The 64222-nt window shown below is 36.0% G+C and overlaps 2 protein-coding genes across 3 annotated transcripts in view; one reads left to right on the top strand and one right to left on the bottom strand.

Annotated features, from left to right (window-relative positions):
• The first annotated feature begins 7789 nt into the window (after positions 1-7789).
• On the top strand, positions 7790-37375 carry LOC117343862 (telomerase reverse transcriptase-like). Of its 2 annotated transcripts, XM_033906407.1 has the most exons (28): positions 7790-8282; positions 12416-12536; positions 12902-12975; positions 13974-14038; positions 16200-16273; positions 16465-16589; positions 16816-16913; positions 17927-18011; positions 18654-18727; positions 19073-19183; positions 20696-20792; positions 21553-21590; positions 24046-24174; positions 24704-24760; positions 26798-26895; positions 27410-27509; positions 28368-28541; positions 28759-28833; positions 29354-29564; positions 29707-29805; positions 30486-30566; positions 30863-30932; positions 31728-31770; positions 32006-32135; positions 33381-33442; positions 34631-34677; positions 35096-35216; positions 36327-37375. In XM_033906407.1, exons 1-28 carry the CDS (start codon positions 7943-7945, stop codon positions 36408-36410), a joined length of 2883 nt encoding a protein of 960 aa, XP_033762298.1. In that variant the 5' UTR covers positions 7790-7942; the 3' UTR covers positions 36411-37375. The 2 variants fall into 2 exon arrangements, with proteins under 2 accessions (XP_033762298.1, XP_033762299.1); XM_033906408.1 differs by lacking the exons at positions 7790-8282; positions 16465-16589 and having other exon boundaries at positions 12444-12536.
• Positions 37376-46809: 9434 nt separating this feature from the next.
• Positions 46810-64222, bottom strand: part of LOC117344242 (von Willebrand factor D and EGF domain-containing protein-like) — a 20435-nt gene continuing 3022 nt past the window's right edge. The window contains exons 4-29 of the mRNA XM_033906922.1: positions 64007-64222; positions 63249-63369; positions 62667-62729; positions 61803-62062; positions 61402-61488; positions 60873-61018; positions 60087-60297; positions 59656-59741; positions 58230-58299; positions 57883-58071; positions 57479-57687; positions 57093-57351; positions 56480-56632; positions 55364-55547; positions 54217-54407; positions 53366-53617; positions 52609-52729; positions 52010-52072; positions 51146-51405; positions 50745-50831; positions 50142-50287; positions 49356-49566; positions 48925-49010; positions 47498-47567; positions 47137-47324; positions 46810-46941 (exon numbers count right to left, since the gene is read on the bottom strand). The exon at positions 64007-64222 is cut by the window's right edge and continues 37 nt beyond it. Of these exons, the coding sequence (XP_033762813.1) occupies positions 47232-47324; positions 47498-47567; positions 48925-49010; positions 49356-49566; positions 50142-50287; positions 50745-50831; positions 51146-51405; positions 52010-52072; positions 52609-52729; positions 53366-53617; positions 54217-54407; positions 55364-55547; positions 56480-56632; positions 57093-57351; positions 57479-57687; positions 57883-58071; positions 58230-58299; positions 59656-59741; positions 60087-60297; positions 60873-61018; positions 61402-61488; positions 61803-62062; positions 62667-62729; positions 63249-63369; positions 64007-64168 (3780 nt within the window). The 5' untranslated portion in view covers positions 64169-64222 and the 3' untranslated portion in view covers positions 46810-46941; positions 47137-47231. The remainder of the gene's footprint in view (positions 46942-47136; positions 47325-47497; positions 47568-48924; positions 49011-49355; positions 49567-50141; positions 50288-50744; positions 50832-51145; positions 51406-52009; positions 52073-52608; positions 52730-53365; positions 53618-54216; positions 54408-55363; positions 55548-56479; positions 56633-57092; positions 57352-57478; positions 57688-57882; positions 58072-58229; positions 58300-59655; positions 59742-60086; positions 60298-60872; positions 61019-61401; positions 61489-61802; positions 62063-62666; positions 62730-63248; positions 63370-64006) is intronic.

The following is a 64222-nucleotide window of genomic DNA, read 5'->3' as shown; positions in this document are numbered from 1 at the left end:
GTCATTATCAAGTCCAAGGACACAAGTGACCACTTTTGAAATAAGAAATGCTTTGTGTATGATTGTATCTCCAATGAAATGATAACCCTGTACATTTGTTTGCAATGGTAACCCCATACATTTATATGTGATAACGGTCAATTGTGTTTAATTGATAACCCCATACAATTATGTGTAATGATAACCCCATACAATTATGTGTAATGATAACCCTGTACAATTGTGTGTAATGATAACCCTGTACATTTGTGTGTAATGATAACCCTGTATAATTGTGTGTAATGATAACCCTGTGTAATGATAACCCTGTACAATTGTGTGTAATGGTAACCCTGTACAATTGTGTGTAATGATAACCCTGTACATTTGTGTGTAATGGTAACCCTGTACAATTGTGTGTAATGATAACCCTGTACAGTTGTGTAATGGTAACCCTGTACAATTGTGTGTAATGATAACCCTGTACATTTGTGTGTAATGGTAACCCTGTATAATTGTGTGTAATGATAACCCTGTGTAATGATAACCCAATACAATTGTGTGTAATGGTAACCCTGTACAATTGTGTGTAATGATAACCCTGTACAGTTGTGTAATGGTAACCCTGTACAATTGTGTGTAATGATAACCCTGTACATTTGTGTGTAATGGTAACCCTGTATAATTGTGTGTAATGATAACCCTGTGTAATGATAACCCAATACAATTGTGTGTAATGATAACCCTGTACAATTGTGTGTAATGATAACCCTGTACATTTGTGTGTAATGGTAACCCTGTACAATTGTGTGTAATGATAACCCTGTACAGTTGTGTAATGATAACCCTGTACAATTGTATGTAATGATAACCCTGTATAATTGTGTGTAATGATAACCCTGTACAATTGTGTGTAATGATAACCCTGTACATTTGTGTGTAATGATAACCCTGTACAATTGTGTGTAATGATAACACAGTACAATTGTGTGTAATGATAACCCTGTACAATTGTGTGTAATGATAACCCTGTACAATTGTGTGTAATGATAACCCTATACAATTGTGTGTAATGATAACCCTATACAATTGTGTGTAATAACCCTGTACAATTGTGTGTAATGATAACCCTATACAATTGTGTGTAATGATAACCCTGTACAATTGTGTGTAATGATAACCCTGTACAATTGTGTGTAATGATAACCCTGTACAATTGTGTGTAATGATAACCCTGTACAATTGTGTAATGATAACCCTGTACAATTGTGTGTAATGATAACCCTGTACAATGTAATGATAACCCTGTACAAGTGTGTGTAATGATAACCCTGTACAATGTGTGTAATGATAACCCTGTACAATTGTGTGTAATGATAACCCTGTACAATTGTGTGTAATGATAACCCTATACAATTGTGTGTAATGATAACCCTGTACAATTGTGTGTAATGATAACCCTGTACAATGTGTGTAATGCTAACCCTGTACAATTGTGTGTAATGATAACCCTGTACAATTGTGTGTAATGATAACCCTGTACAATTATGTGTATTGATAACCCTGTACAATTGTGTGTAATGATAACCCTGTACAATTGTGTGTAATGATAACCCTGTACAATGTAATGATAACCCTTTACAATTATGTGTAATGATAACCCTGTACAATTATGTGTATTGATAACCCTGTACAATTGTGTTTAATGATAACCCTGTACAATTGTGTGTAATGATAGCCCTGTACAATTGTGTGTAGTGATAACCTTGTAAAATTGTGTGTAATGATAACCCTGTACAATTGTGTGTAATAATCCCCTGTACAATTGTGTGTAATGATAACCCTGTACAATTGTGTGTAATGATAACCCTGTACAATTGTGTTTAATGATAACCCTGTACAATTGTGTGTAGTGATAACCTTGTAAAATTGTGTGTAATGATAACCCTGTACAATTGTGTGTAATGATAACCCTGTACAATTGTGTTTAATGATAACCCTGTACAATTATGTGTAATGATAACCCTGTACAATTATGTGTATTGATAACCCTGTACAATTGTGTTTAATGATAACCCTGTACAATAATGTATATTGATAACCCTGTACAATTGTGTTTAATGATAACCCTGTACAATAATGTGTATTGATAACCCTGTACAATGTAATGATAACCATGTACAATGTAATGATAACCCTTTACAATTATGTGTAATGATAACCCTGTACAATTGTGTGTAATGATAACCCTGTACAATTGTGTTTAATGATAACCCTGTACAATTGTGTGTAATGATAACCCTGTACAGTTGTGTGTAATGATAACCCTGTACAGTTGTGTGTAATGATAACCCTGTACAATTGTGTGTAATGATAACCCTGTACAATTGTGTGTAATGATAACCCTGTACAATTGTGTGTAATGATAACCCTGTACAATTGTGTGTATTGATAACCCTGTACAATGTAATGATAACCCTTTACAATTATGTGTAATGATAACCCTGTACAATTATGTGTATTGATAACCCTGTACAATTGTGTTTAATGATAACCCTGTACAATTGTGTGTAATGATAACCCTGTACAATTGTGTGTGATGATAACCCCCTGTACAATTGTGTGTAATGATAACCCTGTACAATGTAATGATAACCCTGTACAATTGTGTGTAATGATAACCATGTACAATTGTGTGTAATGATAACCCTGTGTAATGATAACCCTGTACAATTGTGTGTAATGATAACCCTGTACAATTGTATGTAATGATAACCCTGTGTAATGATAACCCTATACAATTGTGTGTAATGATAACCCTGTATAATTGTGTGTAATGATAACCCTGTACAATTGTGTGTAATGATAACCCTGTACAATTGTGTGTAATGATAACCCTATACAATTGTGTGTAATGATAACCCTGTACAATTGTGTGTAGTGATAACCTTGTAAAATTGTGTGTAATGATAACCCTGTACAATTGTGTGTAATGATAACCCTGTACAATTGTGTTTAATGATAACCCTGTACAATTATGTGTAATGATAACCCTGTACAATTATGTGTATTGATAACCCTGTACAATTGTGTTTAATGATAACCCTGTACAATAATGTATATTGATAACCCTGTACAATTGTGTTTAATGATAACCCTGTACAATAATGTGTATTGATAACCCTGTACAATGTAATGATAACCATGTACAATGTAATGATAACCCTTTACAATTATGTGTAATGATAACCCTGTACAATTGTGTGTAATGATAACCCCGTACAATTGTGTTTAATGATAACCCTGTACAGTTGTGTGTAATGATAACCCTGTACAATTGTGTGTAATGATAACCCTGTACAATTGTGTGTAATGATAACCCTGTACAATTGTGTGTAATGATAACCCTGTACAATTGTGTGTAATGATAACCCTGTACAATGTAATGATAACCCTTTACAATTATGTGTAATGATAACCCTGTACAATTATGTGTATTGATAACCCTGTACAATTGTGTTTAATGATAACCCTGTACAATTGTGTGTAATGATAGCCCTGTACAATTGTGTGTAGTGATAACCTTGTAAAATTGTGTGTAATGATAACCCTGTACAATTGTGTGTAATAATCCCCTGTACAATTGTGTGTAATGATAACCTTGTACAATTGTGTGTAATGATAACCCTGTACAATTGTGTTTAATGATAACCCTGTACAATTGTGTGTAATGATAACCCTGTACAATTGTGTTTAATGATAACCCTGTACAATTGTGTTTAATGATAACCCCGTGTAATGATAACCGTGTACAATTGTGTGTAATGATAACCCTGTACAATTGTGTGTAATGATAACCCTGTACAATTGTGTGTATTGATAACCCTGTACAATGTAATGATAACTCTTTACAATTATGTGTAATGATAACCCTGTACAATTATGTGTATTGATAACCCTGTACAATTGTGTTTAATGATAACCCTGTACAATAATGTATATTGATAACCCTGTACAATTGTGTTTAATGATAACCCTGTACAATAATGTGTATTGATAACCCTGTACAATGTAATGATAACCATGTACAATGTAATGATAACCCTTTACAATTATGTGTAATGATAACCCTGTACAATTGTGTGTAATGATAACCCTGTACAATTGTGTTTAATGATAACCCTGTACAATTGTGTGTAATGATAACCCTGTACAGTTGTGTGTAATGATAACCCTGTACAATTGTGTGTAATGATAACCCTGTACAATTGTGTGTAATGATAACCCTGTACAATTGTGTGTAATGATAACCCTGTACAATTGTGTGTATTGATAACCCTGTACAATGTAATGATAACCCTTTACAATTATGTGTAATGATAACCCTGTACAATTATGTGTATTGATAACCCTGTACAATTGTGTTTAATGATAACCCTGTACAATTGTGTGTAATGATAACCCTGTACAATTGTGTGTGATGATAACCCCCTGTACAATTGTGTGTAATGATAACCCTGTACAATGTAATGATAACCCTGTACAATTGTGTGTAATGATAACCATGTACAATTGTGTGTAATGATAACCCTGTGTAATGATAACCCTGTACAATTGTGTGTAATGATAACCCTGTGTAATGATAACCCTGTACAATTGTGTGTAATGATAACCCTGTACAATTGTGTGTAATAATAACCTTGTACAATTGTGTGTAATAATAACCCTGTACAATTGTGTGTAAAAATAACCCTGTACAATTATGTGTAATGATTACCCTGTACAATGTAATGATAACCCTGTACAATTATGTGTAATGATAACCCTGTACAATTGTGTGTAATGATAACCCTGTACAATTGTGTGTAATGATAACCCTGTACAATTGTATGTAATGATAACCCTGTGTAATGATAACCCTATACAATTGTGTGTAATGATAACCCTGTATAATTGTGTGTAATGATAACCCTGTACAATTGTGTGTAATGATAACCCTGTACAATTGTGTGTAATGATAACCCTATACAATTGTGTGTAATGATAACCCTGTACAATTGTGTGTAGTGATAACCTTGTAAAATTGTGTGTAATGATAACCCTGTACAATTGTGTGTAATGATAACCCTGTACAATTGTGTTTAATGATAACCCTGTACAATTATGTGTAATGATAACCCTGTACAATTATGTGTATTGATAACCTTGTACAATTGTGTGAAATGATAACCCTGTATAATTGTGTGTAATGATAACCCTGTACAGTTGTGTGTAATGATAACCCTGTACAATTGTGTGTAATGATAACCCTGTACAATGTAATGATAACCCTATACAATTGTGTGTAATGATAACCCTGTACAATTGTGTGTAGTGATAACCTTGTAAAATTGTGTGTAATGATAACCCTGTACAATTGTGTGTAATGATAACCCTGTACAATTGTGTTTAATGATAACCCTGTACAATTATGTGTAATGATAACCCTGTACAATTATGTGTATTGATAACCCTGTACAATTGTGTTTAATGATAACCCTGTACAATAATGTATATTGATAACCCTGTACAATTGTGTGTATTGATAACCCTGTACAATTGTGTTTAATGATAACCCTGTACAATTGTGTGTAATGATAGCCCTGTACAATTGTGTGTAGTGATAACCTTGTAAAATTGTGTGTAATGATAACCCTGTACAATTGTGTGTAATAATCCCCTGTACAATTGTGTGTAATGATAACCCTGTACAATTGTGTGTAATGATAACCCTGTAAATTGTGTTTAATGATAACCCTGTACAATTGTGTGTAATGATAACCCTGTACAATTGTGTGTAATGATAACCCTGTACAATTGTGTTTAATGATAACCCTGTACAATTGTGTTTAATGATAACCCTGTGTAATGATAACCGTGTACAATTGTGTGTAATGATAACCCTGTACAATTGTGTGTAATGATAACCCTGTACAATTGTGTTTAATGATAACCCTGTACAATTGTGTTTAATGATAACCCTGTGTAATGATAACCCTGTACAATTGTGTGTAATGATAACCCTATACAATTGTGTGTAATGATAACCCTGTACAATTGTGTGTAGTGATAACCTTGTAAAATTGTGTGTAATGATAACCCTGTACAATTGTGTGTAATGATAACCCTGTACAATTGTGTTTAATGATAACCCTGTACAATTATGTGTAATGATAACCCTGTACAATTATGTGTATTGATAACCTTGTACAATTGTGTGAAATGATAACCCTGTATAATTGTGTGTAATGATAACCCTGTACAGTTGTGTGTAATGATAACCCTGTACAATTGTGTGTAATGATAACCCTGTACAATGTAATGATAACCCTATACAATTGTGTGTAATGATAACCCTGTACAATTGTGTGTAGTGATAACCTTGTAAAATTGTGTGTAATGATAACCCTGTACAATTGTGTGTAATGATAACCCTGTACAATTGTGTTTAATGATAACCCTGTACAATTATGTGTAATGATAACCCTGTACAATTATGTGTATTGATAACCCTGTACAATTGTGTTTAATGATAACCCTGTACAATAATGTATATTGATAACCCTGTACAATTGTGTGTATTGATAACCCTGTACAATTGTGTTTAATGATAACCCTGTACAATTGTGTGTAATGATAGCCCTGTACAATTGTGTGTAGTGATAACCTTGTAAAATTGTGTGTAATGATAACCCTGTACAATTGTGTGTAATAATCCCCTGTACAATTGTGTGTAATGATAACCCTGTACAATTGTGTGTAATGATAACCCTGTAAATTGTGTTTAATGATAACCCTGTACAATTGTGTGTAATGATAACCCTGTACAATTGTGTGTAATGATAACCCTGTACAATTGTGTTTAATGATAACCCTGTACAATTGTGTTTAATGATAACCCTGTGTAATGATAACCGTGTACAATTGTGTGTAATGATAACCCTGTACAATTGTGTGTAATGATAACCCTGTACAATTGTGTTTAATGATAACCCTGTACAATTGTGTTTAATGATAACCCTGTGTAATGATACCCCTGTACAATTGTGTGTAATGATAACCCTGTACAATTGTGTTTAATGATAACCCTGTGTAATGATAACCCTGTACAGTTGCGTGTTTCAGGTAAACCAATTTTTGACCTTTGGAAACCTGGCATTTCTGTCAAGTGTCAAAAAGTGTCTGAAAAAAGATCTGAGAAAAGGCAGTGTGTACCTATCGTTGAGTGTTTGAGCACCGCAACAAGCTCCACTCAAGCACTTAAATCCTATATAACAAAGGACTTGGAAGAATTGAGATCTGAAGCAGAAACCTATGCCAGGGAGAAGGGATTTGGGAAAGATTTTGATAGAAATAGGAAAAGACAGAATAACAAAAGTCAGTCCATGGCCACGAGTAGTGCAAAAGACAGACATCAGAGTCGTTGGGAGGAGAAAAAGAAACAATGGAAAGCCTATGAGAGGAGTCAGAAGCTGAAGGATGATGGTAATAGAAGGCTGCAGATTGACATTGATGGACAGACGGAGGGAGAGTTCGAAGGGAAGCAGGAAAGTGATGAAAATGATGACTTTCAGGAGATTGGCTTTGATAAACAGAAGGAGAAAGAGTTCAAAGGGAAACATGAAGGTGGTGGAAATGATGATTTTCAGGATATTGGTCTTTATGGAAATGAGGAGGAAGATGAATTCCAGGATGAAGATTTGAATGAAAAACAGGATAATGTGAATAATCAAAGTAGATTGGGTTCTAAATCCAGTAGGAGAAGAAAAAGGAAACAAAATAGGAAGCTTAATAAAGAAAAAAAGGCATTTGCTCGGATTCAGAAGATGAAAGATCAAAGAAATGATGAGAGTGGAGACCAAGTCAGACCTTCGTTTGGCAATTCAAAAACAAAAGACGAAAGAGGCAAAGGTTTGAAAAGAGGATGGCAAAAAGTGATGTTATGGCAGCGTCCCATGCTAGTCCAATGAGTATTAGTAACATAGGTTATATTGGGCAGGGTAATGACAGTGAAAATTACTCCGGGGCTTCAGGTAGTCCAGGTTGTAAGAGACTCAAGCTAGCGGTCACATGTGAAGAATATGTACCTTCATCCAGTATACAGACTCATCATCCCAAATTTCAAGAAATGCTGAATTGTGGACAACCTTCCACTTCAGGACCGTCACAGCAGTTCAGTCCATCTAGACCTTCATTTGAAGGGGTGTTTCAACCTAGACAAGCTCCCTCTTCTGGACCGTCATGGCCAAGAACACGAACCAGAGGTAAATATCTAAAGAAAAATAGGATTGAAATATATGTATTACCCAGGGTATACACTACCATTCAGAACTTACTAAACTTTTTATGTAAGGATTTTGAAGATTTATTTTATTCCACAAGAATACACCCCGAAACCCTTCCTATATGGTCATAAGCCTAAGAGTCCTAGATACATGTATGATGAAATGACAATCGACTCAACTGAGTATTTATTATATTTCATATTTAAGAATTTAATATATTTGGAAAATTTAGGTCACCTGAGCCAAAGTCTCGAGTGGCCTTTTGTCTGTTATCCTTCTATAAACAATTTACATTTTTGGCTTCTTCTCAAACACACCAATATTTGTTTTGATGAAATTTTGCAGAAATCTTCCATGGCAAAAGGTCAATCTGAATTGATAATGTAGGGATAAATTTGTGAAGAATTGTATGTATTTACGTACAGTCTTCTCACAAACATGTTTCTTAAAGATTTTCTTTAGACAATCTTGAATGTTTACATTTGTTTAATGTGCGCATAGTGTACCATTGACATCGAGTGTTTGTGCTTGCATAATAGTTTTGATGCATGAATCACATACAGCTGTACATGATGGATGCTAAATAAGGTACCTAACTCTTATACTAGTGGAGAGGGCTTATTGGAGGTGAAATACAGTACTAAACTTTTACACAAGAGGAGGGGGCTTATTGGAGGTGAAATACAGTACTAAACTTTTACACAAGGGGAGGGGGCTTATTTGAGGAAAAATTCAGTACTAAACTTTTATGCAAGGTGAGGGGGCTTATTTGAGGAGAAAGACAGTACTAAACTTTTACACAAGGGGAGGGGGCTTATTTGAGGAAAAATTCAGTACTAAACTTTTACGCAAGGTGAGGGGGCTTATCTGAGAAAAAATACAGTACTAAACTTTTACACAAGGTGAGGGGGCTTATTTGAGGAGAAATACAGTACTAAATTTTTACGCAAGAGGAGGGGCCTATTGGATGTGAAATACAGTACTAAACTTTTACACAAGGGGAGGGGCTTATTTGAGGATAAATACAGTACTAAACTTTTACGCAAGAGGAGGGTTTTTTTTTTAGGAGAAATACAGTACTAAATTTTTACACAAGAGGAGGGGGCTTTTTAGCCCACCATCATCAGATGGTGGGCTATTCAAATCGCCCTGCGTCCGTGGTCCGTGGTCCGTGGTCCGTCCGTCCCTCCGTCCGTCCGTCCGTCCCTCCCTCCATCCGTAAACAATTCTTGTTCTCGCTATTTCTCAGAAAGTACTGAAGGGATCTTTCTCAAGTTTCATATATAGGTTCCCCTTGGTTCCGAGTTATGCATATTGCATTTTGAGAGCAATCGGAAAACAACATGGCCGACAGGCAGCCATCTTGGATTTTGACAATTGAAGTTTGTTATCACTATTTCTCAGAAAGTGCTGAAGGGATCTTTCTCAAATTTCATATGTAGGTTCCCCTCGGTATCTAGTTATGCATATTGCATTTTGAGACTAATCAGAAAACAACATGGCCGACAGGCAGCCATCTTGGATTTTGACAATTGAAGTTTGTTATCGCTATTTCTCAGAAAGTTCTGAAGGGATCTTTCTCAAATTGCATATGTAGGTTCCCCTTGGTGCCTAGTTATGCATATTGCATTTTGAGGCCAATCAGAAATTAACATGGCCGACAGGCAGCCATCTTGGATTTTGACAATTGAAGTTTGTTATTGCTATTTCTCAGGAAGTGCTGAAGGGATCTTTCTCAAATTTCATATGTAGGTTCCCCTCTGTGCCTAGTTATGCATATTGCATTTTGAGGCCAATCGGAAAACAACATGGCCGACAGGCAGCCATCTTGGATTTTGACAATTGAAGTTTGTTATCGCTATTTCTGAGAAAGTACTGAGGGATCTTTCTCAAATTTCATATGTAGGTTCCCCTCGGTATCTGGTTATGCATATTGCATTTTGTGACCTATCGGAAAACAAAATGGCCGACAGGCAGCCATCTTGGATTTTGACAATTGAAGTTTGTTATCATTATTTCTCAGAAAGTGCTGAAGGGATATTTCTCAAATTTCATATATAGGTTCCCCATGGTGCCTAGTTATGCATATTGCATTTTGAGACCAATCGGAGAACATCATGGCCGACAGGCAGCCATCTTGGATTTTGACAATTGAAGTTTGTTATCGCTATTTCTCAGAAAGTGTTGAAGGGATCTTTCTCAAATTTCATATGTAGGTTCCCCTCGGTGCCTAGTTATGCATATTGCATTTTGTGACCTATCAGAAAACAACATGGCCGACAGGCAGCCATCTTGGATTTTGATATTTGAAGTTTGTTATCACTATTTCTCAGAAAGTACTGAAAGGATCTTTCTCAAATTTCATATGTAGGTTCCCCTCGGTGCTTAGTTATGCATATTGCATTTTGAGGCCAATCGGAAAACAACATGGCCGACAGGCAGCCATCTTGGATTTTGATATTTGAAGTTTGTTATCACTATTTCTCAGAAAGTACTGAAAGGATCTTTCTCAAATTTCATATGTAGGTCCCCCTCAGTGCCTCGTTGTGCATATTGCATTTTGGGACCTATCGGGAAAACAACATGGCCGACAGGCAGCCATCTTGGATTTTGACAATTGAAGTTTGTTATCGCTATTTCTCAGAAAGTGCTGAAGGGATCTTTCTCAAATTTCATATGTAGGTTCCCCTCGGTATCTAGTTATGCATATTGCATTTTGAGACTAATCAGAAAACAACATGGCCGACAGGCAGCCATCTTGGATTTTGACAATTGAAGTTTGTTATCGCTATTTCTCAGAAAGTTTTGAAGGGATCTTTCTCAAATTTCATATGTAGGTTCCCCTTGGTGCCTAGTTATGCATATTGCATTTTGAGGCCAATCAGAAATTAACATGGCCGACAGGCAGCCATCTTGGATTTTGACAATTGAAGTTTGTTATTGCTATTTCTCAGGAAGTGCTGAAGGGATCTTTCTCAAATTTCATATATAGGTTCCCCTCGGTGCCTAAGTTATGCATATTGCATTTTGAGACCAATCTGAAAATTGAAGTTTGTTATTGCTATTTTACAGAAGGTACGTACTGAAAGGATCTTTCTCAAATTTCATATGTAGGTTCCCCTTGGTCCCTGGTATTGCATTTTGGGACCGATCTTTCTCAAATTTCATATGTAGGTTCCCCTTGGTCCCTGGTATTGCATTTTGGGACCAATCCGAAAACAACATGACCGACAGACAGCCATTAGCGCTAAATCTTAAATTTTATATATAGGTTCCCCTTGTTTGAATAGTACTAGAGGGCTGTTTCTGAATTTGCACAGATTAGTAACACTTAGAGGAAGAGAAAAGTAGAGAAAAGATCAATCTGACATGGAACCTATAAAGATCATTCAATGGTGGGCGCCAAGATCCCTCTGGGATCTCTTGTTTGAGGATAAATTCAGTACTATAAACATTTACAAAAGTGAAAGGATTTTTTTTAGGAGAATTTAAATACATTACTAAACTTTTACTCAAGGGGAGGGGGCTTATTTGAGGAGAAATACATTACTAAACTTTTATGCAAGAGGAGGGTTTTTTTTTTAGGAGAAATACATTACTTAACTTTTACTCAAAGGGAGGGGGCTTATTTGAGGAGAAATACATTACTAAACTTTTACGCAAGAGGAGGGGTTTTTTTTGAGGAGAAATACATTACTTAACTTTTACTCAAGGGGAGTGGGCTTATTTGAGGAGAAATGCATTACTTACCTTTTACTCAAGGGGAGGGGGCTTATTTGAGGAGAAATACATTACTAAACTTTTACGCAAGAGGAGGGGTTTTTTTTTAGGAGAAATACATTACTTAACTTTTACTCAAGGGGAGGGGGCTTATTTGAGGAGAAATACATTACTAAACTTTTTCTCAAGGGGAGGGGGCTTATTTGAGGAGAAATACATTACTAAACTTTTTCTCAAGGGGAGGGGGCTTATTTGAGGAGAAAAACATTACTAAACTTTTACTCAAGGGGAGGGGGCTTATTTTAGGAGAAAAACAGTACTAAACTTTTAAAGTAGGGGAGGAGGTCTTATTTGAGGATAATTAGTTCTTAATTCTAATTCTGATGTTAAAGGGCGCAGAAATAAAAAGCGGCACCATCAGAAAAATGAAAGTGGATACGGAAATAATCCTATTGAGGAAATTGCACTTAGTGAATATGAGCCAGACAGCAACACAATACCAGAACCAAACAGGTATGTTTTAAATACTGGAAAACCTTCACCCCAGTCAAGTGTTCAATGTCTGGGACACTTTCACCCAGTCAAGTGTTCAATGTCTGGGACACCTTCACCCTGTCAAGTGTTCAATGTCTGGGACACTTTCACCCTGTCAAGTGTTCAATGTCTGGGACACCTTCACCCTTGAGTCAAGTGTTCAATGTCTGGGACACCTTCACCCCGTCAAGTGTTCAATGTCCTGGAAATCTTAATTCACTCAGTAAAGCGTTCAATAATTAATTCTATGAATTTCTCATAAGATGGATATCTGATATATAACAATATGAGGTTGTCTGCAGTTTTAATCAGTCAAATTTCTGTTGATTTTTGTTATTTTTTAGTTTTCAGGGCCAGTGTTTTCCAAGGAAGAATATGTTTTGTTCCCGAGAACTCTTGGAGAAGATTCCGAAATCCTGTAATTATATTTTGTATCGATCCCTATTTTAAACATGTAATTAATGAGTGTCCTGCATGTTAATTCTCAGCTAACTCAAGTTTAACTCCCAAATTCGTTGAAATTTCGGTATTATTTTCAAAACAACTGAACAAATATCCACAGTTAAGTGACAGACTAAGTATGGAATCACCTTGTATATGTTATATAGATATGTGTAAATATTGATTGTCTGGTGGATAGTGGTTATACAGTTGCCTTTCACCCAGTCCGTTGTGGTTTGATTCCCCTGATCGGACATGAAAATGTATCGGATGTCTCCTGCTCTGTACCACATGAGTTTTCTCCAGGTCCTCCAGTTTTCTCCCATAGGAAGACACTCTTTCACTTAGATCCAGGCCAACAAGCATGATTTATAGAAGTTGGTATAACTTGCTTAACAATTGTAAAATATATAAAGTTTCTTGATATGAATATTGAGGTATTGCAAATTCACTTATATGACTTTTTTCCAGTTTTTTAAGAAATAACATTGATACTTTTAGAGAAATTAAGCTATTTAATTTGTAATAAAAACACAAAACTGTAAATACTAGATGCCAGCATCCCTAATTTCCTGCGTCACTGGACCATGAATTCTGTAATTGAAGGATATCGATATGATGTCCACTATGTGATTTAACTATGTACAAACTTTAGATGTTAATGTATTAAGTATTTTACAACAATTATGAATTAAGTTATATATATATATCAACTTCAAAATCATAAATTAATATATTGATCATGCTTGTTGGCCCGGATGGAAGCATACAAGGGGTCTTCGTATAGTAGGAAATCAGTACAAAGTACCTGGAGAAAAACCCATGGTCGGGTAGGTAATCACTCCTAACCTTTTCACGTCCGATCGGGGAATCAAACCCTGGCCGCCTAGGTGAAAGGTAAGTATGTTACCACTGTGCCACCCAATCACCAGTATATTAGGTCCAGTTGGTTTCAGTATGGTCTCCATGTTTTAGATATTTTGAGCAGACTGCCACAAGATGAAAACGGTGCTGAAGAGCTCTTTCAGAAAATATTCAAGGTAATTTTAATGTGTATATATCTAGTGTTATAATAGAGCTGGATGAGTCTTTACCTCTGTTATTTATGGGACTTACAAAAAGTGTTAAAGAGAAAGAAATCTGGGGAAAAAAAGCCTTACCCCCAGACATATGCTTCTACATAATAGAATTAATTTCAATATTTGTCTTCAATGAATTGTTGAATATTTTGATTTATAAGCCCACCATCATCAGATGGTGGGCTATTCAAATCGGCCTGCATCCGTGGTCCGTCGTCCGTCCTTCCGTAAACAATTCTTGTTATCGCTATTTCTCAGAAAGTAATGAAGGGATCTTTCTCAAATTTCAATTGTAGTTTGGCCTTGGACCGAACTTAAGCGTTTTCCATTTTTGGACCAGTTAGAAAACAACATAGCCAACAGGCAGCCATCTTGGATTTTGACAATTGAAGTTTGTTATCGCTATTTCTCAGAAAGTACTGAAGGGATCTTTCTCAAATTTCAAATGTAGGTTCCCCTTGGTGCTAAGTTATGCATATTGCATTTGGAGACCAATCTGAAAACAACATGGCCGACAGGCAGCCATCTTGGATTTTGACAATTGAAGTTTGTTATCGCTATTTCTCAGAAAGTACTGAAGGGATCTTTCTCAAATTTCATATGTAGGTTCCCCTTGGTGCCTAGTTATGCATATTGTATTTTGAGACCGATTGATAAACAACATGGCCAACAGACAGCCATCTTGGATTTTGACAATTGAAGTTTGTTATCACTATTTCTCAGAAAGTACTGAAGGGATCTTTCTCAAATTTCAAATGTAGGTTCCCCTTGGTGCCTTGTTATGCATATTGAATTTTGAGCCAAATCTGAAAACAACATGGCCGACAGGCAGCCATCTTGGATTTTGACAATTGAAGTTTGTTATCGCTATTTCTCAGAAAGTACTGAAGGGATCTTTCACAAATTTCATATGTACATTCCCCTTGGTGCCTAGTTATGCATATTGCATTTTGAGACCGATTGAAAAACAACATGGCCGACAGACAGCCATCTTGAATTTTGACAATAGAAGTTTGTTATCGCTATTTCTCAAAAAGTACTAAAGGGATCTTTCTCAAATTTCATATGTAGGTTCCCCTTGGTGCCTTGTTATGCATATTGAATTTTGAGCCCAATCTGAAAACAACATGGCCGACAGGCAGCCATCTTGGATTTTGACAATTGAAGATTGTTATCGCTATTTCTCAGAAAGTACAGAAGGGATCTTTCTCAAATTTCATATGTAGGTTCCCCTTGGTGCCTAGTTATGCATATTGTGTTTTGAGACGAATCGGAAAACAACACTGCCGACAGGCAGCCATCTTGGATTTTGACAATTGAAGATTGTTATCGCTATTTCTCAGGAAGTGATGAAGGGATCTTTCTCAAATTTCAATTGTAGTTTGGCCTTGGACCGAAGTTAAGCATATTCCATTTTTTCCTGAAAACAGCCTGGCAAACAAACAGCCATTATCGCTAAATCTAAAATTTCTTATATAGCTAGGATTCCCTTGTTTGAAAAGTACTGGAGGGATGTTTCTCAATTTGCACAGATTAGTAAAATGAAGGGAAAAGTAGAGAGAAGATCAATCTGACATGATAGAACCTATAAAGATCATTCAATGGTGGGCGCCAAGATCCCTCTGGGATCTCTTGTTTAAAGTTAAACTAACACTGAGCTGCATGGTCAAGTAACACCATTACCGTTCAAAGAATCTCTGAAGCTTTCATGAAAATATTTTATGAATATGGCGGGAAGATTACAATTTCTCAAATTTTAGCTTCTGTAAATATCAAGATGTAAACAAACATATCCCAATGTACAAAGTGTTAACACTTAATATATTGAAAAACGCATCACTCGTTACAAATTTGTAGTACAAAAAAAAACAATAATTGCAAATCATGTGTAAGAAGAGAAGAAAAAACACAAATGACAGTTATCTCATTATTTCTTCTATCTGTAACCCTGATAAATACTAGCAGCAATATACCTCTCGGCTAGAGAGATCTTCTCTTTAGCTGGATCAGTTGAGTGTAAGATGAGTGAGCTAGAGGTCCCGGGTTCGATCCCTAGCAGAGGCAGTGATTTAAGTTTAATTTATCATGCGCTCTGTTACATATCTTATTATTTTGTCTTCAGAATATGGCTGGAGACACAGAGATGTACAGGACACGAGTTCTACCTGCTTTGGAGAATATGCTCAAGTTACATAAGTAAGGATACCTACATGTACACTGTATTTTTATTTTTTCTCCCAAAGGGATGCTAAATACTGTAGTAAAGTAAAAATAATACTGAAATATTCCAAACTGAAGTCAAAGTGTAATCTAAACTTTCACACAATTGATTTCTGTATTATTGTGGAGTCAGAATTTACAGTGATATTGATGTAATTTTTTTCCAGGAGTTGTTCCTATCAGAGACATTTTAACCAGTGCTGTAGTGGACAGTACAGTCAAAGTAAACTGGGTAAACAAGGAAAAGGAGCGCTCATCGTAGCTAGGGACACGATAAGAAAAGCATCCTACGGTAATAGGTTTTCTGGAGAGTATCTGTAAGAACAGGCCAATAATTAATCAAATTATTTTTATATGATCGTCAAAACATGGTGGGAGTATTAATGGTATAGAATTGTCCATCTGGCGTAAACTTTTGTTTGTCCGAGACTTCCTCCTAAATAAATTGACTGATTTCTTTGAAACTTGGTGTGCATTATAATCATGTTTATGTTGAGTTTAAAATTAATTCTTCACAGGTAAACAGCAAGATGTCTGGAAGAAGGGCATGCGGGCGAGACGTTCAACGAAAGTGACAACAAAAAGGATCTTGAGTCAACATCTGGGGATACCTGAGGTACTGTCAATATATACTACTTCTGTATGTTGGAAAATGCGAGGGAATGTTGTATACCTGAGATTTTCTAAAGATGTTTACTGTTACGAAGTATTATCTTTACAGATGTTTACTGTAACAAAGTATTACGTATACCTTTACAGATGTTTACTGTTATGAAGTATTACCTTTACAGATGTTTACTGTTATGAAGTATTACCTTTACAGATGTTTACTGTAACGAAGTATTACCTTTACAGATGTTTACTGTTACGAAGTATTACCTTTACAGATGTTTACTGTTACGAAGTATTACCTTTACAGATGTTTACTGTTATTAAGTATTACCTGTACAGATGTTTACTGTTATGAGTATTACCTTTACAGGTGTTTACTGTTACGAAGTATTACCTTTACAGATGTTTACTGTTATGAAGTAATAATACCTTTACAGATGTTTACTGTTATGAAGTATTACCTGTACAGATGTTTACTGTTATGAAGTATTACCTTACAGATGTTTACTGTTATGAAGTATTACCTTTACAGATGTTTACTGTTATGAAGTATTACCTTTACAGATGTTTACTGTTATTAAGTATTACCTGTACAGATGTTTACTGTTATGAGTATTACCTTTACAGGTGTTTACTGTTACGAAGTATTACCTTTACAGATGTTTACTGTTATGAAGTAATAATACCTTTACAGATGTTTACTGTTATGAAGTATTACCTGTACAGATGTTTACTGTTATGAAGTATTACCTTTACAGATGTTTACTGTTATGAAGTATTGCGTTTACAGATGTTTACTGTTATGAACTATTGCGTTTACAGATGTTTACTGTTATGAAGTATTACCTTTACAGATGTTGACTGTTATGAAGTATTACCTTCATTACAGATGTTTACTGTTACGAAGTATTACCTTTACAGATGTTGACTGTTATGAAGTTTTACCTTTACAGATGTTGACTGTTATGAAGTATTACCTTTACAGATGTTTACTGTTATGAAGTATTGTCTTTACAGGTATACATGTTCCTGAGACGTGTACTCAACAGTGTTATACCAAATGAACTTGTAGGAAAAGCCAACAAGAAAAAACTGGACAAATGTATCCTTGGAAAATTAACAATTATGAGAAATTGTCTTATGATTTTCTCTGGTCCATGCTAGCTGATGAGATTTTGGGGTATAAGATATCTCATGAAACCTTGGACATATTTTTAAATAAAGAGCTTTTGTACAGGATATTTCATGAACTCCTGGATAGTTTCTTTAATAAGGGGTGGCTGGGTTGTATCTATTGGAGGCCCCACTTATTTAAAATCTGATGCATACATAGCTTTATCATATTTTTTATTATTTTTTTTTTATATTTTTTTTTTATTTTGTTTGTTTGTTGATGGGTCATTAAGTCTGATCAATCGATGTGGTTGATGTCTCAAATGAAGTGTTTAAGTTCATTCGTGGATTGGTTTATTTAAGCAGCAGATCTTACTGTAGTAATGTAGCTTACAGTCAGTTGGGTTGTGAAGTATTCTATATAGTAAAATCTTACTTCAGAATAAGTAAACTTTGTATTTCTATTAATAATTATATCAAAGTGCATTTTCGTTTTGGCATGGGATGGCCATATATTGTTCTGCACTGGCTGTCCTCTTATTATTGATATAAATATGTTATATATGTGATAAACTTCATAATGTTGCTGAATCATACAATCACAATGATTTAACCATGACCTACAATTCAGGCATCAAACAGTTCCTTAAACTTGGCAAATATGATAAATTTTCTGTGGCAGAGCTGAAGGTAAAGCAAATGAAGGTAAGTCAGGTTGTTTGGAATATTTTGTAAGTGAAATGGAATTGGATAACAAATTTAATATGACGTATTGATGGCCATTTCGACTTAATGGAATATGAAACACTCATAAAATGCTATCTTTCGACAAAAAGATTTCCAATCAAATGTCAGATCCATGATTGAGTAGAGCTCGTAAGAGTTACAACACAATGTATGTACTGGATATCAGAGAGTTACTTGTAGATAAAGTTTCTCAATTGAACTAGAATTCTCCATGTAACTCCTAAGCATTAACAGAGCATTATGATTTGAATAATATATTTTAATGTACAGGTGTACTGATAAAACATAATGACTTGTTTCTAGGTTGAAAATATTTCCTGGCTGGCCAATATTGCCTCCAAAACTGAGCAGCTTCATCTTCTATCACAAGTGATCGTTTGGATTTTTGAGGATTACATCATGGTGCTACTACAGGTACAGTTGTATATGACTCTGGTTCGTAGTCATGTGACTCTAGTTCGTAGTCATGTGACTCTGGTTCGTAGTCATGTGACTCTGGTTCGTAGTCATGTGACTGATTCGTAGTCATGTGACTGGTTCGTAGTCATGTGACTCTGGTTCGTAGGCATGTGACTCTGGTTCGTAGTCATGTGACAATGGTTCGTAGTCATGTGACTCTGGTTTGTAGGCATGTGACTCTAGTTCGTAGTCCCACGATAGAAAGTTCTAACAGACAACCATGACAGCACAGACAGCCCCATTTCTCACCTTTCTAAGAAACACATACAGACACAGTTTGGGAACACAGGAAGGGAGCGTCGGACCACACACCTCAGACCTTTACCTGTGGTTATGTGGCCGGTGCTTTTACCAACTGAGCTATCACTGTACCTTTGGTTCCTGAGAAACACAAACCAACATGGGTAGGAATGAAGATAGGCATAAATGTTTTTGTATTGGTTCACATCTTGCTGTTTTCTAATGCAGTCTTGTCCAGGACATGACATTTGAACAGTTACATCAGTTAAGATATCTTAATGAAACTTGGAACGATACTAAGCATCACTGTGCAGCTATAATTGCCGCACTGCAACCTCCCTTCCAAGGTCAAATGTCTCTTGAAGTGCAAAATTTGCAATACAATCTTGTCTAGGGCATTACTTTTGAACAGTGGAAGTCTTTTAATGATATAACTTGATGAAATTTGAAATATATATTGAATCACCTGCAAGAGAGTACCTGTGCAGTGAACTAAATTTGGCTCACTGCAACATTCTCAGTTCAGTGAAATAAAATTAGGTCATTGCAACAGCCTCAATGTCAAAGGTCAATTTTGTGCAAAATTTCCAGTGGGAGAAATAGAGACACATGAAAGTCCTTTCAACTCCTCTGAATGGCATGATAGATGTTGATTAAATCAATTCTGGAGTATTATGGGGTTGGAGGAGGACTCCATAGTATTTTAATTGAGGGTCTGGTTCACCAGGGATGGAGGAGCAGAACCTTATAAGGAAAGCTGAAATAGGTTTTTACTCTATGATATTTGAATGTCTTTTTACTGAATTTACTTAAAATCTTCTTTGGAACCTGAAAGCTATAATTGTTATATAGCACTAAGAGGCAGATCCCCAAATTGGATTAAATAATTGTGCAAACTTGATTTTAATTCTGAAAAGTCAAAAAGCTTTACATTATATGATTTTACAGTACAAGCATTTACAAATACAGTCTATACCTGTAGAATATTAACTTTTCTTACTTATTGAAGGACATATGTTTTTTTATGGCAGTTAATCCAATCTAATTATATATATTTTTAAAAACCACCTTTGCCGTAAGCAGATGTTACTGTTTTGCGTAATGTTGCTCCTCAGTACATTGTCTGTATATAGAATTATGTGTTTCTGTATCTACATCAGGTCGTATTAAAAGAATATTTTACTACATGTATTAATGATGTTAATTGATTCTGTTTTTAACTTTCAGTCATTTCTGTACATCACTGAGACAGCACATCATCGTAATCGGTTACTATATTTCCGGAAGAGAGACTGGTTGAGACTACATATGAGAGGCTTGGACGGTACAGTATCTTTGATATCAGATACGTTTTACTATCAGTTTGTGGTCTGTAGAACCCTTCGTATCCAAACTACCTCAGGAACACATAACTTGTTCATGTCAGAAATATTTTTGGGGAAACAGACCTTGTTCATAGCTGAACTATTTTAGGGAAGCAGTTCTTGTTCGTATATCGGCTGTTTGGAACATATAACTTGTTCATATCCAAACTGCTCGGTCACACTTAACTTGGTGGGTGAAGCAGATGTTTAGATATTTGAATTGATAACAATAGGTAAAGTTGTAATGGGCAAGACACAAAAATTAGTAACTAAAATTTAGATATGATATGTTGTATTAGGATCAGTGGCATTCTTCTGTGTATATGTATGACATTGTATAGAGACATACAATGTAGCTGTATATCGAAACTTAAACAATCATTTGGAAGTGACATCAAAGCATACAGTATTCCATCAATTGTGTTCATCTATTTACATGTACCCAATATAATTGTAAACAAAACATCAAAATTTTAAATTGATATTTATTATATTGGTGATTACACATACATTTCAACCTGATTTTTTTTTTCATTCCCAGTCAGTGATCAAATATAGTCATTCTCATATCAACATGGTCAATAACATAACAAATGCTAATGTAATTGAAAGTTTGAAAATATCTGATATATATTTTAGTGTATTTTAAGTCAAATATCACTTATTACTGCATCAACAAAGACCCTAACAATTACATATTGACAAACTATGTCATTGTAGCTTTGCTGAAAAAGAAGATGTTAGTGCCAATCACTCAGGTAAGAATAGTAATGTCACCCCTGTACACAGGTAATATCAGTAATGTCACCCCTGTACACAGGTAATATCAGTAATGTCACCCCTGTACACAGGTAAGGTTGGAATGTCACCCCTGTACACAGGTAAGGTTGGAATGTCACCCCTGTACACAGGTAAGATTGGAATGTCACCCCTGTATACAGGTAAGATTGGAATGTCACCCCTGTACACAGGTAAGATTGGAATGTCACCCCTGTATACAGGTAAGATTGGAATGTCACCCCTGTACACAGGTAAGATTGGAATGTCACCCCTGTACACAGGTAAGGTTGGAATGTCACCCCTGTACACAAGTAAGGTTGGAATGTCACCCCTGTATACAGGTAAGGTCAGTAATGTCACCCCTGTATACACAAGTAATATCAGTAATGTCACCCCTGTATACAGGTAAGGTCAGTAATGTCACCCCTGTACACAGGTAATATCAGTAATGTCACCCCTGTACACAGGTAATATCAGTAATGTCACCCCTGTACACAGGTAAGGTCAGTAATGTCACCCCTGTACACAGGTAATATCAGTAATGTCACCCCTGTACACAGGTAATATCAGTAATGTCACCCCTGTACACAGGTAATATCAGTAATGTCACCCCTGTACATACAGGTAAGGTCAGTAATGTCACCCCTGTACACAGGTAATATCAGTAATATCACCCCTGTACATACAGGTAAGGTCAGTGATGTCACCCCTGTTCACAGGTAAGATTGGAATGTCACCCCTGTATACAGGTAAGGTCAGTAATGTCACCCCTGTACACAGGTAATATCAGTAATGTCACCCCTGTACACAGGTAATATCAGTAATGTCACCTCTGTACACAGGTAAGGTTGGAATGTCACCCCTGTACACAGGTAAGGTCAGTAATGTCACCCCTGTACACAGGTAATATCAGTAATGTCACCCCTGTACACAGGTAATATCAGTAATGTCACCCCTGTACACAGGTAATATCAGTAATGTCACCCCTGTACATACAGGTAAGGTCAGTAATGTCACCCCTGTACACAGGTAATATCAGTAATATCACCCCTGTACATACAGGTAAGGTCAGTGATGTCACCCCTGTTCACAGGTAAGATTGGAATGTCACCCCTGTATACAGGTAAGGTCAGTAATGTCACCCCTGTACACAGGTAATATCAGTAATGTCACCCCTGTATACAGGTAATATCAGTAATGTCACCCCTGTACACAGGTAAGATTGGAATGTCACCCCTGTACATACAGGTAAGGTCAGTAATGTCACCCCTGTACACAAGTAAGGTCAGAAATGTCACCCCTGTACACAGGTAATATCAGTAATGTCACCCCTGTACACAAGTAAGGTTGGAATGTCACCCCTGTACACAGGTAATATCAGTAATGTCACCCCTGTACACAGGTAAGGTCAGTAATGTCACCCCTGTACACAGGTAAGGTCAGTAATGTCACCCCTGTATACACAGGTAATATCAGTAATGTCACCCCTGTACACAGGTAAGGTCAGTAATGTCACCCCTGTACACAGGTAAGGTCAGTAATGTCACCCCTGTACATAGGTAAGGTCAGTAATGTCACCCCAGTATACACAGGTAATATCAGTAATGTCACCCCTGTACACAGGTAATATCAGTAATGTCACCCCTGTACACAGGTAAGATTGGAATGTCACCCCTGTATACACAGGTAAGATTGGAATGTCACCCCTGTACACAGGTAAGGTCAGTAATGTCACCCCTGTACACAGGTAATATCAGTAATGTCACCCCTGTATACAGGTAATATCAGTAATGTCACCCCTGTACACAGGTAAGGTTGGAATGTCACACCTGTATACACAGGTAATATCAGTAATGTCACCCCTGTACATACAGGTAAGGTCAGTAATGTCACCCCTGTACACAGGTAAGATTGGAATGTCACCCCTGTATACACAGGTAAGATTGGAATGTCACCCCTGTACACAGTTAAGATCAGTAATGTCACCCCTGTACACAGGTAAGATTGGAATGTCACCCCTGTACACAGTTAAGATCAGTAATGTCACCCCTGTACATACAGGTAAGATCAGTAATGTTAATTGCACTGCTGTATTCATTTCTGTTTTGGATATGGACATCCACATTACTGTGATATGTCTCCTGTCTGACCACTAATCAGTTAGATTTTTCTTCGAGAATTTCTAAGAACCCTCATTTAGCCCCTAGTAATATATTTCAATCCAGGCTAACATGCCTGATTCATACAAGATGATAACTTATTTTTACTAATTTAAATTTTGATTTTAGTCATGTTTTCAAAACCTTACCTGAAGAGTTAATTGTATTTTTTTTATTTTAAAAATTAAACTTACATGATTATAGTTCTGCTGGACTCAGGAATAAACTAGTACTAATAAGGAACATTGATAAGGATTATTTGTATCCGGAACAGACAGATGCTCTGAGGCAGTTAACAGAGGGCACAGCACTAGGCGTTGCCAGTTTGCGATTCCTACCCAAGTTCAAATCACTAAGGCCGGTCGTTAATCTCGGAAAGAGACCCCCATCCATGTGTAAACAGGTGAGCTCTGTAAATGTCGGTAATCAAGATAGCTCAATGATAATTTAGCTTTTTGATGGTTTTTTCCTGTATTCAATGGAAAGAATTAACTTAATCTGTATACAATAGATAACAATTGTTACTGTAAACTAACTCGTTCTCCCTTTGACAGTTTACAATCCCTTAAGCAGTACTTGTAGACAAAATTAATTGCAAACTCGTTAAAATTTATCCTGCCTACTTTAAGTTGCAGTTTTAGGGGGTCAAGTGAGTCCCGATTTTAAAAGTGACACAAAGGTTTCTTAGATTTAGTTCTACAACTATATATTGATCAATGAAGTCTAATTTCTTATCCATGAAAAATCTATTCAACATTATAATTGATGAAATTCCTTGAATATACAATGGTTTGAAAGGAATCTTATAAATTACTGAGTACAAAAATATTTGTACACACATTGTCAAAAGTGTTAAACAAATTTTGGATGGCAATGTGTATAAGGAATATGTAATTCGCTTGTCAAACGATAATGCTTTTTCTTTATTACAGACTCTACCTATCAACAAACAGCTGCTGAACCAGTTGAATATACTGAACTACCATGTGGTAAGGTGGACAAATCTGAGATTTTTTGACAGCTCTGTACATGTACTTGTTTTAACAAAAACGGCAAGCGTGTGTTTTGTGACGTTTTTAGGTCACCTGAGACGAAGTCTCAAGTGACCTATTCAAAGCGCCTTTTGTCTGTCGTCGTCCGTCGTCTGTCCGTAAACAATTTACATTTTTGACTTCTCCAAAACCCCTAAACCAAATTCAATGAAATTTGGCAGAAAGTTACTATGGCTGAAGGTCAACCAAAATTGTGAATTATATGGTCCCCACCCCCCAGGGGCCTAAGGGGTGGGGCCAAAAAGGGTCAAATTGACTAAAACTTCAAAAATCTTCTCTACTCTCAGATATTGTGGAGTCAAACACTCTTCATAGTAGAAGGGTCTTGTGGTGCTTTACCAAAATTGTGAATTGCATGACCCTGGGGTCTCACGTTTGCCCCTTGGGAGGGGGTAAACTTTAGTATAGTTTGTATAGGGAAATCACATTTTTGACTATTATTCGTTGGATTTGTATTGGAATTCATTCTAACCTGGTTAACATTATCAGCATTAGATAACAGTTTGATGGTATGCATATGTTGGCCCTGACTGAACCCCAGGGCCTGAGGGGCGGGGCTAAAAAGGATCAAATTGACTGAAATTTCAAAAATCTTCTTCTCTACTCTCATATTTGGTAGAATCAAAAACTCTTCTTAGATGGAAGGGTCTTATGGTGCTTTACCAAAATTGTGAATTTCATGACCCTGGGGTCTCAGGTTTGCCCCTGGGGAGGGGGTAAACTTTAGTATAGTTTATATAGGGAAATCACATTTTTGACTATTATTTGTTGGATTTGTATTGGAATTCATTCTAACCTGGTTAACATTATCAGCATTAGATAACAGTTTGATGGTATGCATATGTTGGCCCTGACTGAACCCCAGGGCCTTAGGGGCGGGGCTAAAAAGGGTCAAATTGACTGAAATTTCAAAAATCTTCTTCTCTACTCTCATATATAGTAGAATCAAAAACTCTCCATAGATGGAAGGGTCTTATGGTGCTTTACCAAAACTGTGAATTTAATGACCCTGGGGTCTCACGTTTGCCCATTGGGAGGGGGTAAACTTTAGTATAGTTTATATTGGGAAATCACATTTTTGACCATTATTTGTTGGATTTGTATTGGAACTCATTCTAACCTGGTCTACATTATCAGCATGGGATAACAGTTTGATGGAATGCACATGTTGGCCCTGACTGAACCCCAGGGGCTGAGGGGCGGGGCTAAAAAGGATCAAATTGACTGAAATTTCAAAAATCTTCCTCTCAATACCTATATAAGATAGAATCAAATACTTTTCATAGAAGGAAGGGTCTTATGGTGTTTTAATTAAATTGTGAATTTCATAACCCTGGGGTCTCACGTTAACCCCTTGGGAGAGGGTAAACTTTGCTATAGTTTATATAGGGAATTCATATTTTTGACAATCATTTGTTTTATTTCTATTGGAATTCATTCTGACTTTCTTAAAATTATCAGCATTGGATGACAGCTTAATGATATGCACATGTTGGCCCTGACTGACCCCAAGGACTGATGGGTGTGGCCAAAAAGGGTCAATTAAATTAACTGGAATATTTCAAATCTCAGGTGACCGTTAAGGCCCTTTGGGCCTCTTGTTATAGTGTAGCGATGTGTCGCATTGCGCTAACAAAGTTTGTTGAGTTTAAGTTGAAAATGATTTAAACTTGGCATTACAGTTGTTAGGATTGGGATGGTATGCATGCAAAATGTCTTCATGGCAATTCAGGTCCAATTCAGGTCAATTTCATGTGAAAATTTTTGCCTTGAATCTGTATACTACATGAACATAAATGTTATTGATTATTAGCTTTTCGAGTTTACTGGTACAGTGTTTGACGTTTACATGTTGTTGGCAAATTCATAGTTGCTATAAAGGCATTATTTGCAGAATTTGTACTAGCTGATTTTCCATTACAGTTTTGTCAGTTAAATTTGGAGAGTTTCTTCTCTTTATTCTGAATTTTACAGGAGAGAAACCCAGCAATAGTAGGATTTGCCATATTTGGAATGGAAAAGGTTTACCCCATATGGAAACAGTTTGCCTCATACTATCAAGGACAGGAAAGGTCAGTCTCATTTTCTGTACCACCATTCATCTACATGTATCTGTACACGCTGTGTCTGTGAGTGTGTGCAGAGTGTGTGCATGTGTCCATCCATGATTACCTGGCATGTACACAATATTGTATGTACCTCTGGACAGATTTATAGTTATTTGTAACGTAGCATCACACCATCAATGTCTTTACCTGTTTACGTTTCGGTGGTCATCAGTCAAGATTAAAGGTCAGAGGTCATTCTTGACCACTTTTGATATGAAAGCTTGCATGATTTTGTGTAAATGATACCATTTTATCTGATGAACCCTTGGGCAGATTTAGTTCATATTAACATCATAACATCACAGCGTATAATTCTACCCCCGATCAGATTTTGGTGGTCATCAGTCAAGGTTAGAGGTCAACAGCCAACACTCAAAGCTTGTTGACATGATAACCTATGAACCCTTGGACAGATACATTACATTGATGAGGGAGGTTGGGATATGTGCTCACTTTAAATTTGCTTTAATTCTTTCAGTTGTAGGCCACTTTACTTTGCCAAAGTGGATGTTGCTACCTGCTTTGAAGATATTAACCAGGAGAAAATGTTTTCCATCATAAAAGACATAATTCAAAAGGTATGGTTTTAACAAATACATGCAGGTTTCAAAATAAATGCTGATAATATTTCATTAATGTTAAAGATTTGAAATAATTTAACATAATCAATAAGAAAATTTAGAACTGTGTTATTGAGCCTTCATCCAAGATGGTTACCCTGACCAAAATATATGTACAAGTAACTGTAAAATTTCTGTACTGATTCATACGAATATAAAAATTTGAAGATTGCGATATTATAGTAGGGCAATTTCTGTTTGTCTGTTGTAAACTTTTGTTTGTCCTAAGAACTTTAACCTCGTACATTTTAACCAATTCGCAATCTCTTTATAGCATAGCGTGATCTATAATCAAGATAATATCTCCCCTTAAAATGAAGGAAGACATAATGTATTTGTAACCTACAATATATTTTAATGGATTTCTTTGAAACTTAATAAACTTTATAATCATGATATCTATATATAATAGTGTTTCCCTGAGCAACGTACGTTTCATTTTAACATTTTTTGGAATAATTATTGCAGTGTTTCAATTTTGTCTGGAGATGTTCCCTCTCATTTTTTGACCAATATCTTGTTAACTATTGGTAGACTTTATGCTCATGATATGCAGATGTGTCATTTCAGTTGAACAATTTTTCAAAAAATTATTTCTCATATATTATTCCAGTATTTCTATAATATGTTCGGTGATTGTCTGACTCACTTTTGAATCTATCCTTGAGAAACTTTGTAGGATATGTTACCATGACAATATTTTGGTTTCTTAAACAGCTTTTTGATCAAACAAGTCTTCTTGTAACATTTCTTATGTCCATGTATATAGAAGAAGTTATGTCCATCAGATCATGAGAGATTTTGTCTCATTTCCAGGAGGAAGACTACCAAATTAGGAAATATGTGACTATGCATGTTTCGGGGGGTCAGGTGAAAAGGACTTTCCGAAGAAAAGCATCAGCACTGTTAGAGTTCAACCCAAACTTCACAAACTTTGTTAAAGAGAGAGTAGAGAAGGAGAGTCTAACAAACATTATATTTATTGACCAGGTACGTGGATTGGGTTATGACTTATTTATAGATAGTAAAATCTTTCAACAAGTTGAGTTTTAGATCATGGAACTAATGGAACTTATTATTTTTCATAGCCATGACTAACAGACATACAGCACAAATATTAATGTGGTTTTATTAGAATTTAATAATCGGGATATGTTTGGTAGCACATATGGCATGATTGTTGATGTGATTTATTATAATGTTTCAGGTAACTTCCCAGTCCGAGAAGTCTTCAAACCTCTTACAACAGTTGAAGTCTCACCTGTCCAACAATCTTATAAAGGTAACATTTCTTACAGGTTTTTATAACACATATTTGGAGGTGTTCAATCTGGCATTAACACTTCATCAATACACAATGTGTTTATCTCCAACTCTGTGATATTTTATGTGAGTTTTAGGTGTAAAAGTCTTTGTGAAAAAAAGGATATGATATGACCTATATTTCTGACTAAAGCTTTTTTGATTCGTAGAATAAGTTGACATATATTACCACTTAAAGTTGTTGCAAAGGGACGATATGTCATATCTTTTCTCAATTGTCTCCAATTACATGAAAGTATAAGTGCATGCAGGCACCCTGCCAATATCTGCCTGTACACAGCTTTGATCTTTATGTAGTAACACACAGCTGGCCGGATCTATAATTTAAAATATGTCTGCTGGGTCAAAATCCTCCTGCTTTGTAGGGAAAGGAATTTTCAGGATTTTGATTATCGAATATGAGTTTGATCAAAACACTTGTGTCAATCTCTAATCACTCTTGTAAGATTGCCTCCTGACAGAAATGTTTGTATATATAGGTAGGAAGAAGATATTATCACCAGACATCAGGAATCAGTCAGGGCTCCATCCTGTCCACCATGCTGTGTAACATTTATTACGGGTGTTTAGAAAAGGAGTTGTTTCCCCCTTTGGAGAGGCAGGAACTTTTGATGAGGATTGTAGACGACTCTCTGTTTGTGACACCATACAAGGAACGGGCCGTTGATTTTCTCTCTCATATGTTCAAAGGTTTGTCTCCATTATCAGCTGATGATTCTGAATTCTATAATACCATCTTTCATCTCTTAATTTCCATCTTTTACTAAATTAATAAATAAACTATTGTATTTAAAAGCTTCTATTCATGACAGTTTTGACATCTAATCCACAGGGCTTCCTGACTACAACCTCCATGTGAATCCTGAAAAAGTCCTGTTGAACTTCCCTCTGGAACAAAAAGACATTGGAACCTTTCCAATGACTCATACAAGTAAGAATAACCGTGGAATTATATTTTCTCATGCGTCTATTAAAGCTTAAAATTTAAGATTATTCCCCACTGTAGTGAACTACGAAAAAAGAGTTTAGCATGATGTTATTCATCTACCTGTTTACTTGGCAAAGTATTTTATTTGTATACCTTCATGTACTGTAGCCTGTTCTAATCATACAAAATTTTGTAATCTGAGTCAGTATAGGCAAAACATTTGCATTGTGAAACACACTTTGATTTAAGGCCTATACCAGGAAATCAAAAGGCCGGACAAAAGGAATCCAGAGAGTAAAAAGAATGAAAACTACAGCAGTTTGTAGTCTGGATACTAATGTTTAATTATGTTATAATTAGACCCCATAAAGAAATACACTGTAAAAAAAACTATTTTCAAAGATATTATCCGTTTAATCTCTGACATTTTTTCAGAAGCTGCAATAAAAATGTTTATACCAGGAGATATAAGCGAGGGCTTATTTGATAATCAATATTGTACTAAGTGTATATATCATAGGATAGGAGGGGGCTTACATGTATTTGAGACTAAACTTTTACACAAAGGGACAGGCTTATTTGATGATAAATAAGGGTAAATAGGATTGAAATGCAAAATGTTGAAGTTTTTCAAAAACTTTGGTATTTGTTTAAATTGGTTTCCCTGGTGTGGTATGTTTTAGATTGGTTTCCCTGGTGTGGTATGCTGTTCAACAGCGTCACTCTGCAGGCTGGTATAGACTACTGCAGGTACGCTGGCATCTGTGAGTATTTCAAAGTTATTTTAATAAAATGGTATATTTTGATGCCTATAGACTGTCTGACATTTGGGAAAAAAACCTGCATTTCATATTAAAGAAATCAATGATTAATATATATTAGTAAATAATTTGCTTGTAAAACTTCAGAAAAAGACTTGTAAAGATGTTAATGAAAAAACAAACTAGTATAGTTATTGTCTGTCAATTGTTTCAGATTGTGATATTTTACAAATCAGTCCACGACATTGTAATGATGATTATTTAGATTGTTTGTATTTACTGTTTCCCTTCCTGATCAGCTGTTGTGGATACCATGAGCTTTGACCTTACCCTGAATCCTCTAATGACCTTGAAGAGCAAGCTCTTGAGGTACGTATTTTTTTTACCTTTCTTTTGTAATGAGAAGTGGTTAATTTATTTTACTGCAAGGGTTTAGTTTATATGTATGAATCTCTTGAGATAAGCTGTTCTAGCTTGAAATAACTACTGTATTCAACTGAACAATGGCAATGCAGGCTTAGTTTTTTCTTGGTTAAACAACCCTTTTTGTATGCCAGTCATGAAAGGTATTATCATAAATTTAATTTTACATACATTTTACTTTATCACATAACTGGCCCGTTCTGTCATGTCATGTGGCCATGTTAAATCGACCTGCGTCTGAGGTCTGTTGTCCGTCCGCCCGTCCGTCCATAAACAATTCTTGTTATTGCTTTTTCTCAGAAAGTACTGAAGGGATCTTTCTTTAATTTCATATGCCAGTTCCCCTTGGTCCCTAGTTGTGCATGTTGCATTTTTTGAAAAGTCCTAAAGGGATTTTTCTCATAATTCATATGTATGAGAGTTTCCCTTGGTCCCTAGTTGTGCATAAGGCATTTTGAGACTGATCAGAAAACAACATGGCTGATAGGTGGCCATCTTGGATTTTGACAATTGCAGGTGGCTCTTGTTATATCGTGTTATATAAAGCTATGAAATGTTTTGAAGGAAGAGTGGTAGAAGTGAAAAGAAGAGAAAAGATCAGTCTTTCATTTGACTGATATGGATCATTCAATGATGGGCGTCAAGATCCCTCTGGGATCTCTTGTATAAATCTCTGATTTATTGCAGTGTTTTGAAGCCTTAGCATTGCGCCATAGTTTGTAAATGTCTGATTTATTGCAGTGCTTTGAAGCCTAAAAGTCATGCTATCTATATGGATACAGAAGTAAGTATCACCATTACGAAAGTCAATTTCACAATTATCGGATCTTCAATTAATTACGTCTCTCCTTTGAATGGAAACTGATTTTTTTTAAGTAATGTCACTTCGTGTTGCTATTTTTTAAAATAAAATCTTTCTCTGGGCTAGAACTTGGTTGTTTTACTATTTATACATTTCCAAAACTTCCCTTATGCACTGTAACCTTAGTTTACTATGCATACCTTCATTCATTTTTCAGCTGAACACAGCCGAAATAGTTGTAACCAATATCTTCAAGATTTTTCTTCTGAATGCGCTGAAATTTCACAGCTACCAGAGACGCCTTCCTCATGAACTGCATTCTACGTACCAGGGGACATTCTTCATAGGTAATGAATCATTTTCAGCTCCCCTAGTGCAGACAGGGCTTGTGTAAGAACATTGACAAAATACCAGCTCCTGTTTAAATGTTTAAAGCCACAATATTCTTATGATATATTTTCGTTATCAGAAATTCAATAAAAAAAATGCCTGCTAATATTCACGTCAGATTTAGCCTTGGTATACTTAATAATCTCAGAGGGAAACAATATCAAAATAATCAGTTTGAATAAAGACCACTTCAGGAAAAAATCATGATCATACTTAGTGAAAAACACTGAAAATATAGTGAATTATTGCTGGACAAGTTTCACATTTTCTCACCTGTGTTAAAATCTTTTGACCAATTTCTTTTCACAACCATCATGCTCATAATGTCTTGATTTTCTTGTTAGCTGAAAGGCTGTAAGGCTGTGATAATGGATGTAAAAACTGTTAAATAAATAAGGGATCATGATATTTTGCTGAAGAAGGACTACCAATGTAAAGTTTCTGAAAATGAATGACCTTGACTTACTTTCAAGGTCAAAAGGGTTCAAATGTTTTGAAATATCTTCTCCAAGAGGCCTATAGTCATTACATTTCTCAATTTGTATGCTGGGATGAATGGCTACAATTGTTATAATGAACCAAACTTTGAGCTACTTCCAAGGTCTCAGGGATGATAGCATCCCCTGATGGTATGACAGAAAGCACATTCTTAATATCAAGCTATGTCACACTAACAATTCAGTCATGGCCTGTCAACATTGTCTTGCATTGCAATAACTGGACGATGAATAAAAAGACAATGATGGAAGAAAAATAATCATCTGCTACCTTGAGGACGTGATGGAGAAATCTCCAACACGAGGTGTGGTATTCTTGATTGTCTAACCCTCAGTAGAGCCTCTGTCTAGACCGGCAAGAATATCAACCCTCAGATTTCCCTGCCACACCCTCAAGGTACGGAAAGATTCTATCAATCAAGCAAACATTATTTTGAATTTATATGTAAGCTAAACTGTATAAGAGCAATTTCTACTATACAAAATTCTATTGATATTGTGTGAATAGCATTCAAGATTATGAAATCTTTGTATATCAGTCAAACACTGCCGATTTTTATTTATTTTTTTCATGAAACTTGAAATAACTGACATTTGCTTAATTTATGCTCTAATTTTGGAATCAAAACAGTTGTTGTGCAAGAAATTAATTAAGGAGAGATGGTTTTCTAAGATGTGTTCATGAAAATTTCTTAAATATTTCAGATTTACTCATGGCCCTGGGTGGCTACTTCTATCACCAGACTTCCGCCTATCTCACCAAGAAGGTAATTATAAATAAGAATGTATATCGAAACAAACTCATGATTTATCAGGAATGTTTCATAAAGATGTACCTACATGTTATAAATACATTAATTTCTGATAAAAATATGCTCGTAGTTGTAGGGGCGCCCATCAGCCCCCAAATTGGTTCAATTGAATAACCTTGATCTACATTCAAGATCACCGGTCAAATATACTAAAATAGTCAAACAACTTCTCAATAACCAAGAGACCCAGGGACTGAATTATGCTGGGTTGAAGGGCTACAAAGTTTGTTCAAATGAATGAATGACCTCGGCCTTCATTCAAGGTCAAAGGGGTCGAATAGGTTAAAAAATCTTTTAAACAAGGGGTTTTCGATAGCCAAAAGTCTCCAAGACCTGATATTAGGCCAAGCGTAGTTGAAATATTAAATGTATTTACACAAATAAACCTAGCCTACTCTGATATTTGAATATGGTATATATAATCAGCATAATTTCTGCAGAAATGATCTAGATCAATTCCAAAGTTGCTGTAGCAGGTAAGTGATACATTCCAATTGGGCTCTTGCTTGACATTATATTATCAAAATTGTATATATTCTAACATTTAACATATTTTGGTTATATTTGGTCGATTGTAAAATGATTCAAATGGAGGTGTTTATTTCGACCGCCTGTCACATAGGGCCTTGTTACGAATGCTTGATTCCCAGTCCACCTTTCATTCGTACTATTTACAGGATCTGGATGGAATTGGGCCGTTTAAATGACGACTATGAATTTATTTTGATTGTAAATAGGCATATGAGCTAATTCTAAGTATACACAAAATCAGTCATCACTCTCGACAAAAATTGACAAAACTTTTTAGAACCTTAATATGAGGCCTATTATGTAGATCTAAAAGAACAATCCTATTCACTTCCTCCAAAGCCATGATAATCTCACATGTATGTTATTCTGAACTCATCCTGAAAATTTGGCCTGAGATGTTTCCCCACATACGCCTAATGTACGTACATGTATGGGTTAGACCTTCAGGGTCAGACAGAAGCAGGTGGCTTGTGCTGTATATTTTTTCATACCAGTAGATCGATGTAAATCTAATCAAATTCATGGACAGATGAAACAGATTAAATTTGGTTTCATTGAGTCCAACTTGAGTAAAGAATGAAATATAATCTGATGTTTAATGTATATTTGCAGGATTTACAGCCAGATGTATTTAATGTATCCAAGGATGTAGTGATGTGGTATGTAGATATTTTTTACCTGCCTAATGTGAAATACTTATTTAAATAAGCCCATGCCTGGTAATAAGGCTACCTACATCTATTGCACTTTAGTGGAAATGTCAAATAGTGTCCTGCAATAACCTTGCCACTGCCTGTACATCAGTTAAGATGTTGTGGCATTTTGGCCTTGCTTTAGGATAATTATGGCAGGTGTACATACCTTTCACACGAAGTGATTAGTATAACTTTACCATGCCTTGTCTTCTACTTTTATATATTTCATTATTGTCAGATTTTCTAACAATATAATATTATTAGTAATAATTTATTAGCAATTTTCTTTTTAAATTCAATATGATAAAAGCTTGATTCTTTTCTTTTGATAAAGGGTATGAATGACCAGATATTTGAATGACTAGATGTTTTGTTTTTCCAGGATCTGCTTGCAGGGCTTCTCAGTTGTTCTCAAGCAGAACACGAACGGCTGGCAATACCAGACGTTACGACGAGTACTGAACCAGCAACATGTGCTCGTCAATGCCAGACTCGAGTCACAGGTGGGTGATAACACAGTTCTTGGTATACTTTAGGCTTTCATGCAGATGACCTTTCTCATTTGTCTTACCTTTCTTATTTGTCTTTGCCTGTTGTTGAGTGTTCTTTAGAAATTTCTAAATGAGCATTAATGTTCGTTAATAAGAATTTAGAGTAAAATGGCTATCTATAACCGTATATGGCTGTCTATAACCATATTTGATGACGAGTACAATTCAATATGGCAGAAGTCAAATTTTCGCTTCAACATGATAATTCAGTTTAATCAGTTAAAAATGTTAGGGTCATTTGACCCAGTCATGATGGCCTATAGTCATCGTGCTTTGTACGTCGATCGTCATGAATCGTCCGTATAAACTTTAAAAATTTCCATAAGTGGAATTCAAGTCTTACTTACCTGAAATGCTCCTGAGATGGTCCTGCTTTAGTGTTGTTATTATTTGTTCGGGTCGGTTCGAAATCCAAGATGGCCGCCATGACAGCCTGCCATTGAGCTGACATATGTTAGGGTTGTTAAGGAAGGGGAGCCAACCAATTGTTGATATTTTTCAGCCTCGTATTTTTTTTGCCATGGGAGCCACGGGGGGTCATTTGGTAACATGATTGCGCAATCATAGTTTTCCTGAACAACACCTTTTTCAAACTTCGTAAATTCCACCAGTGGAATTCAGCTCTAACTTACCTGAAATAATTCTGAGATGGTCCTGACCGAAGACGAATTTGAAATAGGTTCTATAAAAAGGACGTATGTGAAATAGACCCTATAAAATTGGCAAACGGGAAATAGGTTCTGTAATAAGGACAAGTGTAAAATAGGCTTTGTAAAAAGGACAAGTGTAAAATAGGCTTTGTAAAAAGGACAAGTGTGAAATAGGCTCTGTAAAAAGGACAAGTGTGAAATAGCCTTCTGCTCTACAAAGTTATTTCATGGCAAACTTTTAAAAGTTCGAGAGAAATCGTTCAGAAAAAACATCTGGGATATAGTTATAAAGGATATATCCTGCGTTTAAATCCCAGAGCGAAATGTATTCTTTTACTGTGTGATCAATCATATGATTTATTCCAACAATACTTTGAAATTAATTGAATTAACCATCTTTTTGTTTTAATAGGAGAAAGGGCTCCCTGCAGTATTATTGAAGGTGTGTGGTGACCAGCTGCCAATTGAGCTCCTGGACCATTTTCTTTCAATCTAATCAAAATCTAGATGATCATTCTCACTACGTTAAATGGACATCTAACGACATCGCATAAGGGGTCACGTCAGGATGACCTTTCGGATTAATCAATCAAATTACTACTTACAGAATCTTGGAGGTGAATTTTGTATGTGCGAAATAGCATGGATAGAGTACATAGCTTGCATAATCTGTCAATTCGTTTCAAGTCATTTGATCAAACGAAGCATTTAGCTATATACATGCTGTACCGAAATGGTTAGCTTCAAATGCCTGATGTGACGAATGGGTGAAATCAATGACATGGAAAAATTGACATTTCGCCCTGAAAGTGAAATATTTAGATACAAAAGGTTACCAGAACGTGACCATTTATGCGATGTCGTTAGATGTTCATGTAACGTAGTGGGAATGAGCATCTATATTTTAATTAGAATGATATTCTTTGAGAAGTTCGTACGAAGAATAGGACGTAAAATATTTGACAGTACCCTTGGTACTCAAGATCGGACGTTGAATATTCGAGAGGGTCCGTGGTCATGATACACACGTTTTATATTCGAAAGGGGCCTTTGGGTCAAAGGATTAGCCATTATAAACATTGGACAAGGCCCTGGGTACATACGATTGGACGTTAAATACATTTAACGAAAAAGAAGTGGGACCACTGTTTTCGTTTAGGTGTTTCGAGTACTCTTTTACATGTTCTATGTACTAGTTTACTTTTAATGACGTAGTGTTATGAATCTATTGAATATTTGTTAATCATGCTGTTGTTAATTACGATATCGATCACATGATCCTTTTATGTCTTGCATAAGAATATTTTGCTGTTTTGTAATGTTTGTGACAGTGTTATGTCATTAAAATGACGATAAGTTCTAATGTCATGAAAATGGTGGTAATTTTATTGAGATACAGTGTATGTATGTACAATATGTATATTCTATAAGAGTTGTTAAAATACATAGCTTCCAGTCTGATCACTAGTCTCTTCTAGTCTTTTACTAAAACATCCAATAAGAATTGCAATAAACTGATACCCAAATGGGGCTCACATAGGCATCATCCAATTGTAATGCATAGAAAATACTATGCAATATCTTTTGTGAGACTGTTAACCCTGATTGGTCACGTCAACACTTACATGTAACGTCACATTCTCATTATGACGTCAGACGTTGTTAACTCCACGTGTTCGTGTATATATATATACATGTCGCCAAAACCTGCTAGGGATTCCAATTTCTATGATCGGAAGCACATACCAAAAGCAAAACCGACATTTGTTTATCATATTAATCAATTTGATAAAATGTAGATAAGAATGGAAACGAATAAATTTAAAGAGGAAAATGTATTTGTGAAGACGCCAAAGCGATCTAATTGGTATTTAATTCCAAATAATCCCAACAAGATCTTCACATTCTTCCATCTCAAGCGCCTCTGATGCCATATACATGTATTCAGTCGAGGGTGTTGACAAATTCTTCATTCAGTTACTGCTCCTTCCTGAGTTAACTTGCCGTTTCACAAACAAATAGAATTGGACAACCCTCCGCGAGATATATGTATATATGACATACTAACGCAAATGACAAGGGAAGAAAATTGTTTAATTTTTGCCCAGACCGGGTCTCGAACTCACGATCTACGGCACATAATCGCATTACAGTGATAATGTGCTTATTTATAATACCCGAGGTTTATATCGCTGTGCCACATCCACGTTACAAAAAGTACATTTCAATGGCGCAGTGATAGTCGGTTCGATACCTGACATGATCATAGTGACATATCCTCTTTATTAGCCCACCATCATCAGATGGTGGGCTATTCAAATCGCCCTGCGTCCGTGGACCGTCGTCCGTCCCTCCGTCCCTCCGTCCGTAAACAATTCTTGTTATCGCTATTTCTCAGAAAGTGCTGAAAGGATCTTTCTCAAATTTCATATATATGTTCCCCTTGGTTCCTAGTTATGCATATTGCATTTTGAGACCGATCGGAAAACAACATGGCCGACAGGCAGCCATCTTGGATTTTGACAAGTGAAGTTTGTTATCGCCATTTCTCAGAAAGCACCAAAGGGATCTTTCTCAAATTTCACATGTATGTTCCTCTTGGTGCCTAGTTATGCATATTGCATTTTGAGACCAATCGGAAAACAACATGGCCGACAGGCAGCCATCTTGGATTTTGACAATTGAAGTTTGTTATCGCTATTTCTCAGAAAGTATTGAAGGGATCTTTCTCAAATTTCATATGTAGGTTCCCCTCGGTGCCTAGTTATGCATATTGCATTTTGAGACCGATCAGAAAACAACATGGCCGACAGGCAGCCATCTTGGATTTTGACAATTGAAGTTTGTTATCGCTATTTCTCAGAAAGCACCAAAGGGATCTTTCTCAAATTTCACATGTATGTTCCTCTTGGTGCCTAGTTATGCATATTGCATTTTGAGACCAATCGCAAAACAACATGGCCGACAGGCAGCCATCTTGGATTTTGACAATTGAAGTTTGTTATCGATATTTCTCCGAAAGTACTGAAGGGATCTTTCTCAAATTTCATATGTAGGTTCCCCTCGGTGCTTAGTTATGCATTTTGCATTTTGAGACCAATCGGAAAACAACATGGCCGACAGGCAGCCATCTTGGATTTTGACAATTGAAGTTTGTTATTTCTATTTCTCAGAAAGTATTGAAGGGATCTTTCTCAAATTTCATATGTAGGTTCCCCGCGGTGCCTAGTTATGCATACTGCATTTTGAGACCAATCGGAAAACAACATGGCCGACAGGCAGCCATCTTGGATTTTGACAATTGAAGTTTGTTATCGCTATTTCTCAGAAAGCACTGAAGGGATCTTTCTCAAATTTCATATGTAGGTTCCTCTTGGTGCGTAGTTATGCGTATTGCATTTTGAGACCAATCAGAAAACAACATGGCCGACAGGCAGCCATCTTGGATTTTGACAATTGAAGTTTGTTATCGCTATTTCTCCGAAAGTACTGAAGGGATCTTTCTCAAATTTCATATGTAGGTTCCTCTTGGTGCCTAGTTATGCATATTGCATTTTGAGACTAATGGGAAAACAACATGGCCGACAGGCAGCTATCTTGGATTTTGACAATTGAAGTTTGTTATCGCTATTTCTCAGAAAGCACCAAAGGGGTCTTTCTCAAATTTCACATGTAGGTTCCTCTTGGTGCTTAGTTATGCATATTGCATTTTGAGACCGATCAGAAAACAACATGGCCGAGAGGCAGCCATCTTTGATTTTGACAATTGAAGTTTGTTATCGCTATTTCTCAGAAATTGCGGAAAGGATCTTTCTCAAATTTCATATGTAGCTTTCCCTTGGTCCCTTGTATTGCATTTTTGGACCAATCTGAAAACAGCATGGCCGACAGACAGCCATTATCGCTAAATCTTAAATTTGTTATATAGGTTCCCTTTGTTTGAAAAGTACTAGAGGGCTGTTTCTGAATTTACACAGATTAGTAAGACTTAGAGGAAGGGAAAAGTATAGAAAAGATCAATCTGACATGGAACCTATAAAGATCATTCAATGGTGGGTGCCAAGATCCCTCTGGGATCTCTTGTATAAATGTATCGCCTAACATTATCTTTTAGCAGAACTGGGGTAAATTAAAATGGATATATCTCAATGTATGATTCTGATGTGCTTTTCAGCAAAAACAAAAATAATTTATAAAAGAACATTAAAAAATGTAAACAATTAAAAAGTTCGTTATTTTATTTTCGAAATCCACTACAGATATTTGAGGTGCCATATTCAGTCGTCGTTTTTATGAGCTATATACAACTGTATATACATCCGGTTGATTGGTTGAACCTCTCCTTCCTTTAACTCTTGCGTACCGTCCTGCCACTCGGGCTGAAACGAAGATGTCATGTGATTGTTACATATCAATAACTCGATAAAACTGCACTGGAGCCTCGTTTGAAAAAAAAAAAACCATAATGCCAAATGGGGAGTCAACGAAACGAGGTTGACATATATTACATCTAATGAAAATGTTAACTACCTGATAGCTGCTACTTCCTTTAAAACATGTCTGATCAGTGCTATAAAGCACTTGCCTTTTGCGTAAATTCAAATGCGAATTCAAATTATTCGCGATTATTTGTACCAAAATAACACTTGTATTACGGCCATGTTACTGGTTACCATAAAGGAGTCTTGCAGAATCCATGACCAAAATAGCTCATCCTTCGCGGATTTAAAATCATTTATAGATCGGCTTTCGCGAAATCATGTATTCGCATATATGCCTGATGACGCAAGTTCACGAAATCTAAAGGATTTACAGCATATCTTTAAGGGTATTACATCACAGAAAATTTGCAGCGATAGGGTTGAAAATACTTCGGAAAAGAAGAAAAACAAACCTTGGCGCAGTAAGACGGCCAGCGCATTGTGTAGTCACAAAGTAGAGGTTTCGTCCCTTGTGAGCGTCTAACTTCCATCGAAATATCTGTGAAGAGCTATGTTAGATACCTGTAATACTGAATCTCCAATTCGTGTTATCACATATCAAAACAATTTCAAAATTCACTGTTGCTATTGGGAGGAGGGGGGATAACTTTATCAGTCGGTATCAAAAAGCCACACGAATAACCAATATCAAAACACGGGAAGGATAAAAAATATCAATATTTTCTGATTATAATGCTGCTTCCGGTTTATTGTAATGTTTAAAGCGAGTTTATGACGTGTGGGTTTTTCTTAGATTGATCACTTAACTATTACACGTGTTGTGTTTACTGCAAAGATAAAGTGGAGGATCATAGAGATATTTAATATATTCAAATACTTACACTATCTGTTTACCACTTACTTGTGTCTGCAAACATTCCAGTGGATGGGTGGATAAAACCGCCGTTGTCCATATTACATTGAACATGTACTTATCCAATTACAGCGACCATGTACCAATATATACTTGTATATCAAGTCATATTAAGTTGAACAAGACTTATCCAATTACAGCGAGCATATACTAATATATAAATCATGTTATAATACAATTAATTTTAACCGCATTTATTGCTTTTTTCACTTCATGTTTCTTAAAATACATAATGAATCCATACAAGTTGAAACAAAAATGGTCATGTAACAAGGAAAACATGCAATAAGATGAAAGTAATGCATTCATTTTTCAATTAAATATTGATATTATTGATATAACTCGAGCAAAACAAGTTATATACATTGTAAAACTCACGATATCTCGAGTTCTTTAGACTCGCACAGGAATTGCTTTAAAGACTATTTCAGATTAGTCCAAGACTGCAAGTTATCAATCCTCTGAACAATCAACGTGACTTTAAGTTGATTTATATTTTAAAACAAACTTACGTGTTTCATTCATCTGTACCAATGTAGAGGTGTTCGTTTGTTTGTCGGCACAGTTGTCGATTCCTATGGAGATAACAGAACAAATCAGTATAAAGGGATCTAAAAAGAAGTTCGATAAGAAAAAGAAATCGCAGTAACGATAGTAATTCCTTCGAGATATAAAGACATGACGAAGGCGACATTTTACTGTCCTGACCAGGATTCAAAACTAATTATAATTACCTGGATTTCTGCTCCATTGAAATATTGACCCCTGGTCAGTTATCTGGCATATCCAGCACGAATCCGATGACTTGGTATTTCCCTCTTGTACACAGAAGCCATTGATGAAGCAAAAGTTGTCCTTAAAGAAATACGAAATGTCTTTCAATAACGGGATGTTAGAGATAAAAAAAAATCAAACCAAATTAAGGAAAATTTTCAAACAATAGGAAACATCGACATATAAAGCAGAAAAATTCATGAGGCATTAACTGTTATTCACGGACGCCAATGGGATCATATGAGAATAACAGTCAAATTAGATATCGTGTTCATTAAAATGGAAACAATATTGAAATATTGTAGGTTTATAAAATCAAAGTGAACATTGACACTTTAAAAACAAGTTATAGTTATAGCGAAGGCAATAGGAAGAATTTTGTCTTCTAAACGACCTGATCGGTGGATTTCAATCCAATGCGGTTTGTAGGATTACATGGTGAAGGAAGCAAAGTATCAACAAGGTCTCCCTTGATGAATATTAAAAAGGATTTTTTTAAAACCTTTTTTCTGTATGGATAAAAGGATTTGTATCAAATTAAGTCTGGGATAACATGAACAACCCCACCTCGAGGTAGAGTGTTGAGTGTTAGCCAACTTGATTTACATTTTATATTGTTTGGAACCAAAATTGAATATTAGCTGAATAAAAATGTTGAGTGCAATGTATGGTACTCGGAGGCAAAACCAAAATACAAAACGTATTTGTAAAACATGTACATTCACTAAAATATCAAGATAAGTGATACTGAGCCTCTTGTGTCTTCAATGATTTATTTGAATACATTGTTTTGTTTTTATACTAGAAATACATTTAGTCAAGTTTTGATCAATAAGAATCCGTGTATGCTTGGCAGCACACATTTGTAATTTTCTAAATTTCGAAGACGATTCTTACAGACAATATTGAATAACAGGCATATCAGAAACACTGGTATGATGCATACTTCCAACAGAACTGACGATGTGTTCTCATTTTGCACGACATTTTGGCATATTCCGTTATAGACTATCAGGTCCGACACCTGTCCTGGGTGGTGACCGTCATTGCTGACCGTGACTGACCATCTGTAGGCGAATCCGTCCTTATCCGGATCGCTCAGTACATTCGGAAATGGACAGAAGACCTCCACAAGGGTATTGAATTGGGCGTGTGATTTCCACTTCATAATCAACATTTCGGTGCCATCCCTGTGTATCTAAAAATAGAATACATTTAAACATACATTAAGGATTCCCTATACTACACGTGAAGACATTCAAAGGATGATACGTCCCTGAGGACAAGCTTAGTGTGCACGACGTGCCGTATTCATATGTTTGAAAAGTGTTTTCAGGACGGTGAAAGATTTATGTTCTGGGGTCAAACTGAAAACAATACATCAAAATTATTACCTTTGTTGTAAATGATGCTAGATTAATGATAAATGTTATATTCTGTATTTGACCTAATAGAAATTGACCATAAAATGAAGACCTACAAAACAATTGCACGTGCTTGGGTGGATTTGTTTTATGAGAAATCGGCGTATGCGTTTGTTTTTTTAGAAGATTTCACGTGATAAAGCATTTTTGAACGAAAATACTTATTTTATTGATTAATCCATAATATATTAATACGTTTTCTATTGTCCAGTGTTTTTACGTGCAAAGGTAGCAATACACATAAAACTTGTAAAGTGTAAGCAACTAACGGAACTAAAAACAAAATGTAGATTTCACCTGATATAAGGTATTATGACAGGTAAGGTTGAGGGTATCGATGAACGTCTCTCCTTCCACAATGGCCGTCTGACATGTATTCAGATCGCATGTACCGTTGGTGTCAAGGTTAATACCGTACATACGAGGGGGTTGACGAATGTCTATGGAGCAGTCAGCAGCACCGAAATTTGTATCGCACACACAAGTACCTACAAACAAACAAGAAGTATTTAATACATTTTCAATATTTTCAGTTCTTTTCCTGGTTTCATATTTGACGATGGTGATACTAACTCTAGATTGATGGTAAATTCCTGTTGAATATATTTTATGGTGAATTCATAGGTGTTACAGAATATTTATGGAATTGGATAACTTTTTGTTTACATTCTTGAAATATATGCTTCAAATAACCACACCAATCTCCTATTATATTAGCTATTGTGCAGCAGTACTAGTAATAAAGTAAACATGGCGTCATAGTATATATAATATATACCAACAGATTATATTTTATAATGCATTATGTTAAATGTTAACATTATAATATAATCTGTAGCATGGGAACATATTACTGTATATATATGTAACAAAGTAACATATTATGTATATCTAGGAGATATCAACATATTAAGATGTTACATGTATATATATACAAGTATGACGGAGACGTTACCTACCCTTACTACTCACCATTTATCGACCCTAATGACCATTTCTGTGTTAATTAGCCGTTAATAATATGAACAAATCTTACCGTAACTACACTGACCATGTCCAGTACATTCGTTAGGACACGTGATCTCCTTGATTTGCTGGGCAATGGAACGTTTGTCACCAGCTTCATCCTCGTGGTACGTAGTGTTCTGTTTTAACTCCTTCATACAGACGGACTTTAATGATTCCCGCGCAGATGAAGCCCACATTGTTGTCTGGGTAGCCTACATGTTCATTTTAAGTATAGAGAGTTAAAATTCAATTAACACATACAAACACATTTGATTCTTTCGTTGAAAAAGAGAAAATGGAATTTCATACTCGATGTTAAGATCAGACATTAATATGGCATTCCCCTAAAGTTATTTGTTTATTCATAAATTGCCTTCGTAACGTTAAGAAGTGTTATCACAATCACTATACATGTATGTGATATTTGCGTATTTACGGAGACGTAATTAGAAATAGGCCGATAGTACATGTACTATAGTTACACCCCTACTTAGTAAAGTTGGTAAATAATAATCACTTCGTCCGTGCGTCTGTACGTCCGTCCGTGATAGCTGACATAAAAGATATTGTATGAACCCCTGGACAGATTAAATCAATGTTTACATCATAATATCGTGCAGCATCAAGTTCTACACTCGAACATAGTTTGTATCTATCGGTCAAGGTCAAAGGTATATCATAAAGGGGGACGGATTTGTTTTATTCATGAGGGACTGAATGAGGACATATTTGTTAGTCCCTGCTGACTTGACTTTATTCATCTACATAGGACTATTCAGCTTATAATCAAACCAGGTACATGTATTTCGGAACATGGGCGGGGCGTCTCTCAATACAGTTTCAGTTAGCTTGATACATGTAGCTAAATGCAATGTAGACATGTCTTCTTAATATGGTTAGTCTACTATGATACTGGTTATCACAAAGCAGCCCTGAGTAAAGTTGTCAAAGTGTCGTAATTGTAACTGCCCATGCATTCCAAAGAAAAAAAATCCAGAAAATTGGATTTCAATATATTTAAAGACTCGAAAGGATTGATGTAGGCGTTGATACATCAGATTGATGTTATTTTATTAAATTTCTATCAACAACGACACAAATCTACAAACCATAATATCAAGGACGCACGTGTCCATCGCGTTGTCTGGGTCTGTGGCTGGAATTTGTTTGGCACAGGCGTCAAACGATGATGATTCCTTGAGGAATTTATCACAGTAATATGTTGCTGTGGTTTTATTCCATATCTGCTTTGGAGGACCCGTCTATAAAACATAAATGTGCATTGACCTTTACAGGAAACAAGCTAGTTCCGATTTATTAAATACTAATGATAGTATTAAAAATCCATTATAGATTGTCGACAAGTACAAATTTACCTATTTATATTCAATATCAGTAAGTAATTTAAGGTTAAATATTACTTATGTTATGACGCCATAATACACGCAATAAAATGACGGAGTGCACTCTTCTTTGCTCAAATCCGTAACATTTTATCTATTTTAAACGAACCCCGTAAAAATCCACCTCTGGTGATGGATTCTTCGCTCTTAGAACTTATTTCGCCACTGAATCTGTCAATCAAATCACAGTTACAAACCCCGACGTCATTTTTACGTTTTTGGCTCATAACATAAGCCAAGGGAAATGCTTGTCAAGAGACAAATTTGATTATATTGACAATAATAGCATACGGTTTCATGTATGTGTATTATTATCCTCAATAATGTGTGTACTGTTGTACAGAGGGACCGTTACACAACCTTTCTTTTCGCAGTGTACTTACCATGGTGGGTTGGGTAGTGTTGGGCATTAGAGAAATCGGGCGCAATGACCTAGACCTCCTGACCTTACATTTATTCTGTTTAACCACAGGTGTTTCGTCCTCCCTAACACAAGTTGCGATAGCACCACGTGTACAGGAAATATTACGTGACGGACCGTTACACGTGCAGAACTGGGTATTCTCTGTCAAATTCCACGAAGGCAACTTTTCCAGAGCATCAGCAGACATAGTAATGAGGTTATCGTCCTGCTCAGTGACTCTAACAAACAGAAGTAGATTACCGTTATCAAACAAGTACACAGTACAAAAACTACTTCTACTCCACCTTTCACTGAATAGAAAATCAGCCGTTTTTAATTCATCGAATGGAACATACCGGTTTCATTGATCACTACTACAGAGTTAATATCTTTCATTAACTTTTTGACTATTGGTGGGGCTCTATATCCGACGTCGAAATATTGATAAGTGTAAATACATTACCTCCACGAGGTGGCGAAGACATTATTATCGGTTGTTATTTGCCCATCAGATTTGGTAAAATCATCGTCCGTTCGTCCATTTAGCGTCCCACATAGCCCGCGTGTATGAAAGGTGTCGGCAGCGGACGGATACATGTGTAAGTCCATGACATACTGATACAGGTAAGCGCTCAGGTAGGTGCCGCTAGGTAAGTATATCTGAGAAGAAATGCAAATCTATTTAGTTCATTATGTTATTGGCAATGGATTTACATACATAGATTTCTGTAGAAATGTTCTTGATGAATTGTACTAAAGAGAAAACGACTTGCTTTATAAGAAATGGATAAATAGCCAGTCGAACGAAGAATAACATTTGGATTATAAACGATTGCTATTGGTGTATGACAGTACTTTGTACATATTTTCGTTGATTTTTCTGACGTCCAGAATGTGGTCTTCACATGAGCGGAACTCGAATATGTTGCGATATATTCCAGGACACCGGTCTATGACGAAGACGTCTCCACCTGCCCGTACTGCAATGGCGCACACACAAAACACGTGAGCCGAAGGGTACACCGTGTTACCTTCATTTGCACCTGTTCGACACAAAACATACACAATGTATGACGTTTGTAACACAAATTAATGCCATAGCTCTTATAGCTCTGATATTTGATATTCTCTATTGATATGATTTAAATGCTACGGCTTCAGTGCTTTATTAATGCATTGCTGTATTATATCCTCATTGATGTTAGACAAACATTACCTCAACTTTTCTACTGGGATCGTCGTTTTCAAAAAAGATGAAAGTTCCATCATTTTGATTCTCGTAGTTCCTGAAAAGATTGTGAAAATTAGTACTTGTATGTAACATATAACTTCAAGTTAAGTTCAGGCTTCCTTCCATAAGTATGCTGGGATGTAATGTTAATAGCGGTTGATTTGTGATTAACAAAAACGGAAAACAAATATTGACAGCATACAAATCCAGTGACAATTAACAAACAGGCAACTCAGTTCATAAAACAAACAAGAGGGTCTAAACGGTCATCTAACAAACACATACGGGAGGGACACGCCCCTCAATACAACATCATTACCATAAATTCTCTGTTCGTGGGCGGTTGTTTCAGATGAAATTTGCTTTTTATCCATTTTGCCTTAAAGGAGGAGTAGCATTTTGAAGCAAATTCTCAGCCAAGTTCCCATTTTGGGGCCATGCCCCTTTTCCCCCCATGGGTCGGACAAGCCGCATGTATATTAATTAGGTTGTAATCAATTAGGACATTAAGGAAAAGCAGCAGCGAATTAAAGCAATATTTCTCCATTTGGGGACCCCGCCCTTTTTTCCCAGAGATCGGAACTGACTCTTTTATATAACTTATGATGTTATAATGTTTCAAACCAAATTTGTTTGCACTTCATTATGTCATTAAGGAGGGGTAGCGTTTTAAAGCAAAATTTCGACTAAGTTCCTCTTTGGGGCCTCATTCCTTTGTCCTCAGGGGTCACACTAGCCTCATTTATATCAACTATGATTGCCCTCCATAAACAATGTTTTAGATTTAATTTGGATATAATTCACACAAGGGATATGGCGGAGTAAAGTATAAAGCAAATTGTCACATAACTTCCCCTTTTTGAACCCCTCAATCGGGCTCTATGGGTCATACTAGCATCATTTATATCAAATAGATTGTCCAACCCCAATGATATTTCACAACGAATTTGGATGTAATCCAACCATGAATTAAGGAGGATCAGCGTTTTAAAGCAAACTTTTAGCTTTTAACTTTTTGGGCCCCTCACATCTATCACTTGTGGTCGGACCAGCCTCATTTGTATCAAATAGTATTGCCCTCCCCTAATGATGCTTCACATTAAATTTGGTTGTAATCTACCCAAAGGTTAAGAAGGAATATGGTTTTAAAGTAAAATTTCATCAAAGTTCCCCTTATTGGGCCCCGCCCCTCTGTCCTCAGGTGTTGGATCAGTCTTATTTATGTAAAGTATAATTGCACTCCCCCAATGATGCTTTCAACCTTTGGAAGTAATCCGCCTTGGGGTTAAGAAGAAGTAGCGTTTTGGAATAAAAAATCTTAAGCACGGCGCGCGACGACGGACGAAATACGATAGCTATAGGTCATCCTGCCCTTTTGGGTCAGATGACCTGAAAAGATATTGATACGATACCTGCCGTCGAACGTTTTCATATGGGGGTCACATATGGCATGGCATTCCTTTCCCTTCCAGATCCTAGTGTTATCATCCATAACAACCTTAGGTAAGATATACAACAGGCCATGCATTACACAATGTTTATTTACCATTCTGTGTAAGTGGATATCTTAAGTTAGTAAATATTTATTGGTAAACTCAAGTTTAGTTTAAAATGAAAGAAGTGGCTATGGTTACTCCAATCGTGTGTTACAAACTAAAAGAACGTTTAGACAATAATACCAAACAATATTGCTTTCTCTATCAAAGCTGTACTGATTAATGTCATCGTTCCTGATTATACGTGTTATCTAGACTTTTGTAAACGTCATCAATGTACATTCACAACCGTTTTACATGTCTATGAGTTTTATAACATTATTTGAATGACAATGATCTATACATACGTTGACGTCATCAAGTGCGACATTACTCCAGATCGGATTGTAGTTGTTGACAGCCGTACGAAGATTAACTCTGTAACTGTCCGGATGTCCGTTATATGTCTGGTCATCCAACCAAGCGATGTAGATCTTGTGTTCTTGATCCCACTCGTCATGGCGGATGTGTTTACCACATGTCTGGGCCCCGACAGGCAGAATGGCCCCTACACTGCCTCTACATGAGTATAAATTAACTGGTTCCATCTTTGCTCCAGAGTTTATCTCTACACTTCGTCAAATTTAATACCCTCCATATTAAACATGCATGAAACAATTACACTTGCAATTTAGATCAGGTTCCTGTTCGAAAATTTAACTCTAAATGCCTAACACTTTGGCAATATATTCATGATTTAATGAATACCTGAAGATATTTTTTGAGAAAAAATGACGGTTGCCTTGTTTCAGGTTACTATCAAAATGACCAATCGATTTATCAAAGTAAGACAATATATGATAAGCTCCATACTGTCATCGCCCAGAGACAACGCCGGAACAATTTTGTTCTATAAGAAATCACCTCAAGTGTACAGAAGAAAGCATGCAAGTTCATCACCCGCAATAAAATAGGAAATGAGAGAATCACGTGTTTCTGAACATACTGAGATTCCAATGCTATACGTTTTCTTTACAAGTTCAGGGAAAAGATTCAATTCATATACATGTATCTACCTTGCTAACAGTGTGATGCCTTTTGCACATACTTACCAGTACAAGCGGGCTCCAACCTATATATTTGCTGTTTCTTACCTACATTTATATGTCTCGGGAAGAATCAGTTCTACTACAACCTCACAGCCATCTTGATATAATGCCGGGCAGCCAATGGGAACCGTAGGTTTGACAACAATGAATGCAGTGGCTTTGTCTCTGTACAAGGTTACGGAAGGTGTAGTCTGGATAAACACAACAATTATTTAGAATTAATTATTGTGATTATTTAACTTCCAAATAAACATTAGGTTTTTACATCAATTACCCATAATATTGGCCACTCTTTATATCTTTCCAGTGATGCACCTTCGAAAGAAAGTGCCCAATTTCAACTTAACGGTCAATCGTGATTTGATCCTACAGCATGCAAGAACACTTGTGATGAAACTCCGTGCACTTCAATCTTGGCCAACAATATTGTTTATATAAGTTAATAATTTGTTGTATAACTTCCATCTTGACCAATAATATTGTTTATTTAGATTCATATTTTGTTACATAACCTCTATCTGGGCCAACAATATTGTTTATATAAGTTCATATTTTGTTACATAACTTCTATTTGGGCCCACAATACTGATTAAATTAATGATTAGTTACATAACTGTTATACTATATATATATATTATATGTACTTACCGCAATCCCAGCATAGAATGGGTCACTTCTTGGAGACAGTTTTCCAGGCAAGCCATTTGTTGGAAGTGCTCTCACAGCACACGTCACCTACGAAGTAAAATTAATTAGTTAGGAGGAAAAATATAGTTTTCGTTAATCATTTGTTCATTTATTTCTTGCGATTAGGGTATTCCCTAAATAGTTCTTTATATATTCGAGTTTAAATGCTTACTAATGAATTTAAAACCGTTTTGATGCGGCCGCTCGTTCATTAAAGTTCCATGGAAACAAACAAGAAATTAAAAAGCTTGACATTATTATTTTTTTCCTTTGTGTGATTACTCATTGTGTGCTCAGGACAGTGTATAAGAAAATAAATTTGGGAAAGTTTGTCAGAAATTGTAGCAAACTTTAATATTTACATGGACTCCCAGTTTTTCCAGTTGGCCCGTTCGTTCTTCCAAAACCAAATTATCAACTTCCGTTCCGTTGGCAATCTTGGTTTCATTGATTTCCTTCCCGTCTATATACCATATAACTTGGTAAAGGACGTCCTCACTCAATAAGGTAAAGTCACACACGAATTCTAAACTTTGAACGTTAATGTTAAACACTGGGCTTAGTTTGTCGACGAGTGAAACATTCACGGAAGGTTTCTGGATCTCAAACTTTGGTGGCAAAGCTTTAAAACGAATAGTGAAATAATTAGTTTAAGTAATAACGAGGGGAAATTAAATGCACGTAGATACTTATAATAAAAGAAATAACTAATAATTCTGACTGGGTATAGGACTGCGTTGGCCTCGTTTTAACATAGATAGTGAACGTATACTACTGTATCAAGTCATTAATCGTATAATTTATACATGAAAGTAAAAACAAAGGTTCAAATAGCAATGCAAACGTGCAAATATATAATTTACTTATTCTAAATTCTATCGAAGAAATACATGCATATTTCATTATAAATGAAAGATTGATATTAAAGTATATTTATACTGTAAATCTCGCCGGAATTGCAGACGACAATAAGTTTTAGGGATTATGTCATAAGTCCAAGTAATACACAAGGTATTTGATTTGTCACTGGGGATCGAACTCTTGACCCTCGCCTTACTGGTCACCTACTCTTCCAAATGTCGTTAGAGAAAAGCCCCCTAGCCCGAAGCTAGAAGTCGGCCGTATCACTATGTACACTATTTAAAACTAAAATCTGCCATAGATTAATCAGATTTCTCTGCGAAGAATGAACATGATGTGAAGTTTAATTTTACTTCAAAACTTACATGTTTTATTAACCAGTACCAACGTAGGGGTAGTAGTTTGTTTTTCAGCACAGTCGCCGATTCCTGTTGGGATATAAGAGCAGTCTATGTATGTCGATTTACATGTAGGAAGGCAATGCAATCATAGGAAGAAGATAAAAGAAAGAAATCAGTTCATTTTCCTACAATTTTTCAACTGGGTCCAGGGTCCATTGAATTGGGAATTTCTACGCGAAAAAATGTGGTATTGGGAAAAACAAAAAAATAGTGAAATTCATACAAATTTCAGTTTTTCGTTGATGAATGTTGCCTTTTTATCATTTTTGATTTCATTTTGTTATCTGTGGCTGTTTTTTTTTATTTTTCGAAATTGCCTTAGTATAGGTCTTTGTATATAAAGCATACTTAATCGTTCAAAAGTTACTTCAAAATTGGGCATTTTTTATTGGCAAATTGTGTGTAGGAATTTTCACAAGAATTTTTTGGGGAGTGGGTCCTTTTAACGGACTCTGTTTCTATAGTAGAAAAATCCCTGACACATGACGAAGAAAGACAATTGTCATCCATACCCTGCACGATGCTCGATGCACAGATATATATATACATATACACACGAGTACCTGGATTTCTGCTCCATTGAAATCTGGACATCTGGTCAGTTATCTGGCATATCTGACATAAATCCGATGAATTTGTAATTCCCTCTGGTACACAGATGCCATTGATGAAGCAGAAGTTGTCCTAAAGAAATATGAAATTATATAAATATATAGATATGAAAACTATATCACGCACGCTTTTTGGGCAATGGAATCATTTGGTAATATTATTTATGCATCTACACACTAGATACAACTCGACAACTGTATTGAATTAATAAGGCAACCCTCACAGAGGGTGACAAAACATTCATTAATTACTAAAAACTGTAATAAATGATACTGAAATTACTTCTATATACCAAATACATAGAAAATATCACTTTAACATAAAATAATAAGCCAGTGTGGGGTTAACCAAATAAAAACCTCCAAAAAGACATGAAGATGTCTCCACAAGACATTGAAATGATATACTGACAGGCTATAAGTCTTCATATTAGTTTCCCTTTAAGTATCAATAAGCTACTGAGATTGACTGATATCAAACTTCCAGATGGGAGATTTTGTTTGATTATAATACTGATATTTGTTTTGCTTTTGATACGAGAAATTTGCAAGATTTGTTAAATTTCATAAGAGAAATCCGTGAATGCTAGGTTGTACATATTTGTGATTTTTTTTTTATTTCAAAGATGATTCTTTGTTGACTTCATTTACCTGAGGCATGAAATACCATTTACGATGTTAAGTTAACATTCACAAGGGTTGTACATACTTTCAACTGAACTGACGATGTGTCCTCATTTTTCACGACATTTTGGCATATTCCGTTATAGACTATCAGGTCCGACACCTGTCCGGTGTGGTGACCGTCATTGCTGACCGTGACTGACCATCTGTAGGCGAATCCGTCCTTATCCGGATCGCTCAGTACATTCGGAAATGGACAGAAGACCTCAACAAGGGTATTAAATTGAGCGTGTGATTTCCACTTCATAATCAACATTTCGGTACCATCCCTGTGTATCTAGAAGTAAGATAAAGTAGGATAGGATTTCGTCGTTAATTAAACTGATACATAAAGGATTTCCGATATCACACGTGGAGGATTTCAAAGGACAATAAAATTATAGGAGTATATGTCGTTTAGAAATGATGTTTATAAGGACGTATGAACTTCACTGTCCTCGGCGTCCGTATCCACGGTTGTATATGATGCCAATATTCACGTGCTTAAAATGCTTACCGTTCGGTCCTGTAACAGTGAAATATTCATTGTCTAACTGAAAAACATCAAAATCCACCATTTTTGTCCTTACTAAAGAGCCAAGTTGTTTATAAAGACTTACCATTTAAGCACATGCTGCTAGATTACTGATTAATTTGACGTTAGAATCTACAAAACAACGTTGCGTGTGTGCGTGGACTTGCTTTATCAGAATCTGCCGTATGCGATTCGTGCACCTGAACCTCTGGTCAGGCACGTACATGTGTTATCACCCTTTACTTAGACCTAAAAGGACGTTCTCATTTGGAAATCTTTTAAGTTCATATGAAACAGCTCACGGAAATAATTATGTCATTGATCAACCCTGAATATGATATTCATAACGATATGGTAATTACCTGGTATAAGGTATTATGACAGGTAAGGTTGAAGTTATCGATGAACGTCTCTCCTTCCACAATTGCCGTCTGACATGTATTCAGATCGCATGTACCGTTGGTGTCAAGGTTAACACCATACATACGAGGGGGTTGACGAATGTTTATGGAGCAGTCAGCGGCACCGAAATCTGTATCGCACACACAAGTACCTACAAACAGTCAGGAATATTTTTGTTTCTTTTCCGAATTGCATATATAAAGGATTCGCACCACTAAATCAGCAAATCCGCTGGTGTTTCACCTAAACAAAGTCCCTTAAGAAAACGCGTTTCTTAGGTTTGTAGCTGTTTTCCTGAGTAAATGGAGTATGAAATGGGTACTTTCTATATACGAGCATAGAGAGTAGGGCCTTGAGATTTATAAAATCAAAAATATACACTCCTTCTAGAAATAGAATGACGTAGGATTCCAAGTGTAAAAAGGCGGGATTTCCTTAGGTGGGGGTTCATTGGTGCACTGTAAATGTTAGGGTTACTGTCTTTCGAGTGAGTGTGTGCTCTTAATTGATATTAAACCTATACAATAACATTATTTATCAGGAAGTGAAAACTTCAAACTTTAATTTGACATCAATTTCATATCATTGAACTAAAAATGAACGAATGAAGGGATGGAGTCACAAGTAATATCATGTATTAAAACATTTAGTTGTGTGAGCCCTTTACCAAGGGCGATACTCATTTTGGTCGGTAAACTGAGGGTTAATAAACTTGTTTCAGTATTTTTGATGAATTCAGAGGTGTCCCAGAAATGGCAATGATATATACTTCAAATAAACAGGCCAGTGTCCTGTTATATTAGCTGTTATGCTGCAATAATTGAAGTAAGCTTAGCGACATAATATATAATATACATGTATGTAACATATTTTATATGATTCATTATGTAACAAAGTAACAAATACTAATATAGTTGATTTTGTAACATAGCAACTTCTTATGTTTAGCTAATATCGTAACACATAATTAATATCTAAGATATATCAACAGATTCATATGGTACACAATAACAGATATTATCTATAGATAGGATATCTTTCACTTAGCCTTACTACTTTAGTCTATTTCTGTTTTGATTGACCGTTAAGATTGTAAACAAATCTTACCGTTACTACACTGACCATGTCCATTACATTCGTTAGGACACGTGATCTCCTTGATTTGCTGGGCAATGGAACGTTTGTCACCAGATTCATCCTCGTGGTAAGTAGTGTTCTGTTTTAACTCCTTCATACAGACGGACTTTAATGATTCCCGTGCTGATGAAGCCCACATTGTTGTCTGGGTAGCCTACACATTATAAGTGTTTTAAACATAGAGTTAAAATTAAATATGACAATATACAAAACAGTTGATTCGTTCGTTGAAAAAAGGACACGGAGTGTCATATTCGATGCTCAGACAGGTTGATATGGTATTCCCTTAATATCTTTTCGTTATTGATGCATTGTTTTCGGAACGTTCAGAAATATTTCTTATCACAATCAATATATATGACGTTTGAGTATTTATGGAGTATTTAGAAAAACCGATAAGCAGATAGTACATGTACTATAAGTTATACCCCTACTTAGTAAAGGGGGTGAGTAATAATCACTTTGTCCGTGTGTCCGTCCGTGATAGCTGGCATAAAAGAATGTTCATGGACAGATTAAGATCATATTCAAATCATAGCATCCTGCAGCATCATGCTCTACAACCGAATATATCTTAGTAGCCAAAGGTACATCATGGACTCTGACGGATTTGTTATGAGGGAAAGGGATGAGGATATATCTATATTAGCCACATATGACTATTCAGTTCATAATAAAACCAGTTATTCCGAAGCACGGGCGTGGTGTATATAAATACAGTTTCGGTTGGCCTGAAAGCTAAGTAGAATTTAGATATGTTCAACATTGTTAGTTTACTACGATATGGTAATAACAAAGCAGTCCTAAGCTAAGTTGTCAAACTGACCCAATATTCAATACCCGGGTATTCCAAGGGGCGTAATTTTACTGCCCATGATTTCCAAAGAAAAACTACAGAAATTTTGTAAATTTTGAAAGAAAATTCGATTTCGTTATCGTTAAGGACTCGCAAGGAATGATCTTGGCGTCTGCAGTCTGTCTTTTATGTAGGTCAGAGGTCACAGGCGTTGATATATTAAATTCGTATGATTTAAAAAAAAAATTTTTTTTTAAATTTTATATCAACAACGTCACAAATATACAAACCATAATATCAAGGACGCACGTGTCCATCGCGCTGTCTGGGTCTGTGGCTGGAATTTGTTTGACACAGGCGTTAAATGATGATGATTCCTTGAGGAATTTATCACAGTAATCTGTTGCTGTGGTTTTATTCCATATCTGCTTTGGAGGACCCGTCTAAAAAAGATAATTGTGCATTGACCTTCACAGGAGACGATCTAGTTCCGATTTATTAAATGCTTATAAGCAGACAAACTTGGTAGAACTACAAATAATAGGCTATAGTGGCATGTGCACATTTAACTATTGATATATATATTCAGTACCTCTGAAATTTAAGTAATTCAACGATTAACTATATTACTTCTATCAATGTGTCATAATACTCCATAACCTCAAAAATGTTTTCATGTTTATCCTTATAATTTCATCTACTTTACACTATCCCTGTGGAAATTCCCCTTTGGTGATTGCAAAGTGCAACGCCAGTTTTAGCTGATGGGCTCATAACATAAGCCAATGAAAATGTTTGTAACAATAAATATTAAATTGTATTGACAATGTGTATAATCATCTTCAGTAATGTGTGGACAGTTGCAGGGACCGTTACAAAAGCTATATTCCGCTGTGTACTTACCATGGTGGGTTGGGTAGTGTTGGGCATCAGAGAAATCGGGCGCAATGACCTTGACCTCCTGATCTTACATTTATTCTGTTTAATTACAGGTGTTTCGTCCTCTCTAACACAAGTTGCTATAGCACTGCGTGTGCAGGAAATGTTTCGTGACGGACCGTTACAAGTGCAGAACTGTGTATTCTCTGTCACATTCCATGAAGGCAACTTTTCCAGAGCATCAGCAGACATTGTGATGAGGTTATCGTCCTTCTCAGTGACTCTAACAAACAGAAGTTACAATTGTCAAAGCAACAAATATACAAACTTCTGTTGCTTCACCGTTCACCGACTAAAATATCAGCCATTTTTAAATCATGCCCAACATTGATAAGTATAAAAAACATTACCTCCACGAGGTGGCGAAGATATTATTATCGGTTGTTATTTGCCCATCAGATTTGGTAAAATCATCGTCCGTTCGTCCATTTAGCGTCCCACATAGCCCGCGTGTATGAAAGGTGTCGGCAGCGGACGGATACATGTGTAGGTCCATGACGTCCTTCCCGGTATAATGCCGCAAATAAGCGCTCAGGTAGGTGCCGCTGGGTAAGTATATCTGAGAAGAAATGCAAATATATTTAGTTCATTATGTTATTGGCAATGGATTTACATACATAGATTTCTGTAGAAATGTTCTTGATGAATTGTACTAAAGAGAAAACGACTTGCTTTATAAGAAATGGATAAATAGCCAGTCGAACGTAGAATAACATTTGGATTATAAACGATTGCTATTGGTGTATGACAGTACTTTGTACATATTTTCGTTGATTTTTCTGACGTCCAAAATGTGGTCTTCACATGAGCGGAACTCGAATATGTTGCGATATATTCCAGGACACCGATCGATGACGAAGACGTCGCCACCTGCCCGTACTGCAATGGCGCACACACAAAACACGTGAGCCGGAGGGTTACACGGTGTTACCTTCATTTGCACCTGTTCAACACAAAACATACACACTGTATGACGTTTGTAACACAAATTAATGCCATATCTCTTATCTTTGATATTCCATATTCATATGATTCTACGGCTTCAGTGCATTATTAATGCATTGCTTTAATACATCCTCGTTGATGTTAGACAAACATTACCTCAACTTTTCTACTGGGATCGTCGTTTCCATAAAAGATGAAAGTTCCATCATTTTGATTCTCGTAATTCCTGAAAAGATTGTGAAAATTAGTACTTGTATGTAACATATAACTTCAAGTTAAGTTCAGGCTTCCTTCCATAAGTATGCTGGGATATAATGTTAATAGCGGTTGATATGTGATTAACAAAAACGGAAACCAAATATTGACAGCATACAAATCCAGTGACAATTAACAAACAGGCAACTCGGTTCATAAAACAAACAAGAGGGTCTAAACGGTCATCTAACAAACACATACGGGAGGGACACGCCCCTCAATACAGCATCATTACCATAAATTCTCTGTTCGTGGGCGGTTGTTTCAGATGAAATTTGCTTTTTATCCATTTTGCCTTAAAGGAGGAGTAGCATTTTGAAGCAAATTCTCAGCCAAGTTCCCATTTTGGGGCCATGCCCCTTTTCCCTCCATGGGTCGGACAAGCCGCATGTATATTAATTAGGTTGTAATCAATTAGGACATTAAGGAAAAGCAGCAGCGAATTAAAGCAATATTTCTCCATTTGGGGACCCCGCCCTTTTTTCCCAGAGATCGGAACTGACTCTTTTATATAACTTATGATGTTATAATGTTTCAAACCAAATTTGTTTGCACTTCATTATGTCATTAAGGAGGGGTAGCGTTTTAAAGCAAAATTTCGACTAAGTTCCTCTTTGGGGCCTCATTCCTTTGTCCTCAGGGGTCACACTAGCCTCATTTATATCAACTATGATTGCCCTCCATAAACAATGTTTTAGATTTAATTTGGATATAATTCACACAAGGGATATGGCGGAGTAAAGTATAAAGCAAAATGTCACATAACTTCCCCTTTTTGAACCCCTCAATCGGGCTCTATGGGTCATACTAGCATCATTTATATCAAATAGATTGTCCAACCCCAATGATATTTCACAACGAATTTGGATGTAATCCACCAATGAATTAAGGAGGATCAGCGTTTTAAAGCAAACTTTTAGCTTTTAACTTTTTGGGCCCCTCACATCTATCACTTGTGGTCGGACCAGCCTCATTTGTATCAAATAGTATTGCCCTCCCCTAATGATGTTTCACATTAAATTTGGTTGTAATCTACCCAAAGGTTAAGAAGGAATATGGTTTTAAAGTAAAATTCATCAAAGTTCCCCTTATTGGGCCCCGCCCCTCTGTCCCCAGGTGTTGGATCAGTCTTATTTATGTAAAGTATAATTGCACTCCCCCAATGATGCTTTCAACCTTTGGAAGTAATCCGCCTTGGGGTTAAGAAGAAGTAGCGTTTTGGAATAAAAAATCTTAAGCACGGCGCGCGACGACGGACGAAATACGATAGCTATAGGTCATCCTGCCCTTTTGGGTCAGATGACCTGAAAAGATATTGATACGATACCTGCCGTCGAACGTTTTCATATGGGGGTCACATATGGCATGGCATTCCTTTCCCTTCCAGATCCTAGTGTTATCATCCATAACAACCTTAGGTAAGATATACAACAGGCCATGCATTACACAATGTTTATTTACCATTCTGTGTAAGTGGATATCTTAAGTTAGTAAATATTTATTGGTAAACTCAAGTTTAGTTTAAAAGGAAAGAAGTGGCTATGGTTACTCCAATCGTGTGTTACAAACTAAAAGAACGTTTAGACAATAATACCAAACAATATTGCTTTCTCTATCAAAGCTGTACTGATTAATGTCATCGTTCCTGATTATACGTGTTATCTAGACTTTTGTAAACGTCATGAATGTACATTCACAACCGTTTTACATGTCTATGAGTTTTATAACATTATTTGAATGACAATGATCTATACATACGTTGACGTCATCAAGTGCGACATTACTCCAGATCGGATTGTAGTTGTTGACAGCCGTACGAAGATTAACTCTGTAACTGTCCGGATGTCCGTTATATGTCTGGTCATCCAACCAAGCGATGTAGATCTTGTGTTCTTGATCCCACTCGTCATGGCGGATGTGTTTACCACATGTCTGGGCCCCGACAGGCAGAATGGCCCCTACACTGCCTCTACATGAGTATAAATTAACTGGTTCCATCTTTGCTCCAGAGTTTATCTCTACACTTCGTCAAATTTAATACCCTCCATATTAAACATGCATGAAACAATTACACTTGCAATTTAGATAAAGTTCCTGTTTGAAAATTTAACTATAAATGCCTAACACTTTGGCAATACATTCATGATTTGATGTATAACTGAAGATATTTATTGAGAAAAAATGACGGTTGCCTTATTTCAGGTTACTATCAAAATGACCAATCAATTTATCAAAGTAGGACAAAATATGATAAGCTCCATACTGTCATCGCCCAGAGACAACGCCGGAACAATTTTGTTCTATAAGAAATCACCTCAAGTGTACAGAAGAAAGCATGCAAGTTCATCACCCGCAATAAAATAGGAAATGAGAGAATCATGTGTTTCTGAACATACTGAGATTCCAATACCATACGTTTTCTTTACAAGTTCAGGGAAAAGATTCAATTCATATACATGTATCTACCTTGCTAACAGTGTGATGCCTTTTGCACATACTTACCAGTACAAGAGGGCTCCGACCTATATATTTGCTGTTTCTTACCTACATTTATATGTCTCGGGAAGAATCAGTTCTACTACAACCTCACAGCCATCTTGATATAATGCCGGGCAGCCAATGGGAACCGTAGGTTTGACAACAATGAATGCAGTGACTTTGTCTCTGTACAAGGTTACGGAAGGTGTAGTCTGGATAAACACAACAATTATTTAGAATTAATTATTGTGATTATTTAACTTCCAAATAAACATTAGGTTTTTACACCAATTACCCATAATATTGGCCACTCTTTATATCTTTCCAGTGATGCACCTTCGAAAGAAAGTGCCCAATTTCAACTTAACGGTCAATCGTGATTTGATCCTACAGCATGCATGAACACTTGTGATGAAAACTCCATCTTGGCCAACAATATTGTTTATATAAGTTAAACATTTGTTAACTTCCATCTTCCCCAGCAATATTGTTTATATAAGTTTGTATTTTGTTACATAACTTCCATCTGGGCCAACAATACTGATTAAATTAATATAACTGTTATAATATATATATACATATTATGTGTACTTACCGCAATCCCAGCATAGAATGGGTCACTTCTTGGAGACAGTTTTCCAGGCACGCCATTTGTTGGAAGTGCTCTCACAGCACACGTCACCTACGAAGTAAAATTAATTAGTTAGGAGGAAAAATATAGTTTTCGTTAATCATTTGTTCATTTATTTCTTGCGATTAGGGTATTCCCTAAATAGTTCTTTATATATTCGAGTTTAAATGCTTACTAATGAATTTAAAACCGTTTTGATGCGGCCACCTGTTCAATAAAGTTCCATGGAAACAAACAAGAAATTAAAAAGCTTGACATTATTATTTTTTTCCTTTGTGTGATTACTCATTGTGTGCTCAGGACAGTGTATAAGAAAATAAATTTGGGAAAGTTTGTCAGAAATTGTAGCAAACTTTAATATTTACATGGACTCCCAGTTTTTCCAGTTGGCCCGTTCGTTCTTCCAAAACTAAATTATCAACATCCGTTCCGTTGGCAATCTTGGTTTCATTGATTTCCTTCCCGTCTATATACCATATAACTTGGTAAAGGACGTCCTCACTCAATAAGGTAAAGTCACACACGAATTCTAAACTTTGAACGTTAATGTTAAACACTGGGCTTAGTTTGTCGACGAGTGAAACATTCACGGAAGGTTTCTGGATCTCAAACTTTGGTGGCAAAGCTTTAAAACGAATAGTGAAATAATTAGTTTAAGTAATAACGAGGGGAAATTAAATGCACGTAGATACTTATAATAAAAGAAATAACTAATAATTCTGACTGGGTATAGGACTGCGTTGGCCTCGTTTTAACATAGATAGTGAACGTATACTACTGTATCAAGTCATTAATCGTATAATTTATACATGAAAGTAAAAACAAAGGTTCAAATAGCAATGCAAACGTGCAAATATATAATTTACTTATTCTAAATTCCATCGAAGAAATACATGCATATTTCATTATAAATGAAAGATTGATATTAAAGTATATTTATACTGTAAATCTCGCCGGAATTGCAGACGACAATAAGTTTTAGGGATTATGTCATAAGTCCAAGTAATACACAAGGTATTTGATTTGTCACTGGGGATCGAACTCTTGACCCTCGCCTTACTGGTCAACTGCTCTTCCAAATGTCGTTAGAGAAAAGCCCCCTAGCCCGAAGCTAGAAGTCGGCCGTATCACTATGTACACTATTTAAAACTAAAATCTGCTATAGATTAATCAGATTTCTCTGCGAAGAATGAACATGATGTGAAGTTTAATTTTACTTCAAAACTTACATGTTTTATTAACCAGTACCAACGTAGGGGTAGTAGTTTGTTTTTCAGCACAGTCGCCGATTCCTGTTGGGATATAAGAGCAGTCTATGTATGTCGATTTACATGTAGGAAGGCAATGCAATCATAGGAAGAAGATAAAAGAAAGAAATCAGTTCATTGTCCTACAACTGGGTCCATTAGAAATTTCTACGCGACAAAATGTGGTATTGGGAAAAACAAAAAATAGTGAAATTCATACAAATTTCAGTTTTTCGTTGATGAATGTTGCCTTTTTATCATTTTTGATTTCATTTTGTTATCTGTGGCTGTTTTTTTTTTTATTTTTCAAAATTGCCTTAGTATAGGTCTTTGTATATAAGGCATACTTAATCGTTCAAAAGTTACTTCAAAATTGGGAATTTTTTATTGGCAAATTGTGTGTAGGAATTTTCACAAGAATTTTTTTTGGGGAGTGGGTCCTTTTAACGGACCCTGTTTCTATAGTAGGATAATCCCTGACACATGACGAAGAAAGGCAATTGTCATCCATACCCTGCACGATGCTCGATGCACAGATATATATATACATATACACACGAGTACCTGGATTTCTGCTCCATTGAAATCTGGACATCTGGTCAGTTATCTGGCATATCTGACATAAATCCGATGAATTTGTAATTCCCTCTGGTACACAGATGCCATTTATGAAGCAGAAGTTGTCCTAAAGAAATATGAAATTATATAAATATATAGATATGAAAACTATATCACGCACGCTTTTTGGGCAATGGAATCATTTGGTAATATTATTTATGCATCTACACACTAGATACAACTCGACAACTGTATTGAATTAATAAGGCAACCCTCACAGAGGGTGACAAAACATTCATTAATTACTAAAAACTGTAATAAATGATACTGAAATTACTTCTATATACCAAATACATAGAAAATATCACTTTAACATAAAATAATAAGCCAGTGTGGGGTTAACCAAATAAAAACCTCCAAAAAGACATGAAGATGTCTCCACAAGACATTGAAATGATATACTGACAGGCTATAAGTCTTCATATAAGTTTCCCTTTAAGTATCAATAAGCTACTGAGATTGACTGATATCAAACTTCCAGATGGGAGATTTTGTTTGATTATAATACTGATATTTGTTTTGCTTTTGATACGAGAAATTTGCAAGATTTGTTAAATTTCATTAAGAGAAATCCGTGAATGCTAGGCTGTACATATTTGTGATTTTTTTTTAATTTCAAAGATGATTCTTTGCTGTCTTCATTTATCTGAGGCATGAAATACCATTAACGATGTTAAATTAACATTTACAAGAGTTGTACATACTTTCAACTGAACCGACGATGTGTTCTCATTTTTCACGACATTTTGGCATATTCCGTTATAGACTATCAGGTCTGACACCTGTCCTGGATGTTGACCGTCATTGCTGACCGTGACTGACCATCTGTAGGCGAATCCGTCCTTATCCGGATCGCTCAAGTACATTCGGAAATGGACAGAAGACCTCCACAAGGGTATTAAATTGGGCGTGTGATTTCC

The sequence above is a fragment of the Pecten maximus genome, chromosome 15 (assembly GCF_902652985.1).
Source record: "Pecten maximus chromosome 15, xPecMax1.1, whole genome shotgun sequence".
Classification (NCBI taxonomy): Eukaryota; Metazoa; Mollusca; class Bivalvia; order Pectinida; family Pectinidae; genus Pecten; species Pecten maximus.
Note: the sequence above shows the minus strand (reverse complement) of the source record. Positions and strands in the feature narration are given on the sequence as shown.

Bases quoted from the DNA above. Each gene is read 5' to 3' on its own strand.
- LOC117343862 (XM_033906407.1), top strand. From the start codon at position 7,943: ATGGCAAAAAGTGATGTTATGGCAGCGTCCCATGCTAGTCCAATGAGT. The intron at 20,793-21,552 runs GTACAGTATCTT...ATGTCATTGTAG, and splicing joins ACATATGAGAGGCTTGGACG to CTTTGCTGAAAAAGAAGATG. The intron at 34,678-35,095 runs GTATGTAGATAT...TTGTTTTTCCAG, and splicing joins TCCAAGGATGTAGTGATGTG to GATCTGCTTGCAGGGCTTCT.